The sequence below is a fragment of the Meles meles genome, chromosome 4 (assembly GCF_922984935.1).
Source record: "Meles meles chromosome 4, mMelMel3.1 paternal haplotype, whole genome shotgun sequence".
Lineage (NCBI taxonomy): Eukaryota > Metazoa > Chordata > Mammalia > Carnivora > Mustelidae > Meles > Meles meles.
In genome coordinates, this window is record NC_060069.1 from 11,293,709 (window position 1) to 11,344,346 (window position 50,638).

At 40.9% G+C, this 50,638-nt stretch overlaps 1 protein-coding gene across 8 annotated transcripts; it reads right to left on the bottom strand.

Annotated features, from left to right (window-relative positions):
- Nucleotides 1-17,866: 17,866 nt before the first annotated feature.
- Nucleotides 17,867-49,433, bottom strand: HACL1 (2-hydroxyacyl-CoA lyase 1). 8 transcript variants are annotated; one of them, XM_046003366.1, is made up of 17 exons: nt 49,242-49,433; nt 48,945-49,049; nt 44,094-44,134; nt 43,391-43,471; nt 41,138-41,210; nt 39,116-39,193; nt 38,063-38,157; nt 36,143-36,255; nt 33,822-33,957; nt 31,018-31,123; nt 28,855-28,938; nt 27,809-27,910; nt 25,239-25,393; nt 24,638-24,796; nt 22,971-23,078; nt 21,104-21,290; nt 17,867-18,104 (listed from the first exon to the last, which is right to left on the bottom strand). In XM_046003366.1, exons 1-17 carry the CDS (start codon nt 49,329-49,331, stop codon nt 18,072-18,074), a joined length of 1,746 nt encoding a protein of 581 aa, XP_045859322.1. In that variant the 5' UTR covers nt 49,332-49,433; the 3' UTR covers nt 17,867-18,071. The 8 variants fall into 8 exon arrangements, with proteins under 8 accessions (XP_045859322.1, XP_045859323.1, XP_045859327.1 ...); XM_046003367.1 differs by having other exon boundaries at nt 49,159-49,297; XM_046003371.1 differs by lacking the exons at nt 48,945-49,049; nt 49,242-49,433 and adding an exon at nt 46,840-46,953.
- Between the last annotated feature and the right edge of the window lie 1,205 nt (nt 49,434-50,638).

Consider the following 50,638-nt stretch of genomic DNA (forward strand, 5'->3'; position numbering starts at 1 on the left):
AATCCCTCCTCACAAGCTCCCTGGCTCCTGGCAACTCAAGCTGAAATCAGAGCCAGAACCCATGGAGCTCGGGATGCAATGGGAAGACCCACCAGAGAACCAGAAGAGCTAGCAGGAAGTCTAATGAGACCAATTAGACGCACCCGGGCCTTGAGCCTGTGGTTCCATCTCCAGGGCACAGAGCTTGGTCATGCTCACTTTCAGGGAAGAGATTTGCACTGAGCTGGCCTGGAACCACCTGGATGCAATCACAATAACGGCAACAATAATCTTACCCAATTCAGTGTTTCCCAAACTGTGCTTGAGGTACACACATTGTAAGAGACACTCACTTTTTTAAAAAGCAGAGGAGTTCACATAAATTGAGAAACACTGTTTATTTTATGTTTCTCTTGGGAACTTAGAGTATATACTAAAGCCATTGGGAAGTTCTGTGGTAAAGAAACCTACTAACTTTGTTTTTGCCTAGAAAAGTATTTGACTCTCAAACCCATTTTTATTTAATTCCTATTATTTGATTTCCCCTTTTTATCTATGTTTTATACAGCAAGCACGTTACTGATGTGCTAAACTATGTTGGGCTAGATTTTTTATAAAATCCTTTTTATCATTTCTCCCCCTTGATTTTTCATGATGGAAGAAGTGTAACTATATTTATAATTCCCATTTTACAGATAAGGAAACAGGCTTATGTGAGGCTCTGAGAATAGCAGCAGGTATCAGGTCATTGGTAGGTGGAGTGAAGACCGGCAAGACTGGCCTTGAGCCCTCATGTTGGTACACATACCCAGATGCCGTCAGTGCTCCCAGGTCTGGACTTGCTCTAAAAGGGAATGTCAGTCAAACTTGTCTTTACCTGAAACCGGACCTCAGAATGGTAGGAGTTCAAGAATCGTTCAGCTCTGAAGAGGGAAGACCCACATTCTTGGTAAGGAGACAGGAAAGCTTTTATGGCAGGAAGTGAGAGAGGGCTGGAGACTTCAGAGGAGATCCCCAAATGGCTTACGACAGCTGAGGAGCATTGAACTGAACCTGTAAGAAGGGGAAACATCCTGATTCCCAAGCAAAGCCAGTTTCCTGATGTTGCTTATTTCAAGAATCATAGAAATATTATTCATTTGACAGACAGAGATCACAAGTAGGCAGAGACGCAGGCAGAGAGAGAGGAGGAAGCAGGCTTCCTGCTGAGCAGATGCGGGGCTCAATCCCAGGACCCCGGGATCATGACCTGAGCCGAAGACAGAGGCTTTAACCCACTGAGCCACCCAGGCGCCCCAAAATAATTTTTTTTAAAGATTTTATTTATGTATGTATATGAGAAAGAGCGAGACTTCGAAAGTACCAGCAGGGGGAGCTGCAGTGAGAGAGGGAGAAGCAGGCTCCTTGTTGAGCAGGGAGCCTGATGTGGGGCCTGATCCCCAGGACCATGGATAATGACCTGGGCCAAAGGCAGACACTTAACCGACTAAGTCACCCAGGTGGCCCTTCAAAATAATTGTTAAGCCACCAAAGGTCATAATAAACCTTAGCCCCATTCTTGAAGGTGGGTTGAGTTTGCCCCAAATTTCTGCTAGGGTGAATTCCAGAAAATTTAGTTGACATTCTCTTCTAGCCAGTCCAAATGCATGTTCCTAGTTGATTGCTATTTGTATTTACCACGTATTCATTGCAAAATTCTATTTTTATGTATTTATTGGAAGAAAATTACCACCCCAACCCCACTGCCTTCCCCTTACCTCAACCGCACTGCCCCATCACATCACCTCTACAACAATCCCACCTAGAGACAGCGGTTCCTCTTATATTCCGAGATTGGATGGAGTACAGAGGAAGGGCCACCTCACAATTTGGTTTGGTCCATGGTAAAGACAAAGTATTTTTTCTTTTTTGAGAGAGAGAGTGCATGTGCACGTGGGCCAAGTTGGGGGGAGGGGCAGAAGGAGCGAGAATCTTAGCACAGAGCCAAGGCAGGGCTCGATCTCATGATTCTGAGTTCATGTCCTGAGCCAAAACCAAGAGTCGGGTGCTTAACAGACTGAGCCACCCAGGTGCCCAACGAAGCAGCATTTTCAAATGATTTGGTGTCTGTACAGCCAGAGGGAGAGGTCAAGGGCACATGGCTGTGTTGTATGGCAAGGTCCTAGAACAGGACCATTCCTAACACACTGATAGGCCCATTATGATCCAGGCTCTGAAGTAAAGGGTGGGAAAGGGCACTGCCCATGTCACGTATAATGACACATCCTCCAATTGCATTCTGGGAAGGGAGATCTTGGCCAAGAAGAACAATACTTGGAAGCTACTGAGGAGTGTTTTAGAATCACAGACTCTTAGGAAACAATGAGCTATGACAGAGAGGAGAGTATACACATGCTTCTTTGGGGTCCATGTTCCTGTAACCAGGAAGTTCTCTGTCCTGAAGGCTAAAATGGAACAAGCACAAACTAGGGGCCACAGTCTTAAAGTGCTTTAAAAATAACAACAAAGGAAGGTTTGTCTGCAAGGCCAAATGTTTACCTATACAATCTAGAATAAGAAGAGGTGAGGTTTTTTTAAGCACTAGAGAGAAAAATTTCCCACCCGGTTATGGATTACATGATTACCTGTTTCCTGACACACAGTTACTGAACATAACTGCACCATTTTCATAAAACGTCCTGTGTCCTCTGGAAGTGGAGGCACAAGGCTAAACTGGAGAAGATGGAAACAGAAAAAGAAGGATTCGGGAAGATGAGTGGAAGGTCAGAGCATTCATTCATTCATTCAACAAATATTTACTCAGTTCCTACTGTGCCCCAGGCAAAGACCCAGGATTTGGGGATTCAGTGCAAATCAAATGTAAAATTTCTTGCCCTCAGGGACCTACAGTCTCGTGGGAGTCTCAAGACAGACAAGAAACATATAGAAGTCCAGGGGTATTCAATGTAAGGGAGAATAATGGAAAGATATAATCAATCAAGCAGGCTTCCATGAAGGGTGGAAAAAGGTAAAGAAATGAAGGAGGGAAGGAAGAGTCTTGAAATTAGTTCTCAGGAGGGATTCGTGAAAGAGTTGGAGGTAATTCTGACCATAAGGAATGGAAATACCAATTTGAGCCCCTGTTCACTAAGCATCTATTATACTAGTACATATGTTATTTTCGTGAAGCCTCACAGCAACCCCATGAGGTAGGTGCTACTATCACTGTGTTCCATAAAGAAACAGGGGCTGATAGGGCAGTTAGGTCACCTGCCCAAGGCCACAGAGCTAAAGCACAAAGTTGGCCACATACCCCAAATCCTGGGTTCTTCACACCGCACTAGTTAGCACCCGGTCCAAACACTTCAGGGATGAAAGAGGCAGGCCAGGGCAACTGCTCCAGCCCAGGGCTCAGAGTGGGCATGAACATGGACCATTATGGGCCAGAGTCCTCAGAGGGAAACAATACAAGCTGAGCCTGGGTGGTAGACACAGGCAGGCTCTGGCAGCCTGGAATAGCAGAAGATCACTTCCAAATGTGAACGACTGGGCAGTGACCTGACTGCGGAATATTTTACAGGAGCATTCCAGCTCCTGCTCATGCTGGGAATTGCTGGCAGGGACGGTTTGCCTTGTGTCCTCCCTGGCCTGACAGCTTATTTCAGAATACCTGTGTTTCTTTCCTCCTGGAAGGCCGTGCTCCCACTCCTTCATGTCCAAATGCTCCCAGTTCTGCCAAGTACAAGTGTTTCCTTTCCATTAAGAGCTTGCCAGGAGGAATGTGTCGTCCCCCCTCCCGGGGCTCCCCCAGCTGGGGAGTTTCCCTAGTGCGGTCTTTGATTTTCATTCTTGGCAGTATGCGTGGTGGCAAGAGCTATGGTTTAAAGTCAGACAGTAGCTGGTTCAAGTCATGGTTCTGCCACTCACTATGGGGAAACTCTTCAGGAGTTCAAGAGAGAGAACATTCCCTGTTCTCTTTGCCTTCAAGTAGGCAGAGAGGCAGGCAGAGAGAGAGAGAGGGAAGCAGGCTCCCTGCTGAGCAGAGAGCCTGATGCGGGGCTCGATCCCAGGACCCTGAGATCATGACCTGAGCCGAAGACAGCGGCCTAACCCATTGAGCCACCCAGGCGCCCCTATTTTTTTTTTTTAAGTAGGTGTCACATGCAGCATGGAGCCCAGTGTTGGGCTTGAACTTGTGACCCTGAGATCAAGACCTGAGCTGAGATCAAGAGCTGGAAGCTCAACCACCTGAGCCACCTAAGAGCCCCAGGAACATTTAATTAATTGTGGTAACCAACCAAAGCAGAGTCTTGCAAAGGCTGAGTCGGAAGATGTTGGCTAGGCCTACAAGCCACAGAAGATTGCCTGTTTCTTTGCCAAAAAGAATGAAGATGACCCGCCTTCTTTGGGCGTCTGCTGCCCACCCTGCAGAAATAGGGGAAGGAAGATGGGACAGAGGCCAGACCTAGATAAGCAGCCCCTAGGAAGCCTCTGACCCCATGTGCAGGAAAAAGACTGGCGAATCTGCCACAAAGCTGATCTTTTAGAGGGACCCTGCTCACGGGCAAAATGACCCAATTCATGTCCTGGGTTCTGACTAATCAGACTGGTAACCCCTTTCCTTCTGGAGGGCATGGGGACAGAAACTTACAAGACAGTGGCCCAGGGTGGAAGTGTAGGGAGAGAGGTCTCCTCTTCAACAGCATGGATTTGATACACTACTTCTAAAATGCTTTATACAATGCCTTGCCACATAACAGGAACAATCTTTTTTTTTTAAGTGTATAATGTATCCTTTTATTTATATAAAGTATTAAAATAGGCAAAACTATGCCATGCTAATAGAAGCAGGACAGTGATTACCCTTGTGGGAGGAGTAAGGCTTGAAGGGGATATGCAGGGGTTTCTGGAGTATTGGTGATACTTTTTTTTTTTAATTTTATTTTTTTAGTGTGCCAAGATTCATTGTTTCTGCACCACACCTGGTGCTCCAGGCGACAGGTGCCTCTTAATACCCACCACCGGGCTCACCCATCCGTCCACCCCACTCCGGTCCAAAACCCTCAGTTTGTTTCTCAGAGTCCACCGTCTCTCATGGTTCATCTAACAGGAGCAATCTAAACTCTTCAGAAATAAGAACACTTCATGTGTAAGTATATATACAGACGTAAGTGTGGGTCTGGTCTATGTATTCAGTCTTGTAACATGTTACTTTGCTATATTTTGAGTGAATTACTAACTCCTTGAGCCAAGGCTCATGACTGCTTCATCCCTTTATTCCCCTAAGTGTGAACTCAGATACACAGCTGGTCTTCAAAGTGCTGAACACGTTAATGAATTGGTTAGCACCGTGCGCACAAGACAGATAAACGGTGCTACAGCGGGTCTAAAACCTGAAGAGTGGGGCGCCTGGGCGGCTCAGTCAGTTAAGTGTCTGCCTTGGGCTCGGGTCATGATCTCAGGGTCCTGGGATCGAGCCCCGCATCGGGCTCTCTGCTCTGCGGGGAGCCTGCTTCCTCCTCTCTCTCTGCCTGCCTCTCTGCCTACTTGTGATCTCTCTCTCTGTCAAATAAATAAATAAAATCTTTAAAAAAAAAAATAAAACCTGAAGAGTAATTCTGACTGGATCAAGATGTCCTTTGTCATGTCTGGGAACAGACTTGCTTCTTGCCAAGGGAACGGTGAGTTTGCGCAGCTGCAGGGGAGTTAGCTGTGACTGAAATGACACATGTAAAACAGCTGGCACAGAGTCTGACCTTTAAACGTGAGGCTCCGGAGAGCCCTCTGATCGGTGGCTCCGTGAGTGCCTCGGCTCCCATCTGCCTCCCGCAGGCTCTCTCCATGATATGCTAGACCCCTCCCGTGTCAGTGATACCACGCGGTACCTGAACACCTCGCTCCGCCCTCGTCTGGCTTTGGGAAATCAATGCCACCAACCTCTAGAAACCGTCTTCAGAGAGGACGACGCTGATCTTCTCTCGATCACCGTCTGTGATTCTCCATATGCTGCCTGGAAACGCATGACCCCGGGGTATTTGTTCGCTAGAGCTACTGTAACATGCGACCACAGACTGGGCGGCTTCAGCAACAAATGCATTTTCGCACACATCTGGAGGCTAGAAGTCCACACGCACCTAGGCAGGAGGAAAATGGGCCAAATTTCCTCTCTTGGATGCCTAAAACTAAAAACTTACGAATCTGTAGTAAACAGGTCTAACTTTAGTAACCAGATCACCCAGAGGGTTTGTCAGAACACGGATTTCTGTTTCGAACTCAGAATGTCTTGGATGTTGGGTGGGATTTGCAATTCTTGTATCTCAAGGTCCTGTGGCTGCTGGTCCATGGACCACACTTTAAGAAGCACTGGCCCAAGGGTTCAGTCAGCAAAATGAGTGTATTCACAGTGATCGAATTATTGGGGTGTAATTATCCAGATGACCATTTCAGCAGGGAATTTTGGACAAATGTATAACTTCCCTAGAGAATTCTAATTTGTAGCAGTGTTCTTCTTGTCTCGTCTTCTCCATGTCCCTCCCCTCCCTTTAAATAGTACATCTACCCTAAAAACATATCTAACCATATTTTCACTTTCCAGTTTGTAATTATATTTCACTTTATCAATGCAGAAATCTCTGGAAGAGGTCTGTGGTTTGCAAATTCAAAGATATATTTTGAATTGAAGACAGTTTAAAAATACATCTCATGACTTTTTTTTTTGACCCAAATTTCTTTTACAATTCCCCCCTTACATCTCAGTTTGAAGTCCATTTTTAAAACTGAGCAGTTCTTGAATTAGGAATTCCACATACTCAAGGCAACCAATAAGTCGTAGCATCCAATATGCAAATGATCTTCTAAAATAATTTTCCATCTTTATTCTTGCCCTATTTCAGTCAGTCTGGGAGATTCCTGGAAAGAACATATGCTACAAGCATTTCCATTTCTATTAGTAGTTGGCTCCATAAATAGCCAGTTTTTTCTACTTTTCTCTGGATCATCTTCAACCCTATTTGCCTAAGTTGAGTCACACTGTCAAAGAAAGCTGTAATGGTTCATATTCAGATAGCTCAAACTTGTTAGTCGCAGTGTGCAATTATAAATCCATTGAGAGAAAAAGGAAAAAGAAAGTAATACGTTCCCAGAAACTGGCAGCATTTCTATAATGATGCAACAGAAAATTATGAAAACAACTCCATTTACAATTGCACCAGAAAGAATAAACTTAACCAAAGAGGGGAAAGACCCAGACTCTGACAACTATAAAACACTGATAAAAGAAATTGAAGAAGACACAAACAAATGGAAAGACATTCCATACTCATGGTTTGGAAGAATTAATATTGTTAAAAGGTCCATACTACTCAAGGCAATCTACAGATTCAATGCGAACCCTACCAAAATACCAACAGGATTTTTTTAAAGAACAAAACTAAAATTTGTATGGAACCACAAAAGACCCCAAAAAGCCAAAGCAATCTCAAGAAAGAAGAACAGAACTGGAGGTAGAACAATTCCCGATTTCAAGATACACTACAAAGCTGCAGTCATCAAAAACGTACGGCACTGGTACAAAAACAGACACATCGATCCATGGAATAGGTGGAAAACCCAGAAACGGACCCAAGATTCGATGTTCAAATTAATCTATGACAAAGAAGGCAAGAATATACAATGGGGGAAGATAATCTCTTCAACAAATGGTTCTAGAAAAACTGGACAACAACATGCAAAAGAATGAAATGGGACCACTCTCTTACACCATACCTACACAAAAATGAACTCAAAATGGATTAGAGACCTGAAACCACAAAAATCATAGAAGAGAACAGAAGCAGCAACTTCTCTGACATTGGCCATATATACCATTGTTTCTTTGTTTGGTTTTTTTTTTTGGTCACCTCTTTCTCTGGCCAGCCAGTGGTCCATTTTTATTTAGAATGGAATATTGCTTTTAAAAAATAATGAATGTAAAGTGTTTACCATACAATGGTTTAAAGAAGAATCAAGTTGTACTAATTAACAGAGCTAGTGAGAAGCCATTTTCAAACACCCCTGCGCCCAAGTCTCTCATGTGTCCTTTTGTCTGCTGGTCCTATGAAAACTATCTCCTGTTCTGTTGAGGACCGCGTTGCCAGGAATTTGAGGAGTAGCCTCAGTTGCACATGGTCCACATGTTATTATTGCTGAGGTCATGATCCCGGAGTCCTGAGATCGAGTCCCATGTTGGGCTCTCTGCTCAGTGGAGAGCCTGTTTTTCCCTTTCCCTCTACTCCTCCCCGCTGCTTGTGCTCACTCTCTCTCTTGCCCTCAAATAAATAAAATCTTTAAAAATAAATACATAGGGGCACCTGGGTGGCTCAGTCGGGTTAAGCTTCTGCCTTCGGTTCACGTCATGATCCTAGGGTCCTCCAGCTGCTGCTCCCTCTGCTTGTGTGTGTGCACACCCTCTCTCCCTGACAAGTAACTAAAATCTTAAAAAAAAAAAAGTCAAGCTCAGCAGCTGATTTCTATTATAGAGTAATAAAAGTTAACCAATTCTGTGAAATACATTCTTGCCACAAACATACTAATAGGTGAAAATAAGACATTACATTAGATGCACGAAGTAAACCAAAATTTACGTAGGGAATGAATTTAAACATGGACAGACCAAGATGCCAAAGAGGAAGGTGATGGTGAGCAGCGAATTTTAAAATATAAAAAATTACAAAACTGCTGGCATATTCACTCAGAATTCCTATTTTATGAATTAAATTAGAAGCAGACTGTACCTCTTCAAGGTCATATCTGTGGAACTAGAGATGGAGGAAGTTCTGAAACCCTCTTGCACTGGTTCTCAAGCTGCACTGCGCACTGGGATTACCCGAGGGACTGCTGCTGCCTGGCTCCATCCTAGAGATTCTGACGTAATTGGGCCAGAGCGTGGCCTAGGATTCAAGAATTTTAAGGACCCCCCCCCCACAGGTGATTTCCATGTGCTGCTAGGATTGAGAACCGCTGGTCAGTTTCAACCACTCTTTGCACAAATGAGAACACAGGCCCAAGACTGACAGATGGCTTGCAAAATATCCATTAATTGGCTGACGCCAATTTTCTCTGATGTGCCCTAATAGGAGGGAGCTGTGGCATGGATAATACCAAACAGTGAATAATCTAAAAATAATTTCTATTTGGTTTGGGAAAGCAGCACGTGACTTCCCGGCCACCGACTGTTCTGGTTAATTTAGTTTGGCTCAAATGAATGTGCCTTTTCCTGAGTTTACACTGACAGCCTAGGCCTGTGCTGAGGTGTGGAAGGAAACAGCCAAAATCCACGTTGACCACAGTCAGTTCCCCAGCTGTCCAAAGCACACGGTAACTATACAGACGAGGGGACTTCTCCTACCAGAAGATTCCACAGAGGGACAAAGCTAGCTTTTTCCTGACCCTTTGTTCTTGAGTGTTGGGTGCCTGAAGCAGGAAGAGGGAGTGAAGGGAGGGGGCTGACAGCTGTCAGGAAACATTTTGCCAGGTTTCTGTGCTATGCATTCCTATAAACAGTATATGCTCCAGAAAACGCTATGAGTCAGGCATTCTATTATCCCCATGATAGAGATGAGGAAACTGATACTTAGAGTGTATAACCACCGATGCAGAGCTAGGATAGAACCTCGGGCTCATCATACTCTTCCAAGAGGGACAGCTGAGGCCTCAAGCTGAAAACAAGCTGCGGACGGACTTGGATCTGATCCTTGGATTTTAAGCCCCTCTGAACAGACTTGGTCTCCCCATTTTTAAGCCCAAACAGTCTAAAGGCAGCAGCAAAGAGATCTCCAGAAGTGCCTGTGGTAGCCGTGAGGGGCCAATGGCCAAGATGCCCAGCTGCTGCTCTCCGAAATCCATCCCTGATCTGAGCCAAGGCCGCATCTCCCAGGCACGGGCCCACTCCTCTCCAATGTCTGTGCCCAGGCTGGTACGAAGGGGGCCTGTTCCTGGGAGACCTCGGACGGTAATAGAAGCTTTGCCACATGTTCCTCAGACTGCAGGCATCAGGATGCTTGCGCCCAGCCTTCCCTCTCCCTCCCTCCCTTCCCAGGGTCAGGTCTGCCCAACAGTCTGATGGCTCCCCCAGCCTTTTCCTGTTCCTTCCCTGTTTACTCTCACAAGGGTGGTCCCCTGAGTAAAATCTTCGATGTGTTTGATCCCACGCAAAGCCCCTCCCCACTGGTTCCCCCAAGCATATACACATCACTGTGGGGGGAAAGGAGGTCAGCCTCTCCTGACTCTTCTGGGGGCACGTGGTCTGAGGTTGTGAAGGTGAAGACTAGAGAGGAACAGGTTTCTCGGTATGTTTGCCCTTGTCACTGGTATTGGTGCTGTGAAGGAAGACAGCCTAGGCGACAAATGATTGACTAGCACCCCAACTAGCCCCAAGTCATTTGCCAAGAAGTTACCTTTTATTGCAGGTGTCCACAAGCATAAGGACTAACATGGAAAGGCTGGGGATTCTTTTCCGACTTTATATCCTTTGGGGGTTCAAACCCTGCATCCTCAGTAACTCCTCATAGGGAGATTTTCTTGTCATCTTTTGCTCCTCCTGCAAAAAGAAAGGAGATAAGCCATATCTATGCTGATTCTAAAACACCTAGAATGAAAGTGGTGCATAACCACAGTCACCAGTATCATTTTGCATTGTTCTGGAAGCATCAGCAAAGCACCAGACAAAAGAGAGGAAGAAGAGGTGTTTCTTTTCTAAACTAATTATTATTTGTTAAGTTTATTTTTAATTCATTAGTTAACGTAGTGTTATCTTAGTTTCAGGTGTACCATATAGCGATCTAACAATTCCATTCAGCAACTGGTGCTTAATAGGACAAGTTCCCTCCTTAATCCCTATCCCCTATTTCACCCCCTCCCTGCTCCTACCCACCCCCCACCATCACCCTTCCGCTCTAGTAACCTTCAGTTAGTTCTCTATGAAAGAAAGAAGAGACTTAAGAGAATTCATTAAGGTATGAAATTAATACACAAAACATGCAAACAGTAACTCACTATAAATATAGAATTTACAATAGCACAAAACAGATTAGTGTCTAGGAACAAAATTAACAAAAATTGGGCAGGGTTAATATGATGAAAACATTAAAACTTCACTGAGGGACCAAAAAAACCAATCAAACAAAACATTTTCCAAAATCCAAAGATACCTTAGCATTGAATAGAAACAACACTTTAAAATTCAATTCTCCGAATATCATATGAACAAGCTTCATATAGTGATTTAATGCCACTCCGTTATTAGCTGTGCCTTTCTGTTCTCTGTAGTTCTGATGCTTTGACACCAGGAGCCTCCAGAGACTGCCCCTCCCAGGTTAGCTTTCCTTTCATTCGCAAACCAACCAACTGGGAGCCCAGACTCCCTCCTCCCTATCACAGTCTGTAGGGACTCTCACACTCCCCTATGCTCCTGCCCTCATCACCCCAGAACCAGCACCAGATAACCAGGGCTGCCCCTACACCCCAGAGCCCTTGGAAATTATTCAAACCGGCCCGTCCTAAACCTGTTTACTGTGCCTCACCTCTTTCTTCCCTAGGAGACCACAATAAAGGCTTCAGCCTGCTTGTTCCCTTTCTCTCTACACCTGACACCAACCTCAGTGTCTTCTGAAATGGTGTGGCATTCTCCTTTTAGGAACTGTGAGTAAGAAGCTATCTTCTTGGGGCACCTGGGAGGCTCAGTGGATTAAAGCCTCTGCCTTTGGCTCAGGTCATGATCCCAGGGTCCTGGGATCGAGCCCCGCATTGGGGGGGTCTCTGCTCAGCGGGGAGCCTGCTTCCTCCTCTCTCTGCCTACTTGTCATCTCTGTCAAATAAATAAATATTTAAAAAAAAAAAAAAGAAGCTATCTTCTCAAGATAATTATCTCCTGATCCGTTGGCCTGAGTCAACTTTTTCTATTAGTACACTGTATTTTATTTATTTATTAAAAAGATTTTATTTGTCAGAGAGAGTGAGCACAGGCAGACAGAGTGGCAGAGGGAGAGGCAGGCCCCCCGCCAAGCAAGGAGCCCAATGTGGGACTCGATCCCAGGACGCCGGGACCACGACCCAAGGCGAAGGCAGCCGCCCAACCAACTGAGCCACCCAGGTGTCCCAGTACACTGTGTTTTATTTTTTTTTTATTTTTTTTTAAAGATTTTATTTATTTATTTGACAGAGAGAGATCATAAGTAGGCAGAGAGGCAGACAGAGAGAGTGAGAGGGAAGCAGGCTCCCTGCTGAGCAGAGAGCCAGATGTGGGACTCGATCCCAAGACCCTGAGATCATGACCTGAGTCGAAGGCAGCAGCTTAAACCACTGAGCCACCCAGGCGCCCCCCAGTACACTGTGTTTTAAAGCACACTGTGGATTTGTGTGTGTATGTGCTAGTGAAGTTAATATGCAAAAATAATCAAGTGAAGAAAACCATGAAAATTCTGAAAAATGATAACCTAGGTAGGGCAGTGTGGAGAGAGCTAGAGTGGCTGGTGAAGGGTAGGGGGAGGCAGGGATAGCACTGGATTATGAAATGGCTTTATGAACATAGTGGGTATAAATTTCAGTTCAAAGCACCCAAGTGTGAAAGAAATATTTATTTTTAGTAATTCAACTCAATTTTATCCTCCATTTTGCCAGGGTGGAAGCTAATTCAGTCGTGTCAGGGCCTCGTGGCCCCGACCACCCTCTCCCACACTGCTCTAAGAACCGTTGGGCTTAGCTAATATCCAGGCATCAGGGCTGGGCTTCCGAGCCTTGGCAGTTGCTGTACCCACCGTGTGTCCTGGTTGGGAGGCTCGTCGTTGCAGCTTTTGTGATATAAACCCCACCGTGGGTCACCTCCTCTCCAAGATGTTTATATTGCTGTATGCCCTGTGGAGGTAGAGTCTTCAGAACTCACAGAGGAGCCTGTCAAAAAGGAGCAAGAGGGAATATGCCTCGGAAGACGAGGGTTGGGTGACATCTGGGTACACAGACACTCAGCTGAGTGGGGGAGAACAATGGGAATTTACTGTGAACATTCTGAGTAGTGACAGAGGCACCACAGGGTGCTGTAGGAGTGCAGGGAGGAAGGGCATTTCCATGGAAGAGATGTCTTTTGCGCTAGACCTTGAAAGATACAGCTGATTTCATCTGGCAAAAATCGGTAGGTATACACAGGGCCCTGTAGTAGAAACAGCGTGAGCAAAACTCAGGCTAAGGTGAAACCGAATCTGATTTCCTGAGCCCACCTTCCTCAGTGGAGGGAAAAGGGCAATTCCCAGCAACATGCTGGGACCAGGGCCATGAGCCACATGGCTGTAGGTTAACCATTCCATAGACCACACAGATTATTCTAGTGACCACTGATACAAAGAACAAAATTGTGGATAATGCCATCTCTGTGATTTCCAGGCCTGAGTCAAAATTTAAAGTACTTCCCTAAACTTTGAAACTGGAGATCCAGGGGTTTCTGGGTGTGCCTTTCTCTGCTCCCTAACTGGAGTAAGCACTCAACCTGGATTTACTATGGGTTCACTGACTGGCTAGCCTCTCTCCTGGAAAAGGCCTTGGAAGGGAGGAAAGATCTAAGACAATCCAGTGAAAACCAGTGGTGTAGACGGCACTGCTTGTCAAATCTGAATCCAAGGAAGGTATACTTTTATTTGCACCTTATCTACAGGAGGAATTAATAGGATCTTCAATTTCCTCTATCCACATTACTCCATTATTCAGATTAGCAGCAGCAAATGGAACCAGGAATCAACAGATGATTCTGACTTCTGTAACCTTTCACTCTCCAGTCAGCAGAGTCCGTTTGATCAGGGTTTCTTGGTCATAATTCCCATCTGGAATTTAGCTAGTTTCCACCTTTCTTAATATATTCATATGAAACGCTAACCTAGTCACTCTAAGTTCCATTTGTTTCAGTCATGAGGCACTCTTCATAGGAACGCACTACTTCCCCATTGCCTAGCCAAGTGGCTGCAAACAGTAAAGGAACAAAAACATCGCTGGGTTCCATATTTTCATTTTCCTTTGATGTGCAATAGTCCTACTGTTGCTTTGTAACAGAGGTGAGATTTTTTTCCCCAAGGAAAAGAGACTCACTTCACATAATATGCTGAGCTACTTCAAACGCCGAAGTGTTAAATAACCACAGAAAATATCCACGGAGCTATTTCCAACCATCATGAATTCTCATCCAACTATTATTTAGTGAACACTTGCAGAACAGGTGGCTGTATAAAGACCTAAAATTGGGGCACCTGGCTGGCTCAGTTGGAAGAGCATAGGACTCTTGTTCTTGGGGTCATGAGTTTGAGCCCCACACTGGGTGTAGAGATTACTTAAATAAATAAACTTTTTTAAAAAAGGAGGAAGCAAAAGCAGAGGGGCAGAGGGAGAGGGAGAACAGACTCCCCACTGAGCCAGAAGTCCAACGCAGGGCTTGATCTCACGACCCTGAGCATGAAACCAAAATCAGACACTCAACCAACTGAGCCACCCAGGGACCCCTAAGTGTTAATTATTAGACTAGGGAGTGCAAAAATGTTTTATCAAAGTAAGTTTGATTATCAACCAATAGATTCATCTTAGAAGTACTTCTTCAACACCTTATCCTTCTAAGGGAAAATTCTATTTTCTTTTTCAAGATTTAATGAACTAATTGATCAAATTATTTGAGAGAGAGCACGCATCCACATGCGGAGGCACAGAGGGAGAGGGACAAGCAGACTCCCCACCGAGCCAGAGCTCACTGTGGCTAAGACCCTAAGATCATGCGTGACCTGAGCTGAAGTCACTTAACTGACTGAGCCCCCCAGGCACCCCAGGGAAAACTGTTAAAAGGAGACTAATTTCTAGACTACTTTTACAAAATAAGCAGTCAATGGACAGTGTGATCAGAGGGCTCCTAAATTAATCTGGTCTTCAAATGCTCAGACTGACCTCTGCTGGATAGTCTACTAACACGTTATTTTCTTCCCCTCTTGAGCTAGATATGGCTAGGGAGCAAGCGTTTCCCCCAAACTATATCTGGTAGTTAGATTTATATAGTTCAATTCACGATGATTCATCAGAGCTTCCACACTTCTTTTGCAGCAGAATCCTGTATTGCACTTGGCCGCCAGAGGCAACTGTCCATGGGCGGAGTAGGACGCTGATGAGGTTTATAGGATCTACCCACTCTCAACACTCCTCTTGATATGCTCTATGCTTTTACGCAGCCCAGGCTCTCTGGTGTGTACCTCAGAAGTACAGAAGAGCATCTGCGGCTGGGGCGCCTGGGCGGCTCAGTCAGTTAAGCCTCTGCCTTCGGCTCAGGTCATGGCCCTGGGGTCCTCGGATTGAGCCCCACATCGGGCTCTCTGCTCAGTGGAGAGCCTGCTTCGAACCCTCTCCCTCTACTCCCCGTCTCATAGCCTTTCTATGTCAAATAGATTAAAAAAAAAAAAGTATCTGCTGCCTGGGCCCAATTGCAGGGGCTCGCTGCATAAAACCACAGCTCCCCGCAAGTATCTCCTGGACTGACACCTCAGAGCTGGAGTCTACTCTGCAGAAGTCACTTATGCCCCTACGTAGCCAATGGAGACAAGTCTGATGCATATGACGCAAACCTGCTGAACTTTGAGATAAAGTCCTGTGCTCCAATTCATATAAAATTGCAGATAATAAGAAAGACCCTGAAAATACTTTTCCGTTTCTAATATTCTTTTAAAATAATGTCTAATAAAAATTACATGATTAGTTTTAAAATTTTGTAAAAGAAGGAAAAAATAGAAATAAAAATTGCCTATAATTCCATCACCAAGGATGTTAAAATCTTGGTTTTGCTGTCCCCATCTTTTTTCTTCTGTGTGGATACGTGTGCAAGCGTATAGGTGTCCCTGACCTGTATAGGACACCCTGACCTGTGTCCATCCATTCTGCAGCTTGTCCTTTTCACTAGTATTATACTGTGATGATTCCTCCATTTACACATACTCTTTAGCACAATTTTTATTTTAGCAGGTCAACAGATCATAATATATGTAAGCAATGTCTCCTATTAAACACTGCCACTGTTCCTACACTATGATGAATGGCTTCGTTTATAAATTTTTGACTATTTTACTATGTCTTTAGGATACAGTCTCCAAATAGGCTCACTGAATCAAGAGTCAGGGCGTATGAACATTTTTAAGATTCCAAATACAAACACTGCTGAAATCACTCTCTGAAAATTTACCAGTTTCAACTTCCGCCACAGCATTCCAATGTCATCTTCATTTTACCGACACCCTCTCTGAGAACCATAATTGTAAAAGCGCTTTGCTAAGTGGGTAAGCAAAAATAAAGCTTTTTAGTCTAACTTACATGTTAACATTTATTCATACTCCTTCCTATTTACTTATACTCATTTAAATTGTATTTTTTTCTGTTAACTATACACTCAAGCCCTTTGCTCATTCTTCTACTAGTACATTCATATTTTTCTTAGTTATAAGAGTTCTTTAAGGGGCACCTGGGTGGCTCAGTCATTAAGCGTGTGCCTGGGCCTCAGGTCATGATCTCAGGATCCTGGGATGGAGCCCTGCATCAGGCTCCCTGCTCAGCGGGAAGCCTGCTTCCCCCTCTCCCACTCCTCCTGCTTGTGTTCCCTCTCTTGTTGTGTGTGTGTCTCTCTCTGTGTTAAATAAATAAATAAAATCTTAAAAAAAAAAGTAGTTCTTTAAAAATTAAGGCTGTTAACTCTGTTGATCTCAATGTGGTACAAACAAACTAAGGTCTATTATCCAAAGATACCCTGAAATTATTAGTTTGGGTATGGTATGACTTCTCCTTTAGCTCAGTAAGTTCTTTCTGGAAAAACAAAACAAACAAAACCCCAATTTGGTACGAAGTGATCAGCAGATAAACTGTTAAGTAGAAATAGCCTATGTACTCCAACTTACTGAACATACCTCTACATTAGAAAATCCTTGAGAAATTTTTCTCAGATGTTTTTTAAAAACGCACGTGACTTTGGGGCACATGGGTGGCTCAGTTGATTAAACATCCAATTCTCCATTTTTACCTCAAGTCATGATCTCAGGGTCCTGGGACTGAACCTCTTGCTGGGCTCCCTGCTCAGCAGACAATCTGCTTCTCCCTCTTCCTTTGCCCCTCCCCCTTCTTCTGCTGTCTAATAAACAACATCTTTAAACAAATTATATTTAAAAATGTGACTTTAAGAATGGATTTATGTGGGCGCCTGGGTGGCTCAGTGGGTTAAGCCGCTGCCTTCGGCTCGGGTCGTGATCTCAGGGTCCTGAGATTGAGTCCCGTGTCGGGCTCTTTGCTCAGCGGGAGCCTGCTTCCTTCTCTCTCTCTCTGCCTGCCTCTCTATTTGTGATCTCGCTCTGTCAAATAAATAAATAAAATCTTAAAAAAAAAAAAGAATGGATTTATGTAAAAGAATACTGATGTGTAACTCAGCAGTTAGGCAGTTACAATGCTTTTATTTCATAAAACCCTCTTCCACCTTTCATCTGTAAATGGATTATCTCTGTGGTAGAATACTTGCAACTTTTTCTGTTTTTAGTCAATTCTTTTGCCATAAAATGTCATTTAGAAATGTTTTTTCATTTTTCTTTGTACAGTAATTTTTTTTCTTTTCAGCATAACAGTATTCATTGTTTTTGCATCACACCCAGTGCTCCATGCAATACGTGCCCTCCCTATTACCCACCACCTGGTTCCCCCAACCTCCCACCCCCCCGCCCCTTCAAGACCCTCAGCTTATTTTTCAGAGTCCATAGTCTCTCATGGTTCACCTCCCCTTCCAATTACCCTCAACTCCCTCTCCTCTCCATCTCCCCATGTCCTCCATGTCATCTGTTATGCTCCACAAGTAAGTGAAACCATATGATACTTGACTCTCTCTGCTTGACTTATTTCACTCAGCATAATCTCTTCCAGTCCCATCCATGTTGCTACAAAAGTTGGGTATTCATCCTTTCTGATGGAGGCATGATACTCCATCGTGTATATGGATCATAGTAATTTTTGACATTTTAGTAATTTTGCTGTGGAAAATAACATTCCATCTTATAAGAAAGAGAAAACTCCTCCAGAGCACTCCCTGGCATCTTTATTTACATATTAGAGCGGGTCAGCCAGTGAAAATCCTAGAAAAAGAAAAGACAACAAACACTCAGTTAAAAGAATTCATTTTCTCAAACTATATCCTCACTGTTTTCCTTGTTCTAAAATCTGAAAGTCCATTATGTCCACATTTAGGTTTGTCTTTGGTCTTGTGCTTTTCCCAAAAGGAAGCTAAAAATTCAGAGTGAACCTTGCTGTCTTGTCCTACAAAACAACTATTAACAGGAATCAGGGCACAAACAATAGAATTGGGAAGAACCAGAAGTAAACCCAAAAGAAGAAAGGAGATGAAGGAAGGCCAAAGAGGGCAAGCTCCCAAATCCAAGAACCTGGTTAAGAAGAGCAGTGCACAGAAGCCTTTCCCAGGACTAACACCGTCCTACACAGGTGGCCTGGACACGGCGACTGCAGAGAATCAGGTCGTCTCGATACTGTCACAGGAAGCAGCCAGCCTGCCCTATACTGCAAACCAAAAACAAATGGCAGATGGACACAGAGACAATGAAAATGAACAGCTTGGAAACTATAATATATGTGGAATTTACTGAAATGAGGATAAATAATGTTGAAATGATAGATTGAAGAAATACAAGAATAATCCTTATGGAGTTAAAAAAGAGGAGACAAGAACTTGTATTTTTCCAGCAATAGCCCCCAAATTCATAGAGAACTTGGAGAATAGATCATTAGAAGCAGATCATTAGAAACGTGAATTCACTAGCAGGGAGGTAGACAATTCATTAGGTCTTTTCTGTGACTAACACGGTCTCAAGACTGTCGTGTGTGTGTGTGTGTGTGTGTGTGTGTGTGTGTTCTGAATATAGCTGTTAAATCCATTTGGTCTAATGTGTCATTTAAAGCCAATGTTTCCTTATTGATTTTCTGTCTGGATGATCTATCCATTGATATAAGTGGTGTATTAAAATCCCCTATTTTAATTCCCTATTATTGTAGTGCTATTTCTCCCTTTAGGCCTGTTAATATTTGCTTTATACATTTAGGTGCTCCTGTTGTGTGCATAAATATTTACAAATGTCATACCTTCTTTTTGCATTAACCCCTTTATCACTCTGCAGTGTCCTTGTCTCTTAGTACGATACCTGTTTTAAAGTCTACTTTGTCTGATATAAATATAGCTATTCCAGCTTTCTTTTGGTTTCCACTTGCATGGAATATCTTTTTCCATCCCTTCACTCCCAGACTGTGTGTCCTTACATCTGAGGTGAGTCTGCGGCAGACAGCATCTAGATGGGTCTTGTTTTCTTACTCACTCAGCCACTCCTGATTGGAGCACTTAGTCTATTTACGGTAAGGGAATTACAAATAAATACATACTTATTGTCATTTTGTTCATTGTTTTCTGGCTATTTTTTGTTCTGTTCTGTTCCTTTCACAAAGTCTCTGATATCTGGGTTTCTTTTTCTTAAGACTTATTTTTTTGAGAGAGAGTACACATGAGCAGGGGGAGGGGCAGAGATAGAGGGAGAGAAGCAGACTCCCCGTTAAACACAGAGCCTTACACAGGGCTCAATCTTAGGATCCTCAGATCATAACCTGAGCCGAAACCAAGAGTCAGACGCTTAACCAAGTGAGCCATCCAAGCACCCCTCTGATATCTGATATCTAGGGAAAGAATTTTAGTAGATTTTTATTTCTTTTATAGTTTCCAAATTGGTTAATTTACATTTAATTGATTGTCCAGGCATCCATTTGCCTACCGGTCTACTACCTTATTCAAAAAAGTAAAAGATGGGTACCTGGGTGGCTCAGTCAGTTAAGCATCTAACTTTGGCTCAGGTCATGATCTCAGGGTCCTGTGATCAAGTCCCACATTGGACTCCCTGCTCAGTGGGGAGTCTGCTTTTAACTCTCCTGCCCCTCCTCCCCGCTCAAGTTCTTTCTCTCAAATAAATAAATAAAATCTTAAAAAAAAAAAGAAAGAAAAAGATATTGCAGCATATATATGTATAAAGAAACAAGACAGACACTTCTTAAAAAAATGATCTGCTCTGAAAACAGTGACTGATACACAAGTAAGCATGGAAGACAGGTGTAGAAGAGAGGGGAAGTGGCAGGACCAGGATCAGAGCACAAGACTTAGTACGAAAAGCAGCTTAATCTGGGATGGGAAAGGATCATGCTACACACCCTGTCCTTTATTTTACTGCTATAATCTACACTACAGCTTTGCTATGGAGGCCAAAGTAACCAGTTTTGAATGTAACAGTACATATCTTTCTATTATGGTCTCAGCCTCTCACTGTGCTTCCTTCACATTCTGCCTTCCAGCCCCTATGGCCTTCTTTCAGTTGCTCAGACTTGTCATGCTCCTTGCTGCCAAAGAACCTTTGCACATATCTTCCCTACCCTCTTTGCTTGAGACTGTCCTACTTCTATTTCGGATCTCAGTTTAAGTGCCAGTTTCCCAGAGATTTCCCCTGTGACCCCAAAATAAATCAGCTTCCTTGGTAGTGTATTTGTTCAGAACTGGATGCCTTCCTTCAGAACAACTGCTTCACTCTGTTGTTATGTGTTCAGTTGTGAGGTGACGAGGCTGTTCCTCTCCCCTACTGGTGTCTAAGCTCCACCAGATGAGGACTGAGTCTGGGTTTGCTCATCACGCTATTCTTTTTTTTTAAGATTTTATTTATTTATTTGACACAGAGAGATCACAAGTAGGCAGAGAGAGGAGGAAGCAGGCTCCCCACTGGGCAGAGAGCCCGATGTGGGGCTCGATCCTAGGACCTTGGATCATGACCTGAGCCGAAGGCAGAGGCTTTAGCCCACTGAGCCACCCAGGAGCCCCTCATCACACTATTCTTAACAAGTAACCCAACACACCTAACACATATCTCAACAAATATTAATTGAAAAAAACACAAGGAAGTGCCAAACACAATGTTTAGAAAGTGCCAAACTCAGAGTTTAGAAAGAACTGTGAAAAGAGTGTTCTATTTGCTAGATACTTCTGGCAATAGGAGGGGAGATGCATTTCTGATTTCTGCTTAGCAACTGAATTTACCTGGGCTTTCCGTGTGGCTTGTGGCTCAATCATGATATTGAGAAGAGAAGGTTTAGTTGTCTCTGCCAAGCTCTGCTTCAGTGATTTTTGGAGCTCTTCTGGTGTTTGTACAAAATATCCTTTGCCTCCAAATGCAGTCATAACCTGTTCATAATGTGCGTTTGGCAGAAGACAGACTGGAGGAACCCTAAAAAATTAATAAGTCAATAGAAAAAAAGTCATTTTTGAAATAATTTGTGGAAACGTTTAGGCGGAACTCAAAGGCATACTTTTATGTCCAACACTTAAACAAAGATACCAATACACTGAACCTTCTATATATATTTTTTAAAGATTATCTGTTTTGGTGGGGAGGAGGCGAAGGAGAGGGAGAGAGAGAGAATCCTCAAGTACAATTCCCACTGAGCACAGAGCCTGATGTGGGTCTCAATCCCAGGACCCCAAGATCATGACCTGAGCCAAAACCAAAGAGTCAGAAGCTCAACTGACTGAGCCACCCAGGTGCCCCTAAAGTTCCCATATATTTTTTATTGTCTATACAGCAATGTCCAATAGGACTTTTTGTGATGCTAGAAATGTTTTATATTTATATCTGTGCTATCCAATATCATAGCCACTAGTGACCTTTTGCTGTGAGCACTTGAAATGTGACTAGTTAAATAAGGAACTGACTTTTTAATTTAATTTAAATAGCCAACCTGGCTACTGGATACTATACTGAACACTGTGAGCTATGCTATCAACTACTATGAATCCAAAAGAAAAAGAAGAAAAAAGGAATGGTTACTACAATATAGCATATAACAGCAAAATGAGAAATGAAGTCAGTGAGGCATAAGCAAACATACTCACACCCTGCTCCACCCCCAGGCTGAGCAAATTCACGTCTCATACCCCATGGCCAGCTAAGCAACTGTCTCACTTTTTTTTTTTTTAAGATTTTATTTATTTATTTGACAAAGAGAGAGACAGCAAGAGAGGGAACACAAGCAGGGGTAGTGGAAGAGGGAGAGGCAGGCTTCCTGCTGAACAGGGAATCTGATGTGGAGCTTGATCCTAGGATCCCAGGATCATGACCTGAGCTGAAAGCAGACACTTAATGACTGAGCCACCCAGGCACCCCAACACTGTCTCACTTTGACTCTACCATGAGATAATCAAGAGTTTGTTAAGTAATAAAAAGAAGGAAGACCTCTGGATCATAAATGTTAACATTCATTTCCACCAGAGTAGTAGTAGTAGAAGGGCCAAGGACATTTTGCAATAAGCCCTTTCATTAACAAAGTTTAGACATCAAACTTAATTGTCCAAGTCTTCAGTGGCTCCCTGATCATAAATTATTTACTGAAGCACCATATCATGCACTGGGTATTTTTGTTGTTGTTGTTGTTGTTTTTTAAAGATTTTACTTACTTGACAGAGAAAGACACAGCGAGAGAAAAAACACAAGCAGGGGGAGAGAGAGAAGCAGGCTTCCTGCAGAGCAGGGAGCCTGATGTGGGGCTCAATCCCACGACCCTAGGCCAATGACCTGAGCTGAAGACAGATGCTTAATGACTGAGCCACCCAGGCGCTCTCATGCACTGGGTATTACATGTAAGTGATGAATCACTAAATTCTACTCCTGAAACCAATATTACACTGTATGTTAACTAACTAGAATTTAAGTAAATATTTGAAAAAAAAATGAAGCACTCCACCATGAATGGTTATACAAAGAGTAGACAGGGTTCCTGCTCTTTAGAGGGGCTGACAATTTAAGTAAACAATCTCATACCACAGAAGCACATTCTCATACAGCAGACTCTTTAAGGAGAGATTAAAATAGATGAGAGAAATTGAACACACATTGTTCTGGGTTACTTACACTGTAGTAGCATCTCCAAATTTTAACATTTCCTTCCAAGAATCTGCATCAAAACCTTGGTAAATTCCATTATTATTCACCACCAAAAGTACAATGGGCAAGTTGTACCTAAAATTAAAAGCAAAATATTAAGGAAATCATTCTTCATTCTAAAGCAGATTCTTTTCTTCAGGCTGAAATTTTAACTTATAAATGAGTAGTTTTCCATAAGCTTGCTTTGTAATATTAGGGTAATGCTAAAAATAAAGTATTTGTTATCTTAATAAGGAACCTCAAGTCATTCACAGAAACATGGAGTCGCAGAAAGGATGTAGATTAGAGGTTGGCACACTTGGTTCTACCTCTATGAACCTGTGGACTTCACACAGCTTTTCTGAACTTAGTTTTCACAGATCCAGGTATTAATAAGAATGACACTTTCCATATTTAATATTCTCTGAAGCACCATTTCTAGATGATGCCCAGTAGTGCTATTTGAAAAGTATCTTTCTATTTACTGAACTCCTCATAGATAACCAGCACTTGCTAGATGCTGGGGGAAGTACACAAGTGAATAGCATACATTCTCCTTCTCAAACCACTTGGCTCAAAATTAGAAAAACATTATATGGTTTAACAAATAGAGAAAAAGAGAATACTTAATAATGAGCTAAACAGTATTGTAAAGACAAAAAAAAAGGTGACTAAACTTTACTAATGACTGACAAAAGATGGGCTTTATTTTCTACAACAAATAAATAATTTCTGAGACCACGTGTTAAAAAACCAACAAAACTGCACACTGTTACATAATGGGATTGTGGTAACTACTTGCTCTCCATGCTCAAAGGGAATCAGGACTCTCTAGAAGGCCAGCTTTCCCATAACCCATCTTGTTGATGTATATCACCTGGCTGTCAATACAGACACTCTAATAAGCATATACTTTCCCTTGATCTTTAAAGTGTTGTATGCCAAAGCTCTGAAAGGCCCCAAAACATAATTTACACACGAGCTCTAATAAGAGGCCAGGCTAAGAATACAGAATGACTTTACCACAGTTTAAATAACTAGGGAGAAAAAAAAATCCCCATACTTACAGAGTAGGATCAACAACAGCTCATGAGTTTCGTCATGAATCCTCACGAGAAGCATAACGTGAGCAGCTCACACTGAGTGAGCAGGCACCTCAAGTTTTACTGAGATTACCTCATTTGTTACTCACAACTGTCCTCTGAGGTAGGAACCACTACTATTCCTCTTCCTATTTTGGAGGAGACTAAAGCTTAGTAAAGGAACTTAACCCCCATCACCCACATCACTTGGCTCTGATGTGGTCAAGTGAGTATTTAAATCCAGGCCATATGACCCAGAGGCTGCGCTCTTAAGCACAAAGTTCTGCTGTCTCCCTGCAGAAAACAAGCTTTTCTTAGACCAGAACTTTCTGCAGTGATCTCAAAACCACCTGTCACAGTTTTGCAGGTTTGGGCATGTAGTCAAGGGCCATGAATACACTATCCTGGATGAGAAAAGCGCCAGGGTTACTTCATGCCAGTATTCTCGGGACACAGCACAGAGCTATGTACAAGGGCCCTTGGCACATGGTGAGCACCTGGTAAGCATTTGTTAGGCCAGTGAGTCTTTATGTGTAATTTTTTTATCTTTTGGAGAAAGAAATGCTGATTTACCTGCAGATGGTTTCCACCTCCATGCCAGAAAACCCAAATGCACTGTCTCCTTCCACACAGATGACACGTTGCCCTGGGTTCCTATCTTTAGCCACTACAGCAGCTGCAATGGCAAATCCCAAACCAACTCCCATTGTTCCAAAGGTACCAGCATCAAGTCTGTTGGGGAACAAAGCTAAAATGAAACCCTCAGGGGCATTGATGGTGGAGGTGGCACAAATCGAGTCATATTCACGTGTAAAATAAAGAGCAATAAAAACATTCTCTGTCTTTAATATAAAGCTTTTCTTTTTTTTTTTTTTAATATAAAGCTTTTCGATTGTGAGGAACCAATTAGGCAAGGATAAGCAAAATGGGTGGAAAAAGTCTCTCATGATTGCTTGGAAGACTATGAATATATCCTTGGAACACTAAGTATACAAATTATCACATGATCATGAAGACGTATCAAGCATAAAAACTCCACCAAATCTTACCTAAGAATACTTTTAGGGAATAAGTCCTTAAACACTGAACACATATAATTCTCAAATGTTTTATGAACCTACTCTACTATAGCTTCCAACTTAACACATTATAATTTCTTCATAGGAAGCCTCACCTGTGACGAGGAAGGTAGTTCTGAATCACGGTGCGTCCAATATCCATAGTATTTGCTCCTTCACTTACCACAAAACAGTCTCTGGGTAATTGTTCTTGAACATGGTAGAATACTGTGTAATAATTCATAGGCAGAGATTTTCGGGAAGCTAATTCCTAAAGCATTTGAAGGAAATAAAATCAAACTAGGTTGAGATACAGTGAAAAATGAGCAATGTCAATAAGCTACTATCCAACTTATTCGGAAATAGGCAACAAGAACGAGCTATGAGGTTCCCAAATGGCTCCCCTGAGAAGCTAATGGATCGGTGAACAGGCCTGTGGGACATGCTAAGGAAAAGGGGACCCACAGACCCAATTTTGGATGCAAATAAACCAGAGAATAGCTTTCTTCCTGGACACCCACCAGGCACATTAGCATACTAGAGTCAGAGAAGTCCTACAGTAAAATAGCTGGAAACACTGGGTTAAACAAAACCAAACAGTCTTATATGAGTACTTTTAGGAAAACGCTGCATTAGAAAAAGTAAAAGTTTTACTCTAGAGTATTTTAATCTGAAATATGCCCTTAAACTTAAAATGAAAAGGAAGTCAGGGTTTTAGAAAATCTGAAAATCTGGTTCTTCTCCACATGCTCTGGAGAGTAAGGGGATAAGCTTCACCCTCTATTCCAAAGAGTCTCTGAATGGAGCAAGGTGAGTACCTTTGTCTAGCCATATGCCTTCTAGAGGGGACAGAAAGCCAGGTGGGGCTTCAGCAGCAACGGCCCCATGTGCTGCCAGCACTGCCTCTTCACCTGCACTACTCTGGCCTGCTGGAAATTATATGTCAGGTGGATGAGGCTCCTGCCTATACTCCTGCACCAGGAAGACAGGCAAGTTCCTTTCATCTTAAACTAATATGATTCCTAGGGAAAAGAGGGGTTAATCATCACACCATTCGGGAAAACGGCATTGAGACTGGCTCTTGATAGAAAGAGCCACTGATTAAAATTCCAATGAAATACAGAATCATGTATAAATAATTCTGCTAGTTTTGAAAATGTTAATTTATTCCAAGACATCTGGCATATTAGGGAACAATATGAGTATAGCTCAAATTTCGTATTTGCTTATGCAGGGTTCTGTCAGTGAGAAACACTGCATGGCCACAGAAAACGGCACCCAGCTGAACCAAGATACATAGGAATACACAAAACATAGAAAAAAAATCAAGAACAATCTCTCTCACGAAGAAAAAATTCTACCTATATACAAAGACTATAAAACAAATCACCACATCCTGCAGAAGTGGTTCATTTCACGTCTAGTAGTGGAGGATGTGGTGATTTCCACACATTATTCAACTTGCAAAGCCTTTAGGTATCAGGCAAAGCCATGAGTGCAGATGAGAAAGTTGCAAAGTCATTTCCAGTAGTGATACAAAAGTTAATTTGAAAGGGCCATAAATGGTCTCCACCAAAAAAAAAAAGAAAAGAAATGTGAGGTGATGGATGTGTTACTGAACTAGATGGGGGCGGGGATCCTTCCACAATGTATATGTGTATCAAATCACCATGATGAACTTTTTTATTTTTATTAACATATACTGTATTATTTGCCCCAGGGGCAAGGTCTGGGAATCATCAGGCTTACACACTTCACAGCACTCACCATAGCACATACCCTCCCCAAACAATGTACTTTTAAATATCTTACAATCTCATATGTCAATTATACCTCAATAAAGCTGAAAATTTTTTTTAACAAGGAAAAAGAAGGGTGTACATTAGATCAAATTTTCCATTTTGATGGAACACCTATCCATTATACGTGCCTGCTTGAAGGACTTTTATCTTAAAGGTAGAAAAATATGCTCCAAGATTTAAGATTCCAAAAGATCTCTTAACTGTGATTTGGTGCCAAGGTCAAACCGAGGACAGTGCGCTCTAACCATTCATATGGGTTTTTACAACTTTCTGTCCAATGTCAGATTGGTCTCCTTCTACCACTTCACACTAACTCAACAAGCTGCAACCCTTCTAACGCCTACTTCCACAAGAGACTGCAGGTCTTCTTCAAGGAAAAGAACCACATTTATTGAAATATATATTTCTTAACCATTTATCATGTATAAAACTTTGCCATTTTTATTTTTGTTTATTTATTGAAGATTTATTCATATATTTTAGGGAGAGAGTACATGGGCATGCATGTATGCATGCAAGTTGGCGGGGAGGGTAGAGGGAGAGAAAGAATCTCAAGCAGACTCCCCACTGCACGCAGAGCCCGAGTGGGGACTCAATCTCAAGACCCTGAGATGATGACCTTAGCTGATACCAAGAGTCAGACACTTAACCAACTGAGCCACCCAGGTGTCCCTCTGCCACTATTTTTATTAGGTTCCTATCTTAGTATTTCACAAAATTTTTGACAGCTGTGCCTCTAAACACTTTTTCCTGTGAACCTTGTGGTTTTTATTGCAAGATTTTATATAGTGTGGTGATTTTAGGAATGCATAGGTCATATTATGACAGAACTAACTGAGCCATGAATCCAAAGTGTTCTTGAGTTTCTATGACTCTCATATTACCTTGGATGCGGCTTCATTGCTCTCCATTTTTTCTCTCAGAGTTTGCCACCAGCTGCTCTCTGGAGGATACTGCCATGGTGTTTTATCAAATTGTTCTAAAAGCTAAAAAACCACAGACTTTTTACTTTTTGAAAATGAACTTAACTCATATTAATACAACAATCTCTTATTAAAGAAGACAATACTGCTATAATATCCTGCCATTCACATCACTCATACTGTTTTTCCTCTAGGTGGCTAACTTTATACCAAAATGGAAAGCTTTAGTTTGGGTCAGTATGGACTTCCACCAGAAGTTGGGATTTCCATAGAACACAGGGAAAATGCTACCTTCTCCACACCTCACAGGCAGGGGCTTTTATGTCCTCCTCAGCCTTTGACACTAGGAGAAAAATCACAGAATCCTTGCAGGAAGGACAACAACCCCAAATATCCAGGGATTCCTGAGATAAGACCACATGCTCCAGGATGTTTTAATATGTGAGTGGAAGATGCTTCATAATATTATAGGACCATGATTAACAATACCAATTTGTATCCAAAATCAAGTAATACATGTGACTATATTCTATCTCCTGTTACAGTGAAGTATATAAATTATGTACAAATAAAAAGAATTTGGACAAGCCACTAAGTACCATTTGAAGAGTAAAAATTCTCTTTATTGCTAAAGAAATACTTAAAATTTTCCAGTACATAAAGACATTTCTTGGCTGTAAGTTCAGTTCTTCTGGAAGCTGTATTATAATTTTTCAGACAGCTAAATAGTACTTAGTAAATCACTGTTTGCCTACTGAATGTCTTTAAGTCCTCAACCGCCTTCCAAAAACGCTTAACTTACTCACATAAAAATGATCTATATACAAGCAGTTGGATTTAGTGAGTTCCAAAGTTATATTTAAGAATAGCTTTCCATCATAAATTTTGTTGAAAATAGATATTAATAAACCTGTCACCAAGTGAATCTAAGGTTGAAACATTTTTAGGAACTCACTATTCCCTAAAGGCCAATCCCCATAAACTAAAACCTAGGCAAAAGCTCTTACCTGTTTAGTGACAGCATTTGTGTCTCCTAGCAAAGTCACAGCAGGCTTTACATTATTCCCCAATTCTTCTGCGCAGATATCAACCTAAAAAAGAGAAAAAGCTTAAGAAGAAGCCATGCTTATTCTTAAAAATCTTTAAGAGGTCAATTAAGGCTGAATAAATGAACTGAAAATTTTATATTCAGGAAATTTTTTTTTAATATATTTTTATTTATTTGACAGAGAGAAATCACAACCAGGCAGAGAGGCAGGCAGAGAGAGAGAGGAGGAAGCAGGCTCCCTGCAGAGAAGAGAGCCCGATGTGGGGCTCGATGTGGGGCTCGATCCCAGGACCCTGGGATCATGACCTGAGTCAAAGGCAGAGGCTTTAAACCACTGAGCCACCCAGCCGCCCCAGGAAATTTTGTTTTTTAAAGTAGGTTCCAGACCCAGAATGGAGCCCAATGCAGGGCTTGGATTCATGACCCTAAGATCAAGACCTGAGCCAGTATCAAGAGTTGGACACCCAACCAACTAAGCCACCCAGGTGCCCCAAAAATTTCTTTTTAAGATTTTATTTATTTTTTGACAGAGAGAGAGAAAGCCAGAGAGAGCACAAGCAGGGGGAGCTGCGGGCCGAGGGGGAGGGAGAAGAAAGCTTCCTGCTGAGCAGAGAGCCTGAGGTGGGGCTCGGATCCCTGGGCTCATGACCTGAGCCAAAGGCAGATGTTAACCGACTGAGCCACCCAGGCACCCCAGAAATTTCTTAATAAAAGCAAAAATTCACATAACTATGCGTACCACAGCTAGGACAGAAACATCATCACCTTCCTTCATTTTAATATCAACTCTATAGATTTGGGTATTGTTCTATTAAACACACAGGAATGCATCTGACTTGATCAATTATAGTTTTGAATCTAATCAATAAAAAGGTTCTACTTAATTAGACTGGAATTGCTACTTAGAGAGGTTCTCAGATGTGAGCTATCAGAATCACCTGGTAGGTTTGTTAAACCACAGATTGCAAGAGTCCACTTCAGAGTTTCTGAACTCTTTGTGGGAACCAAAAATGTGCTTTTCTAAAAGATTTCCCAGATGGTGCTACGCTGCTGGTCCAGAGCAGCGTAGAACTACTCCTAGGATAAGCATGATTACTTCCCATTTACCCAGACGCTCTGTATCTGAATGGTCGTGGGCAAGTGAAAACAGCTGTGCAAGGACTTGTGATTTAGCCACGTCAAAGGGGCTACACTTTACTCTGTACTTAGGGGGGATAATAAAGAGGTGGTAGCATCTTCCAAGTAAACCCAGGTCTTGCTTATTTGCAGTGTTAGTTCTCCATAGCCCCAGGGGGAGAGGCACTGTTAAAAGCTGACTCCTTAAAAAGTAAAAGGCAAATAGGGAGAAGACAGCAATTGTAGCTGGGTCATCAAACACCATACACAGTCTCTGTAGGGAAAACAGGTTCATACTGCACTACATAGGCAGTACCTTCTTTCATTTTTTTTTTAAAGATTTTATGTATGTATTTGAGAGAGAGAGATAGCAAGAGATAGAGCATGAGCAGGGGAGAAGCAGGCTCCCCACCAAGCAGGGAGCCTGAGGCAAGGCTCAATCCCAGGACCCCGGGATCATGACCCAAGCCAAAGGCAGAGGCTTAACCCACTGTGTCACCCAGGCAGTACCTTCTACACCAATAAGGAAAGTGGCTTAGAAAGAGAATCATAATGATATAAGAACCATTAAAGGAAGGTCAGAGTATATTCCACTCTGTTTGGTGACAGGTAAAAGCAGCATTTAGAGATTTCCAACCAAAGGCTGTTTGAAAGATTTGGCATCTAAAAGGACAACTCAATCTCTAACAAAGCTGAATGTTTTGTTCTAATCTACCATTCCGCTTAAACCCCTTTGTGTACCTTTAAATATACTTGAACTATGAAGAAGAGGCAAGTTTTGCTTTTCAAACTATTTAAAACTTGGTTTTGAAAGGTTTTCTGGTTAGAAGCAAAGCAGCATATTATGTTTCATAGGCTTGAAAAGGCAGCTTACTTTGGTACCTGTAATTGTATTAGACAATTTATAAAAATCTACAAAAGCCAAGAAGAAAGCAGAGCTGATAATAGCTGAGGAGAACAATAAATCACAGATAGCTCTGATTTTAAATCTCTATGCTGTGAGTACCTGGATAAATTTCACATCTGCCTGGTATCTTGGAGGCAGTCCAAAGTGCAAAATCCAATTTAATCTGGCACCAAATAATACAATTACATCAGCAAATTGCAAAGCCCTATTAAAAAGAAAAAATCCGTTATAATGCAAAAAGTATATCTACATTTCTGATTTGAATTATTCTAAAATTAATTTCTAAAGTACTTAGAAAAGTTAAATAATCTGGAGCTTATTTTATTTTAGCCTTCGGAATCAGCTTCTAGGGCAAATCTGATCTTTCAAACCAAAATAATTATGAAACCATTCTACTTAAATAGCATTCTAAAAGATGAAAGGAGAAGAAAAATATTATAAAACTATACCTATTTCATTGTTTATTACTTTTTTAACATTAAAAAATGTAAGTCTACTGTAGATAATTCTCTGTAAAACAGTAAAAGTGTAAAGAAAAAGAACTTCAACCTATAATACTATCAACTTAAAAGCTATTATTAATAGCCCGGCATATTTTCATCGAAACGGCAAGTGGATTTTTACATAGTTGAGCTCATCTGCTATAATACTGTCTCATGCACTTTTGCTTATTACAACCATCTTCATCATTAGGTTCTTCTTAAAATTTTTATTTTTTCTAAGTTTTATTTTACATTTTTTAAAGAATCTCTACATCCAACGTGGGACTCGAACAAACAAGTCTGAGATCAAAAGCTGCATGTTCTTCCAACTGAGCCAGCCAGGCACCCCTTAAATACAATTTTGGAAGGCTATATACTTTGCAGAAAATATATACCAAATTTATTTTAACTTTTCTCAATTGCTGGATAATTTATAAGTACTAGGTTGCACATCCTTTTTCTTTTTTTTTTTTTTTATAGGTTTTATTTATTCATCTGAGAGAGAGAAAGAGAAAGAGAGCTCAGGCACAAGTCGGGGGAGGGCAGAGGCAGAGGGAGAAGCAGACTCTCCTCTGAGCAGGGCCCATGAGCCCAGGATCATGACCTGAGCCGAAGGCAGACACTTAACTGACTGAGCCACCCAGGTGCCCCTGGGTTGCACATCCTTATGCTTGAATCTTTTTTTAAAAAATTAACATATAATGTTAACTATGTTTGTATAATAATATAATAATTATATATTATATATATTTATCATTTTTCAGGCAAGAGGAACCAGAAAAGGGGTCCCTGTGGTCTGTGAAGGGTATGGGAAAAATCCCGTATTCTTTTTTCCTTTTCTTTCCTTTTCTTTTCTCTTTCCTTCCTTTCTTTCTCTCTCTTCCTTTCTTCTCTCCTTCCTTCCTCCTGTCCTTCCTTTCTTTCTGCTATTTGCCCCAAAGGCAGTTCTGTTTGTGCAGTACTTTAAGGCAGCAGCAAGAGACTCTTAGAAAAGATGGGTGTTGGGGGGGTCATCCTAGAGAGAAGAGAAAAGAACTTTCTAGTTCTGCGAATGAATCGGCATATGTCTGGGGCTCATGCTTGGGCTGTGCGTGTGCACACAGACCCAAAGGAATATAGCAAGGGCTTTGAAGCTGAACTAACCCTGAACCTAATGCCTCTAGCAAGACAGAAAGACAGACTTGGCAGTCTGAACTTAACCAGGCTAACTGCCTGCTAAAACAAAGTCAACATTCTACAGAATATGTAAATATGACTAGAATCTTAAAACATAATACTTACAATCTAGGATATATTCCAAAAATACTCAATATACAAAAGAACCAGAAAGTGCCCAATTCTCAAAAGAAATGAATAGACTCCCATTCTGTGATGACCCAGATATTCAAACTAGTGAACAAAGGCTTTAAAGCAGCTATTATAATATTCTCCATAACGTAAACAAAAATACTCTTCAAATAAATGAGAAGACAGACATTCTCAACAGAGAAATATAAAATATAAGACAAAAGTATTGAAAATAACTAAACAGAGAACACAGCATAAAGTATAGAGATGTCGAATCACTATGTTGTACACCTGAAACTAATGCACCACTGTATGTCAACTATACTTCAATTAAAAGATAAATATAATAAAAGGTTTACTTAAAAATAAATAAAAATAAAAAGATTATTTTGTATAAGAAATTTCCAATAGGGGTGCTTGGGTGGTTCAATCAGTTAAGCATCCAGTGCTTGATTTTGGCTCAGGTCATGAGATCAAGACCCCTCTCCAGTTCCACAATGGGCATGGAATCTGCTTAAGATTTTCTCTCTCCCTCTCCCTTTGCACCTCCTCCCTGCTCACTCTCTCTAAAATAAATAAATAAGTAAATCTTAAAAAAAAAAAAAGAAAAGAAATTCTAATAAGCTACTTTAAAGATGGAAAAAAAAGAGAATTGAACAGTTATTCAGGGACCTATGGGACAATATCAAAATGTCTACTATTCGCATTATCCCAGGAAAGGAAAAAGAGATTGGTGTAGAAAAAAAATTTGAGGAGATAATGGTCAAAAACTATAGATGTAGTAAAGATACTACTTTACAGACTGAAGAAGATCAGAGAACAGGATAAACTAAAAGAAAACCATATCCAGATACATAATCAAACTACTGAAAACCAAAGATAAAGGAACATCCTGAAAGCAGCCACAGAACATATTACATATAGGGGAGCTGGGATTCAAATGACTACAGATTTCCCATCTAAATCCATGAGGGTCAGAAGGCAGTGGACAACATCTTTAGAGTGCTGAAAACTCTAAAAAGAAACAGGTGTGCTTAAAATAACATTTCAGGACTTCCCCTAGATTCATTAAAGTCACAAAATAAATTAGTCCAAGATATGCCAAGCCGTTGTAAACTCTAGCATGCTACGCACCTGGATCTGGCAGCGTTCACACAGTACGGGTGGTTATCAGGGATGACACCCTTTCCCATGGGGGTGGGCAGAAATGGTAATTTGCACTTCTCCACCAATTTCCTGAGAGCCTCCTCTGCACCGGCATAAGCAGCACCTACAACCAATGCAAATGTATTGGACAAGTCAGTTATGCTCCATGCACTGTGACTCTTAAAGCAACTCACATGAATTTGCTTTCAGAACTTCTCAGAGAATCTCTTGTTTATGCATGGCTTGCTCACACTCAAAACAAACTGTGACTATGGTTTTTATCTTTGGTATTTTAAAATGTTTAAGAAGACAACAGTGCTAATTTCCTCCCCCCAAATATTCTCAATTATTCTGAAGGATGTCTACTACAAAACCAAAGTTGCATCTCTTCTCTCTTCCTGCTCTCAATTGTCTGTCCTATGGTTCCTACTGAATTACTGCTCACAATTCTTTAAATACAGTATCTTTACTGACCAGCCCAGGTGGGCAAGGAAGGACTTTGCTCTGACAGAGAGAGGCCCTCTCTAACCTCACACGTTGCTCCCTACCATCAGCTAACCTGGACTGCCCAATCTCCTACCCTAGGCACGGAAATTCTAACAAGAGACATTTAGTACATTCAGATTCAACATAAATGCTCCCCCATATAAAAATACCTTACAATCTTTTCTCATACATGTCAGATGAAAAATAGCTTTTTTTTCAATCCAGAAAGTTTCCTTGTATTCTCTTTCTTGCCTCAGTATCGTTGTCCACCCAGTTCTCTTCCTGGACTTGTCCACTCAGTGACCTATCATCCATTTTCAAGGTGCAGCAGGGTCATCTCTTCCAGAGAGGCTTTCCATCCTACCTATACAAATAAGTTGTTGCTGCTTCCCTTGAAATCCACCTCACCCTCTCTATACACACCACGTACGGGTACGCTGCACTTACTTGTTCCTAATACATCTCGAGGTAGGGACCGTTATTCCTCTATATAGCTTACAAATGTTTTCTCTCATCCCCGCCTTATTGTAAGTACTCATCAAATATGGGGTAAAAGAAGAATGAAAACTAGCATCTACTGAGTTTCTTCTACCACTCTTATTATTTAATCATAACCACTCTGTTGAAGTTAGTATCTTTGTTTTACAAGTGAGGTAACTGAGACTCAAAGTAGTTGTTTGCCAAGACCACAGAGCTAAGATAGCATATAGCTGCATTCGACTCAGTTCTGACTTGGATTTTTTTTTCTGCTGTCCACCATTTTCATTAAAATTATCTTTGGTTTCTATGTAGTAGTTCCTCAGTAGTTGATAATTGACTAGCAGGGTCATAGGTGACTCACGGCCCCCTCAGTTCTAGAACATATAATGGATATTAAAATAACTTGCTGACAGGAGTTAGTTACTCCTCTCTTAGGAGACAGCAACTTGACAATAGGTACCATAACCTTAAAATATGAATTACCTTTTAATTTAATTTTCTTTCTGGGAATCTATCATAAATCCTAAATATGGAAAAAGCTTTAAGCACAAAGATGTCTGTCATAGCTATAGTAAACAAACAAAAAAACTGGCAAAGATTTAAGTATCTCTCAGTGAAGTGTTGGTATATACATGAATAGACCTTAAAATTATATTTAGGAAAAAACTTAAGACCAGGAAGAAATGTTACAATATTAAATGAAATGATTAGAATATAAATAAAACTGTCTATATGATGTGATCACAATATATGAAATATAGATGCAGAAATGACTAGAAATATTACATGTTAAAAATAGTTATCTTTTTTTTTTTTTTTTTTAAAGAGAGAGTGCAAGTGAGGGAGGCGAGAGGGGCAGAGGGAGAGAAAGAGGGAGAGAATCTTAAGCAGGTTCTGCGCCACGCCCAGCATGGAGCCCTATGTAGGGCTCAATCTCATAACCCTGAGAGCATGACCTGAGCCAAAATGAAGAGTCAGATGCTTAACCAACTAAGTCACCCAAGGGCTCCAAAAATAGTTGTCTTTGGATAAAGGGATTTCTTCTTTCTAATCGTCTGTGTTTTCCAATATTTTTATAATGATCAAATATTATTATTATAATTGAAAAAACACATTTTACATATAAGACTGAAGAAACAGAATGGGTGATACTTCTTTCAAAGGGCAAGATCTCTGGGCATTCTAGAATAATTCTATGATTTTGAAATTAATAACTAATCCTACATGAAAATAACTCATACGCCAATTTCAAATATTAGATATGTTAATAAATAATGAAGATAATTTCTAAACAGAATCAGCATTCTTTCAATGGCAAGATTTAGAGTTCCATTCACTGCTACCTTTCCCGATGATAAGAAGGGGCCGTTTGGCCTTTCTAATAACAGATGCTGCCATGTATACAGCAGAGGTTTCTGCCATACTGACAGGAGGGGGCATGCAGCACTCCACATACCTGGAAATAAAGAGTTCTGTTAATTAAAAGAGGCCAAGTTTTAAACCTTTTACTATGAAAATACCGAATACCTAAAAGGTAGGGAAAAAATAGTACAATAAACTCCACATACCCACTATGTAGATTCAACAACTAATATTTTGCCACATTTGCTTCACACATACACATACCCACATGCATATAAATTTGTTTCCTGAACCATTTTAAAGTGAAGTATAGGCAGTTAAAAGCTTTTCCATGCAGCTCTAAAAGATAAAGACTTTCTCCTATATAGCCATAATGTCCCTACCATACTTAGTAATTAAGTTACTCCTTAATACCATCTAAAAGCCAATCAAATCAGTAATTCATTGACAGGAAATTTTGAGTTAATGGCTCTATATTGTAGTAATAGTTGTTGTAAGAACAGTAAAAAAACATACTCAAGAGTCAGTGTTTAATACTACGTGCTATTTAATCTCATTTAATTTTTCAAAGCAATGAGGCCAGGTGCTACCATTATCTCCATTTCACCATGGGGGGTGGGGGTGGGGAAGGAAACTCAGAAAGTAACTTGCCCAGGGTCCCCAGATGGTATGTAGCAGAGAATGGACTGACCCAGGTCATTCTGTCTCCAAAGTCCATGCCTTTAGCTACCTCACTGGGAGAGTCAGAATTTTAGAAATATAACATACATTAGGAAAAAAAAAATTTAAAACTGTCATAGTTAAGTATTACTGGATGTCTTCATTTATTTTAATTAATAAACATCACACACTGTACAAAATTTGAGCATATAAAACAAAAAAAGACATTCACTCTTTACAAAAATTTTATCTTTTTTAACTTTTTAAAAACATTTTATTTATTTGAGAGAGAGTGTGTAAGCATGGGGACAGAGAGGCAGAGGGAGAAACAGATTCCCCACTGAGCAGGGAGTCCTATGTGGGGCTCAATGTGGGGCTCAATCCCAGAACCCTGGGATCATGACCAGAGCCAAAGGCAGATGCTTAACTGACTAAGCCACCCAGGCCTCCCCATCTTTACAAACATTTTAAAGAAGGTTTACAGAGTTAATTTACCAGAGACTCAGCTCTGCTTCCCTCCCCCTCAGTAATACTGTACCATGTTCAGGACTATGCAGCGTAGATGTCCTTTTTGTCTGACTCTCACAAAGAGAAACAAATCCTTGGTATACTGAATATGCAGAAATGCACACTGTCTCTCTTCAGTCACTAGAGAACCACTTGGTCCACAATAGCAGTAATATACTAAATGGTACCCAGGGTGATGTCTTAACCTAAATACCTATCCTTATCAGAGGCAACTTAGATACCAGTGAAAAATGCTTCTTATACTTTTTATTCGCTCAGTGTTTATTTAAGGAATAAGGGAACACGGAAACTCAGAGTAACACCTGAGTTGGAATATTTTTAAAATCACAGAAACAGAAAGACTAAAATTTTCTATGCTGAGTCCTAAATAATTTTTCAATGGTCACATCATCGCTAGGTTGACACTATGAAGACTCTGAATAACTCTACCACGGTAATGGGGATGCGCTATTTACAGCCCATGGAAGAATAATTTCAAATGAGTGTTCGGGAAGCTCCGTGTATTTGACTTAATAATTAACCCCCAAATAATTACTAAATAATACCATTTAAATTAGAGAATTAAACCCTTTGGCCAGGATTTAGTTTAATCATTAAATTGTCAAAACTTAAAACAAATGAAGATTAACTTATAAACTGCTAGGTAAATTGGTAAAAAGGCAAGCATTTAAATAACACAATTAAGAAAGAACTCCAATGTAACTATTACTTACTTTACAGAATTCACATTCACTTGGAAGTTCACAAAATCTGCAGGTATGTCAACATAACAAGGACCTGGACGACCATAAATACTGCTTCTCACTGCCTAAATTTATTACAAATGGAAGAAAATATTTTAAAATTCTCAACCTTTATCACATAGTCCACTCAGAGACAATTAAAAATTGTGAAAGGAATACAATTTTAATTTTTTTTGGACATCCCCAGTTGGAGAAATAAACACTTTTAACTAAAATTCAAATGCCCTCTATTGACTGCATATATTTTAAAAGATATTTTTGTTTAAAAGATGAGTGATAAGAAAGAAAATACTCACTAGGGTTTTAAAATTCATGTCTTATTACACATGTCTTAGAAGTTATCCACCAGGCTCTTCCTGCCAAGGGTTTATAAATGTGCTCTTCCTTGCTTCATAGTCCTAATGACTTGGCTAAGTTTTCAGAAACAGTGATATTATCCATGTGTCAAATGGTGTAACACAAGGTTTTGCAACAGCTCAAATGTAACTCCACATACAAATGTTGATTAACTAAGATTAATTTATAATAAGATGTTTAGGCAACTAAGACATGGTTTTTTAAGCATTAGTACTAATTTTCAATACTAAACTTTTGCAAAAGCACAAGAGAAACAGTATTTTATTTATAAACATTTTTCATTTTAGCTTTCTCTTTACTTTTCTGTAGAAAAAAATTTTAAAAACTGAAGGAGAAACTTTTTTCAAAAATGATTTTATGTTTCTAGAATTGACAACAAACATTAAAATATAAATAGCTCTTTAACACTATCATTTTTTAAAGATTTTTATTTATTTATTTGACAGACAGAGATCACAAGTAGGCAGAGAGGCAGGCAGAGAGGAGGAAGCAGGCTCCCGGCTGAGCAGAGAGCCCACTGAGCCACCCAGGCGCCCAACACTATCATTTTTGACACCTGAATATATACCAAATTGCTGCTCATTCTATGGGAGAATACAAATAACACAGGTATGAGCAACTGAGAAAAAGCAGTTCACTTAGAGGACTTATAATTAAGTACTTTACCTTTTCGATAATAGAGGGAATAGTTTCTATGCTGCTTGGCCGGGCAGAGAACTTGGTATATAATCTACAGGCTTCAACCTATATGCAGGAAGAAAATCACTTAAAATTCAGCTCACAGATCATATTACTCTTCAGAAGGAAAGCAAAATATTAAGTCATTACCTTCTACTATGTGTACTGAAAAGACAGAGAAAGTACATTACCTGGACTGTTTCTTAAAAGCCTACACATAGCACAATCAAATTTCTGCCTCAGGATGATTTAGGAAGTAAATCAAAACAAGACACCATTTTCATTTCTCAGACTGGCAAAAATGAAAGATTGATAGTACTCAGCATTTACCACCACACAGGAAAGCAGGCACTCTCCTCAGCTGCTGGTGAGAGTATAAATGGGAAGGGAAGCTGATAATGTCCACTAAAAATTAAAATGAGCATATCCCTGGATCCAGAAATTCCACAGTCAGAAATACAAAACTTCACCTGCTTCATCTTGTTACAATTATAATCTATCCTTATTACATTTCTGCCAGTTTTCCTGTTATATATTTCACTACTACACTATTTGGGATGTCTCAATTCAGCAGTGCTATTTTTTTTTCACTGTTTATTGTATTCTGAAGCAATATATAGAAATGGTGTCTCTTGATACTTTTTGGTATGAAAGTTGGTAGTCTTAGTCCCATGAGCATGACAGAATTAAGATTTTCAGTCTGTTCCCAGTAATGCCATCTAAAGTATTTCCTCAAAAACAGATACTTGGATTTTAAATCAAATCGGTGATTTTCTCCTCACATTTTTAATTTCATCTGATAAACTTTTATTATTTTCCTTTTCAGGAAAAAATATTTGTAGTGGACATTATCCTCTGCTTTCTCCTCACCTGTAAAGTTTCTGTAATAAGTTTAAATTTCCTTTTAAATAACTTAACTGCTCTGCTTATTTTTCAAATACATCAGCATCTTTTAAATAATGATTGTTATTCTTTACCATTAACTAAGTAAATGGGAAATACCCTTTTTCTTTTTTTTTTTTTTTTGAAGATTTCATTTATTTGCTAGAGAGAGACACAGCAAGAGAGGGAACACAAGCAGGAGGAGTAGAAAAGGGGAGAAACAGGCTTCCCACTGAGCAGGGGGCCTGATGCGGGCTGGATCCCAGGACCCTGGCATCATGACCCGAGCCGAAGGCAGAGGCTTAACGACTGAGCCACAAAGGCGCCCCTTCAATTGCCCTTCAAGAGGATAAAAGTACAAGTTTTGCATCAACCTATAACAAGATCTAGTATTTTACAATAATTTAAGTCACAGAAAAAATTCTATGTTTATATTCTGAGGTTCTCACAGTGACTTCTGTAATAACCAACAGACTTTACCTAGGGTTTTAACTTTGCTCAGAACTTTGTGCTAGAAATGTGCAAATATTTTCTTAACAGTTGATCATTCACTCTCACCTTCGCTTTCTACACCTATTCTTAAAGCTGTAGCATTTTGTTTTATACAATTATTTATGAAGACCTCTGTAATACTGTAATAAATATATAGAAAAAGGTAAAGAAAAAAAACAAGAAAAACAAACTATGGCATTTTGTTGACAAATTCTTTTCAGTTCTTAGAAATTTTTAAATGCTTTCCTTCAGCCTTCTAAAATAAAAATGAACTTGTCCAGAGTCTACTGATAGTCATTTTAGTAGGATTTTTCCTCTCAACTTTTTACTTCTCTAAAGTTTGACAGGTATAACACCACACCATTTTTATTCCTGCATCTTGACTTTCAGACCTTACTTTCAGAGATTAAAAGATATATTTCTTGGAAGATTGTTCATAAGCAGAGCCTGAGCTCCCGTAATATGCACACTGAGACTGTCTTATAGGTAAGGAACATTATCTATAAATTACCTCAGGTACCTCTATTTTATTTTAATTGTTTATTTTGCAGGTAGGAATTTTTATTTCTTCCCCATAAATCTTAATAGCATACATTTATGCTACTAAACTCTAAGAAAAGTTTTAGAGTTGGGTACCTGTGGAAACTCCTGGAAAGCTCCCATCATTTCCTGACTTCTTTCAGAAGAACCGCCAATCACAATCAAGGGCCTGAAACAGTCATTGTTTTAAAAGAGAATTACAGATGAGATAGACATGTAAAATACTCAAGAGTGCCCAATTAATAAACAGCCATGAATGCTGAGAGAGAGATTTCATTTTCCCTTCAAAACTACAGATTGGGGGGGCGCCTGGGTGGTTCAGTGGGTTAAACCCTCTGCCTTCAGCTGAGGTCATGATCCCAGAGTCCTGGGATGGAGCCCCACATGGGGCTCTCTGATCAGCAGGGAGCCTGCTTCCTCCTCTCTCTCCGCCTGCCTCTCTGCCTACTTGTGATCTCTGTCTGTCAAATAAATAAAATCTTTAAAAAACAAACAAACAAACAAAAACTACAGATTAGGGGCAGCACTTGGGTGGCACACTGGGTTTAGCGTCCGGCTCTTGGGTTTGGGCTCAGGTCCTAATCTCAGGATCCTGAGATCTGAGAGCGAGCCCTTCATTGGGCTCTGTGATGGGTATGAAGTCTGCTTATTATTTATTCTCTCTCTCCTTCTCTCCCTGCCCCTCCCCACCTGCTCACACACACCTGCACACTTACTCTCTCCCTCTCTGAAATAAATAAATAAAATCTTTAAAATAAATAAACTATAGATTAAAAAAAGATTTAGGAAGCAACCTGATACAAGAGAACCCTCCCTTAATTTCAGAAAAATCTGAAATTCATAGTAAATGCTTTTCCTCCAAGCCGTCCACTTTCTAAGCCCTTCTGAATGCTAATGCTAAACTTCTAGGTGCGGTGATGTAAAATAAATTCTTATGCCCTTCCCATTAGTCTTGGGATTAAATGGAGGAAACAATTTTTTTCACTTTCCCAAGTGAGTCTACTTGGAAATGGTGGAGTGAGAGAAATTCCTCAGCAATAAATTTCTTAAAGAAAAGGTACAGCAAACTTAAAGTTACTAAAAAATATCAAACCCTAAAAGTAGGTAAGAAAGAGAAAGACTAGGAAGGATAAAAGGAAAGAAGGCACATGGCAAGAAAGTGAACAATGCCCTTCCTACCAGGACATCAGTCTAAATAATATCTAAATATTTAATCTTCTTTTATACCAGGAAGGGTAATTATTTTATGCATTGACCAGAACATAACCCTATTTAAAATGATCTATTTGGTAAAGTACCAATGATGGGGTTAAGGGCAATGTCAAAGAGTAAGTACTAAGGAGCTTATAGAGCAAACTCAAAAAATATAATTTCAGTTGTCTTGCTAATTATGCAAAACAAGATGAAGACCTGGATATACATTCTTACATATGGAGCTGGGGTCTTTAAAAAATAATTCAGCACTTAAAAGAGAACTTAAACACACATTCACATATAAGAGAGAGAAAAACACACACACACAAACTCCAAAATGTGTTGTTTTTTTTTAAAGTTTTAGAACAGTGTCATTTTAATGAGTTAAATATGAGTTATTCCTACAAGCTTCTACACGTAAGTTTATAAACACTTAAAATTTCAGTCAAAAATGATGTCAGGGGCGCCTGGGTGGCTCAGTGGGTTAAGCTGCTGCCTTCGACCCAGGTCATGATCTCAGGGTCTTGGGATCGAGTTCCACATGGGGCTCTCTGCTCAGCAGGGAGCCTGCTTCCCCCTCTCTCTCTGCCTGCCTCTCTGCCTACTTGTGATCTCTGTCAAAAAAAAAAAAAGATGATGTCAGATGAAGGACATATTATATACTGTCTAGTTCCCATGAGTTAAACACAGAGCTATGCCCATATGCTTCTACATATATGTTTAGAAACACATATTTTTTTTAAGTAGCCTCCACACCCAACATAGGGCTTGAACTCATGACCCTGAGATTAAGAGTTGCATGCTCCACCAACTGAACCAGCCAGGCACCCCTTGAAACACTAATATCTTAATGAAGGAAGAAGGAAAGTTTATATATAGGGTATATATATACCCTATATATAAAAGTTGAAGGAAAGTTTATATATAGGGTAGACTCAATGAGTTAATCATATGTGTATTCCCATATGCTTCTATACTTAAGTTTTCCAAAAACTCCAAAATGTTAACAGTGTTTACCTCTAAGTAAGATTACTGATATTTTTTATTATTTATTTTTTATTCTTCCTAATACTTTTCTAATTTTTTAATAAACCATTCCTTCAAGCACTTGATTCCAAGTCTTCCCACCCCAGATCGCAAATAATAATTAATTACCAACAGTTCATGTTTGCATTTGCCATACCACCCAAAGCGTGGATGAGACCTGGGCCAGAAACAACAAGGCATACGCCTGGCCTAGAAGCAAAACAGAATTTACTGTATTAAAAGCAGGTCAAATACAATAGCTGATGAATATCACCCTAGAGGGGAACATGGTAATCTTCCTAGACTTCAAAAGGAGGACACACAGGTCTTTACTACAACTGGTAAAGCAATTATTAGAATATTTTCTGAATTATCAAAGAAACAAGGGGAAGATTATGTTAGTCTTCCTACAAGAAAGAAGATACTTATCATCTTCACACTGTATTTCATTAACCTTTTCATATTTTGAAACTCTTTATATTTTTGAAGAGGTTATATTTGGGCCCAATCAATTTAACTGCATATAAAAGCCAATTCTTAATACTGAGTACATGTTTGTGTGGAGAAAAGTGTTTTAAAATTTTTTTAAACAAATAAATGTCATTTGATCTCTAACAGAAAATAATTCTGATATGTAATGCTCTGCCTCAAATTTTTTAAATTGAATTTGAAAATGTGACTAGATGTGACTTTCTAACTTTAAAACACTCAAGGAAAAACTATCTCCCTATAATTCAGTTTGCCATTTTATACATTTATAAAGTCATTTCTTAAGAAACTCTTTAAGACAGCCCTCAAAAGAAACTGAAATAAAACAAAGACTTCAGTTTACCTGCCTGTCAGATATCCAATCGCAGAGGCAGCATAACAAGCCTACAAAGAAAAAAAACTGGGATTTAAGCATTTTGGAATGTTTACAGTAAGTGCACGTATAAAAATTCAGTATTCAGTAAGAAACTGAACTGAATGGTAAAGGAGGAATTGGAATGCTTTCCGTTTTAACAAAAAGTATTCTACCTGTAAATTTCAAGTCATAGTTTAGGTATTTGATCTAGTTCTTAGTCTTTCAAGGAACTTGTCTACTTCATCTAGTTTATTAATAATATCCTCTTACAACTCCTTAAACATCTACAGGATCAACAGAAATGTTCTCTATCTTATTCCTAATATTGGCAATTTGTCTTTTCTTTTTTTTATTCTTCATTGGTCTTGCCAGAGATTTATCAAATTTATTAATCTCAAAGAACCAAGTTTTGGCTTTGTTGTCTTTCTATATTATTCACTTACTTTCTAGTTCACTAATTTCTGCTCTTGTATTTATAATTTTATTCTTTTCATTAGGGTTTAGTGTGGTTTTCTTTTTCTAGCTTCTTAAAATGTAAGCTTAGAGCACTGATTTTTGCTCTTCCTCAGTAATCAATTTATTTAATTTAAACCACTTCCTCTAAGAACTGCTTTAGCTATGACTTACAAGTTTGAAATCTTATCTTTTCATTATCATTTAGTTCAAAATATTTTCTATTTTCTGCTATGATTTCTTCTTCAACCCACTGGTTAATTAGGGTTCATAGTGATGTAGTAATATATCCCTTTTTTTAAAATTTTTTTTATTTTATCGGTTTACTTGAGAGAGAGAGCGCAGGTGGAGGGGCAGAGGGAGAGAGAGAAACAGACTCACCACTGAGCAAGGAGCCTGATACAGGGCTTGATCTCAGACCCAGGGACCACAACCTGAGCAGAAGGCAGATGCATAACTGACTGAGCCAGCCAGGCTCAACCCCTCCTTCTTTTTTTTTTTTTTTTTTTTTTTAAGATTTTTAATTTATTTATTAGAGAGAGAGCATGCATGAGCAGGGAGGAAGAACAGAGGGAGAGGGAGAAGCAGACACCCCACTGAGCAGGGAGCCCAAAGCGGGGCTGAATTCCAGGACCCTGAGATCATGACCAGACCAGAAGGCAGATGGTTAAAGGACTGAGCCGCCCAGGCATACCTGATGTGTCCTTTTTTCATTCCTGCTATTAGTAATTTGTATTTTCTTTCATTAAAAAATTTTTTTTATTTTTTAATATTTAAAAAAATATTTTATTTATTTATTCATGAGAGACACAGAGAGAGAGAGAGAGAGAGGCAGAGAGAAAAGCAGGCTCCCTGTGGAGTAGGGAGCCCGATGCAGAACTCAATCCCAGGACCCTGGGATCATGACCTGAGCCAAAGGTGGACACTTAACCGACTGAACCACTCAGGTGCCTTCAGTCTTTCATTTTTAACCAGTCTGCCCTGGAGTTTTTTATTATACCAGTCTTTTTAAATGTTTATAAAGTATCAAATGTGTTATTTAACTTTCAAATGTTTGGGAATTTCCTAATTATCTTTCTGTTACTAAATTTATTTTGACATGGTGAGGTGACATATATGTCTTCAATCTTTGGAGATTTGTTGAGATTCGCTTTATGGCTTGCATATGGCCAGTTTTTACTCTATTCTCCTCAAAGATTTTATTTCTTTGAGAGACAGAAACACAGAGAGAGCAGGAGTTGGGAGGGGGCAGGTAGAGGAAGACAGAGAAGCAACTCCCCACTAAGCAGGGAGCCCAACATGGGACTCCAGAACCCCAGGATCATGACCAGAGCAAAAGGTAGATGCTTAACCAACTGAGCCACCCAGGCACCCAGCCACCCAGAGCACAAATCTAATTATGTCTCCCACCTTTAAACTACACTTCAGCTACACAGCAAAAAAGGGGAGGTGCTAAATTAAATACAAGATAAGCTGAAAATATGCTAAATGCCATCTCAAATAAATCCTTTTTCTTAGTCTGGGACATCTTTTTTCCAGTATTATTTCTTCTCGTTTTTTTAGAAGTAATAAAAAATAGGATATTTTCTAACCTCCATTCAACTTTATGTGTGGTACACTAAACTTCGATGTTTAGGACATAAATGTAAAAAATTAAAAACAAATTTTTATGAATCATAATCTTAACTGATACCACTACATATGCCCAACTAAGAAGGTGCACAAAGGCTCTTTACCATTTCTGTGTTACTATTCTCCCATTGGCCCTTATCTCTTTCCCTTTTGCACATTAAAACCAAATTCACATAGGATAATAATAAGATAACTTCTAAGAATGCAAGTGCATAAAACACAGTATCTGTTGCGATACAAACACTTATCTGGACACTGAGGAGCACTGTCCACTTATTAAAGTGGGGTAAGAAATGTTGCTTCAGAATGCAAAATACAAAAGAACGTAAAACAAAAATTATATTCTTTTGCTGCAAATGTCAAAAGTTGAAAAGGAACTCCTTTTATAGATCATAAAACGTGTATTTCCTTGGGTGCCTGGGTGGTTCAGTCGGTTAACCATCTGCGTTCAGCTCAGATCATGATCTTGGGGTCCTGGCATGGAGCCCCACGTCGTTGGGCTCCCTGCTCAGTGGGGAGCCTGCCTCTCCCATTGCCTCCGCCCACCCCCCAATGCCAGCTCACGTGCTTGTGTACTTGTGTGCTCTATCACGCGCTCTCTCTCAAATAAATAAAACGAAAACAAGCATGTATTTCTCTCCGAAGTTACCTCCACTCACAAGCAGAATACTGTGTGCGGTTCTTAAAAGAGCAGACTTCCAGAACGAAATTGTTTTGATTCAAATCCTGCTCTCCCATTTTCTGCTGTGTTATTTTGGCAAATTACTCTGGACCCTGGCTTCCTTACCTACAAAATGAACATAACTGATAGCATTGCTGGGAGGATGAAATCAATTAATACATGTAAAACATTCCAAATATTGCCTGTACACAATTAGAAATGAAACAGTAAGAACTAACAGTGTACCAACTTTCTGAAAACCTGGTCGGTATATGTCTTGATTGCTCTACGGATCCGATGAAAGACAATCAAATCACACTTACACTTTTCTCTTTAGCACAACATGTAACTGGATGCCAAGTCCTCTTTCGCCTCCTGCATGGCTTCTGAATCTGTCCTCACATTCTCTCTTCATTACCCTGGCATTTCCCTAATTCAGGCACTAGTTAAGAAATCTGACTATTGCAGAGTGTCAGGTTGACTGAGGGGACTGTGTACTACTGGGGATGTACTACAGGCATCTCAAACTCATATCCAGATTGGGATTCATTATCCTTTCCCTCCAAACTGGCTCTTCCATCTGTATTCCCAATCTTGAGTCAGTAGCTCTGTGAGCCACTCAGCCAGTTAAGCAAGCCTAAACCTAAGAATAATCTCCAGAAGAGCCTTTCCTCTCCTTCCTAGCTGGTTAATGCCCACTCATCCGTTGGGACAGCCCAGGGATCATCTCCAAGAAACCTGTGAAGTTTTAGGCTGAGTATCCTCTTCTGGGCTTCCACAGTACCCTGAATACACCTCTATCACAGCACTTATCACATTATAATAAAATTGTCTGCTTATGTCTATCTCCACAGTTAGGTTATAAGCTCCTCAAGGACAGGGACAGTATATCATTCATCTCCATATCCATATGCCCAATAAAGCCCCTGGGACCTACAGAGGCCCTCCACTAAGCTTATAGGGACTGAAATAAAACTTCAACCTATCCTACTGATCCATACTCTGTACTACCATGATTTCTAAAGCACAAATCTAATTATGTATCCCACCTACTTAGAAAACCCTCTGCAGTCTCATTCAGTGCTGAATAAGAAGGCCCACATTCCTTTTCCAGCCTTGGACTTAATACAACCTACCCTCAGGCTATCTAGTCAGGCTCACAGCCCACTGCGCCTTTAAGCTATTTTGATGGAACAGCATGAACATTGCCTTTATGGATAATCTTCTCTGTCCCACTCAGAGAGAAAAAGTCACCCTGTATACACACTGTTCCTTATATACACATCTATTTTAAGTTATTATACTAGATAAATTTGTTCTGTGTGTTTTGCACTCACCTTCACAGATTGTGTTCTACTTAAAGACCAAGACTAAACCTGATTCCTTCAATATAGCTCTCTAGGTTTGGGTTTGCTTGACTGACTAGGTGAAATCACAGCACCACTGATTCAAATCATGAATGCAGAGGGAAGAGCCAGTCTGGAGAAAAAAGGTAATGATTCAAGTTCTAATCACAGCTTTACCATTTGTGATACCGTCACCCTGCAGAGCCATCTACTATATAATAGGAGACCTGGCCTTCAGCCATTCATGTGGTAGGAAGTGCCTGAGGACCTATCATGCTCTTGGCAGTGAGAATACAGATGTATCAAGAAATAATATCCCTCCTGTTTTGGCGCTCACAGCCAACTAGGGAAGTCAGACCACACCAAATAACACACAGAAACAGACACATACTAACAGGTAGTTATGCGAGAACAGAAGGCCTGGATTCAAACCGGGAACCTGTCCCTTCCGATCCCGACCCTTTAGACGTGGCAGAATACAAGCGCAGGGGCTCCAGACCCAGAACAAGTGGGTTGAAATCCTGGCTCTGCCACTACCAACTGTCTCCTCGGGCAAATTACTTAACCTGTGTCTCACTTCTCTCATCTGTCAATTAGGATTAACCACAGTTCTTGCTTCATAAGATGTCGTTTAATTGGCATGTGTGAAGTACTCACAGTGGTGAGGACTGTGTGTCCGCAATGAATATTTGCCGTTACCATCAGTCATTCCCAATAATGCTTTTGGCTCCCGGCGTCCATACTTACGGCTTGTTCATTCCTCATCCCGACATATCTGATACCCAACGTCTGCGCCGCAACGGCAATTTCGGTCACGGGGATGCCCACGATGCCAAACATGTACGCCACACCCTGGGGGCCAAGAACAGGGGAATAAATGCCCGGACCCCCGCCACACCGTTCTCTCCCGCGGCGCTAAAGGGAAAGCCTCAAGGCAAACCACCCCCGCCAGCCGTCCCACCCCAGCGCTCTCCAAGTCAGCGGGACGTCTCCGGTCCCAGCCGGCTTCCGTGGGAGCCTTTCGCTGCAGGAGAATCACCATACTTGGGTTTTTAAGGCCTGGGCGATGACTTCAGCACCAGAAACCTGCTTCTCGCTTTTGTCGCTACCCTCGGCGAAGTTACTTTCCCACATCGTCCACCTAAAAGTTCGAGGTACTCTCGCCGTCAACACGCACACGCGCAGTGACCCGTCAAAACAGAGTCAAGAAGCAGCGGCGCGCCAATTGTAGGACCCTCGTCCTCTGACTGACGGGAGGAAGGCAACCAACCGCTTTAAATAGCGGGAAGGAAAAGGCGGGGCTTAGGGTAGTTGGCAGGCCCGATGAGGAGTCTGTAAACACACCTCTTCTCCAATCAGAGCCGTACCCTTTTCCCGGCTCCTCCAGTCGCCGGGGTCAGAGCGTCAGAAGGAGGCGGGACCAGCAGGAGTCTGCGGGCTGTGCGGGGCAAGTGAGGCGCCAAACTTCGGAGGCCTCTGGCCCGGGTCGGATTATTGTCCTGAGTCCTCTGAGGAGCTGAGAAGGCGAGTGGCGCATGCGCACAGTGGGGCAGCAGGAGGGCTAGGAGCGCGCGCGGAGGGGGGCGTGGCCGCACCGCCCCCTGTTCGCCCCCATGCTCTTGGGCTTGAGGGCTGGCTTCGCAAAGGCTGCTGGGACACGGGTGCAGTGGGTGGAGGCTATCGTGGTGCAAAGTTGCCTTTGGGTCCTTTGGGGGTTCCGCGCCTGTTGTGTTCTAGACGTTTGCTATATGTTTTTTTTGGTTGTACATGCTTTTGTAACAACTATGCACGTTACTTAAATCCATAACTGGATGCGTATGTACTCTTTACCCCGGTATCATAGATGACACCTAATTCATAAGCCAGAGAAAGAAAGTAACTGCTTACACCATTTCTCAGAATCCCAAACTTGTATTTTTGGGCTACAGAAGACAAAGAGGAACGTTTGAACCTAGTTATTTTAGCTGGGCTTGAGCTCACAACCCGGTAACAAGAGTTGGATGTATAACTGACTGAGCCACCCAGGCGCACCTAAGTTACCTTTGACCATTGTTTTCTTAAACTCTTGTTATTCACTCACTCTTCCTCTCCACTCTCTCTCTGTTCTTGTCTTTTCCAAAATCAGGGAATGTGGGTTTTCGTAATTCTTAGATTCAGTCCCTGTCGACCAGCTCCTGTAGCTGATAACCTTTTTTTTTTTTAAGATTTTATTTATTTATTTGACAGATCACAAGTAGGCAGAAAGGCAGGCAGAGAGAGAGGAGGAAGCAGGCTCCCCGCTGAGCAGAGACCCACCCCCCCCCACCCCACCCCCATGCGGGGCTCTATCCGAGGACTCTGGAATCATGACCTGAGTCAAAGGCAGAGAGGCTTTAACCCACGGAGCCACCCAGGCGCCCCAGCTGATAACCTTTTAAAACGCATTTTTGAGGGGCCCTGAG

Coding starts and splice junctions, on each gene's coding strand:
- HACL1 (XM_046003366.1), bottom strand. CDS start 49,331: ATGTGGGAAAGTAACTTCGCCGAGGGTAGCGACAAAAGCGAGAAGCAG. Junction 49,050..49,241: donor CCCAGGCCTTAAAAACCCAA/GTATGGTGATTC, acceptor CTTGGCCCCCAG/GGTGTGGCGTACATGTTTGG. Junction 39,194..41,137: donor CTTTCCAGGAGTTTCCACAG/GTACCCAACTCT, acceptor TCCTGCATATAG/GTTGAAGCCTGTAGATTATA.